This window comes from Cydia pomonella, chromosome 14 (assembly GCF_033807575.1).
Source record: "Cydia pomonella isolate Wapato2018A chromosome 14, ilCydPomo1, whole genome shotgun sequence".
In the NCBI taxonomy this organism is placed as follows: Eukaryota; Metazoa; Arthropoda; class Insecta; order Lepidoptera; family Tortricidae; genus Cydia; species Cydia pomonella.
In genome coordinates, this window is record NC_084716.1 from 9268237 (window position 1) to 9340069 (window position 71833).

Sequence of the window (71833 nt, forward strand, 5' to 3'; positions counted from 1 at the left end):
TTTTTTTAATATGTTGGTAGTGATGAAATGGTAATAATAAATCCAAGTTTTCGACCTCGAAAGCCCTTGGGATTTGTAAAGTATATGAAAATCCATTCAATTTTAGGACTTTTTCAGTTTTTGTAAAAAAAAAACCACCGAGAACCGGAGTTACGACAAAACTCACTATGCATACTTTCTAGAAGATGAAATTTGTAATTAATTGACAATATAATCTTAATAGTCTTAGTGAGCCAAATAGTTTCTACGGCTTCTCAAAGGTTTGCAAAATTTTGAACTAACTGTAACTGCAAAAAAGGTTGTACTAGCAGTTGTGGTTGCAGGGAAGCAGGACTCAAATGCTCAGCTGTTTGCAACTACAGCCATGGTCAATCTTGCGAGAATATACCAGACCGGAGATGTGTGCCGACGTTGAAAAACCATTAATTGATGATCCACCATCAGATGACAATTTCGACCTGCCTGATCAGGTTGACGAAGAAATGCTATCACATACGCTGGGTGCAAAAGAAGTGCTGTGGATTCAGAGGACAAGCGTCGTCCATCAAAGATATACAACAGATGCGAGTTATAACTAGTTCCCTCACTGTCCTGTATATTATACACACTGTAAGAGAGAATTTATAAGTTGATCATGGCAACACAATATATATGTCAAGATGGTTTCATGTATAGACAGTGTTTTAGAAAATAAAGAATACTTTCTAATATAAGCATCTTATTTACATGTCGCAGTCTGACAACTTAATATTAATAATAAGTGATCAAACGTGAACGATATACAGGGCGTCCCACGGCGATGCCACATGGAGGGAAAGTACCTTAAATATCATAGATAGCATATTTTGCTGAAAGAAGACTTCATTTTATTTTTAAAACTTAGTTAAATTGCATTCATACTTTTTTAATTTTTTTTGAAAAAAAAAATGTATGGAAAAAAAATATCGCGTCATTGGAGGAAAAGTACCTTAATTTTTGTAAATGAACATCTTACTGAAAGAAGACATTATTTCGATTTAAAAAAACAAGTTGAATTGCATTTTAAATAATTTCATGGTTAAACCGGGAATCGAACCCGCTACACGAGAAAAAAAAAATACCTTGTAGCTTTGTCATACCGATCGAAAGGCTTCAATGTGAGAATTATTTTTTTGCCAATTAACATAGTGTTGGAAACAAAAGGAAGACCATTATTTTTTTCATTTGATGTGAAATTTTGATTAGAATAATGACATTCCCGTATGGGCATACAACTAATCTTTCATTTTAAAGTACCTATTACTAATGAATCAGGACCCACTTGAGAAGTACGCATCATTTCCTTATTATAATTGTAGTGCATGATAAAATGATAAAGAGATAAGTAATAAGTAGGAACGTACCTGTTTGTATGCAATCAATTGAGTTTGTGTGCATAATGTTCTGCCGTATGCGTAAACGACAACGAGCGTATTTTAATTCTTGCTATAATGTGTTTAAATTCCGTGTTTCGTGTCATTAAATTAAATAAATCTGTTAAAATAAGTGTCAATTATTGTTTAAACATGTTTTAAAATTACTGACTAGGCAGAAAAACAAGTATCTTAAACTATGATCAGGTGTTGAAAGTAAAAAAAAAAAGTTTAAAAAGTTTGTTGGCGGGAATTGACTATTTTATTTAGTTATTTCGCTTTACGAGGATTTTGTTACGACGGTATTGTATTAAATAACCATGGCGTATCAAAATAATGTTGATTTAATGGAAGCATACTTTTTGAACCACAAAAACATAACATTAGCCTTAAATTGGCACCGTGAAAGATATCCTGATAGAAATACACCATCTCGATTTATTATGAAACGGTTGGTGGATAATCTGACAAATTTGGGACGTTTCGATCATCTATTACCACAACCACGGCACCAAATGTTAAACACTGACGATGAGCTCGACATTTTGATATACTTTGAGGCAAATCCTAAATGTTCAGTGAGGGAAGGTGAAGCAGAAACCGGATTTTCGAAAAGCAAAATACACCGTGTACTGAAAAAATACAAATTTAAAAGTTACGTTGAAGGGCGATTAGTACAAAAATTGCAACCGGGTGATCCTGGTAGACGATTGATTTTCTGCCGAGAAATCGAGAGGCTCATTCTAGAGAATCAAGATTTTCTTAATAATATTATCTGGTCTGACGAAACAAACTTCAGCAATAATGGTATGTACAACAGACATAATAACCGCATCTGGTGCAGGGAGAATCCCTTACGTATCCGCGAGACTAACAATCAAGTGCGTTTTTCCTTCAACTGTTGGTGTGGTATTGTAAACAACCGGGTCCTCTTAGTACATTTTTACGAAGGGCATCTAAATACGGATAGGTATTTAGAAATACTTGAGATTTTAAGAATTGTGATAAATAATCTTCCGTTGGCAGAACGACAAAACATTATTTTTCAGCAAGATGGGGCTCCGGCTCATAACAGTCACAGAACAAGGGATTATCTCAATGAACACTTTACTTCCTGGATCGGAACAAATGGAGAAACTAGATGGCCGCCGAGATCCCCAGATCTAACCCCGTTAGATTTTTTTTTATGGGGTTATGTAAAAAATGTAGTTTACAAGAACCAGTATGAAAATGTCCACGAGCTACAAGCAGAACTTAGACGTATTATTTTAAATATCCACCACACCATAATTAAAAAATCGACAGGGAGTGAAATAATGAAAAGAGTGAGACTTTGTATTGAACAGGATGGAAAACATTTTGAGCATTTGATAAATTGATTTAATTTTGTATTAAAAATATTAAAATGCATGGCATTTTTATTTCGTTATTTAGCAAAAAAGTAATTCTCACATTGAAGCCTTTCGATCGATATGACAAAGCTACAGGGTATTTTTTTTTCTCGTGTAGAGGGTTCGATTCCCGGTTTAACCATGAAATTATTTAAAATGCAATTCAACTTGTTTTTTTAAATCGAAATAATGTCTTCTTTCAGTAAGATGTTCATTTACAAAAATTAAGGTACTTTTCCTCCAATGACGCGATATTTTTTTTCCATACATTTTTTTTTCAAAAAAAATTAAAAAAGTATGAATGCAATTTAACTAAGTTTTAAAAATAAAATGAAGTCTTCTTTCAGCAAAATATGCTATCTATGATATTTAAGGTACTTTCCCTCCATGTGGCATCGCCGTGGGACGCCCTGTATATTAGGAGAAGTAAATGGGCGCAGTGTGTGAGAAGCAAAATGGGAACTCTAAAGCAACCGCCGCCATTATCCCTACAAGGAGATGCGTCGGAAAATTATAAAAAATGGCTGCAAAGATTTAAATATATTTTACTGCCACTGGGGCAAAACAACGACTAGAAGATGAAGAAAGCAAGATTGCATTATTTCTGCACTGCATTGGCGAAGAATCAATAGAAATTTACAACAATTTTGACAATGAAAAAATTAAGACGATGAGCTCGTGGAGCAGTTCTCGAAATATTTCTTACCAATATGCAATGAAAGTATCAACAGAAATGTCTTCTTTAGACGTAAGATACAAGAAGGGGAGACTTTGGACGAGTACGTCAATACATTGAAGTACGTCAATACACGAGTACGTCAATACAATACATTTTAATAATAAGTCGTCATCTGTAGGGTCAAAAGGGTTGCAGGTGCCTGACAATGAGGTAGGGAGTGAATTGCAAAAGACATAACTAAAACATTGCGGGATATGAAAAGGGGAAGGTCTCCCGATCACGACTGCCTAAGCGTCGAGCACTTGCAATTTGCTGGCCATCACTTGCCTAGAATCCAAGTAATTGGCCATCACTTGCCTAGAATCCTAGTAATGTTTTTTAACTTATGTTGTGATGGGCTCACGTTCGCCGGGGCGGGCGTGGCCTCATACAACTCCCTTGTTCCAGACAGGAGCAAGGGTTTCCTAGTTAGCTCAGAGGAGAGAGAGGGTGCAGGGTGAGACAAAGAAACCAAAGTTAATGCTGTAACACAAATCGGCGGGCTTTTATGCCGGTTTATTCTAAGCAAACGTTCCTTAAATCTAGATGTCCTAGGCTAGGTACGACGCGGGGGATGCTTCTAATTTATAGCAACGGGATTACGGGACGGCGCGGACCCTAAGCTACTCGCGAGTTTTGGGATCGGTATCCCCTAAGAGCGAAGGGGCGGTTTTGACGGGAGCGAGATAGTATAGGGGTGGATACCCCGGGTGCCTTCACGCGTCTGTAAACACGCCGGCACAACCGGGATAAGGAATCGGGAAGGGGTACGTACTCCAGGTGCCTTCACGCGTCTGAAAACGCGCCGGCTCGACTGGGCTACGGGGTCAGGAAGGGTACGTACTCCAGGTGCCTTAACGCGTCTGTAAACACGCCGGCTCAACTGGCCTACGGGAATCAGGAAGGGTAGGGTGGCTAGGGACCGGGAGCCTTAACGCGTCTGAAAACACGCCGGCTCGTACCGGGAGAGCAGCAGTCCTCACAGCAGAAGGCGGTGAGAGCGACTGCCTGCTATCTAGGCGACCGCGCTGGCTTTTATAGTGCGCGGCTCGCGGGGCGCGGGCGGGGGCAGCGACTCTCAGTCGCTCGGCGGCCGGCATGCGGCGCGATGGGTAGCTCGGGACAGATCACGCGGCGGTGGCGTGGTATTGTGATGCGTGGCTGCGCGCGCCATCACAGTCCCGTCACCCGTCTGGATATTTTTACTTATTGGGAAAAATTACCGAATTAGAACATGATGGTTGAAAGATGTTACTTCTCGTTTATTGTTGTTTTGTCTTTTTATTGATATTTACTGGATGCTATTCTATTTATCTATTATTTTTGTATTTATCCAAAGTATTTATTTGTATACCTATTTGCTGTACTTTTATTTAATTTGAGGCTTTTTTTTTACAGTTGTTTAATGTAACTATATTGTTTTTACACTATAATCCTATTCCCACTATATTGTCGTTCACTTGTCCTATTACTACTAATTCGCGTCACTGTTATGTACTTACCCGGTACGTAATATACTATTTCTATGTGCTTATATTGTTTTTATCTACTCACTATGTTACTTGTTTATTCATGTTTAAATGAAGTATTCTACTTCGTTCATTAGTGCCACTGCCACTCCTATCTTTCCTATTGAAAACGATTTACTGTCTATTTATCTTTTTTTTTTTGTTTATCACATCACTGATGTCACTATTGGCTACTTCATGATTTTTTTCTTCGCGGTGACGTCGGTTGGGTGGGTGTGCCTGGCGTGTGCGTGGCATACGCATGAGGCCGTGGCGTTGGCCTCCGTTGCGCTTTTTGCCTGCCCTCCGTATCCTTTTCTTCCTCTTTCCGCCCTCCGTTTCCTGTCTCGAGGGTGGTGCTGGTGCCAGGGGGGTTGGCGATATTGGCAGTGTGCTGTTATTTGTAATGAACGCTACATATTCGTCGGTGTCGGCCAATATCGCCAACACGTCTCCTGTGGTGCTGTTTGTTCCCGCGGCCTTCTCTTGGTTTGGTTGTACGATCGGTGCAGAGGCCGTGCCCTGTGGCGGGTTGGGGGACACGTGCTCTGCTCGTGTCAGTGTCGGTGGGTGCGCTGGAAACATTGTTACGCTATTTATTTTCATTTGAGCGCGTGGGTTGACTGTTTTGGGCCTTCCTATGGCCCAATTTCCTCTCGTGGTCCCTGGCCCTAGGAACATTGACCCCGCGTTTACTGTGGCCTTGGGGTTGGGTGGTATTGGATGGTCTCCGCTCCGCTTCCTTCCGTTTGGGATCTGTTTTGGGTGCGTGGGGCGTCTTACACACGGGTCCATGTTTACTGATGTAACTGTTGTGACGTAGGTCGCCCGGTTTTTATAGGTTTTTTTTTTTGTGTTTATGTGCGGGTATCCCTGTTTCTGTAACTTACTTGATTTGGCTGGCATCACTTCCGCCTCATGATTTGCACCTTATGTTGTAGCGCGTAAGGTCCATTATTATACGCACTCGCCTTGTTGTTTACCTGTAGTTCTGGTGGTGTGCGTAATATTTATTTATTTCTGTTTTTTTTTTCTCTTTAACCTATATCTATTTTTCTTTTTCTAATTTGACGTTTAAGGGTCCCATGTTCCATTCCCGAATTTGGTTTTTGTCCGCGCTGCGTGGTTAGATTTTTTTTTTTGTTGAAATTTCTTTTTCCGGCTGCATTTTGTCGCTGGACTCTGTGTGGGTTGCGTAAGGTATGTTTTCGCTTGATACGCGCTCCTTGGTTCGCGCGGTGTATTTAATTGTTATTATTTCTCCCGTGGATTTTTTTTTGGTTTAGTTCAGTAATGGTACGGTCTGATATCTTTTATGTGGGCTGTTACGACCTTTCTTCTTCTCGTGTTGTCTTGCAATAGATATATCACTGGGGATTTTTTTTCTAATACTATGTACGGTCCGACGTATTTTGGTGCTAACTTCGCGGTGTAGCCGTGTTCTGCTTTAGATAAAGTGTAATTTCTTTTTAGGACGAGGTCGTTAATTTGTGGGGCCCACTGCCGTTTATTTCTGTCACAATACCCCTTTTGTATTGTTGACGCTCGTTCCTGATTTTTCCTTACTATGTTGTATATTTTCTGTAACTTCGCGAATCCTGTTACTTGCGGTGTCGGGAACACGTTTTGGTCGTTAGGGTTCCGTAGGTCCCTCCCGTACATTAAAAATGCTGGGGTATATTTTGTTGATTGTTGTGTGGACGTATTTAAGGCGAAGTTGAACTCTGCTATGTACTTGTCCCATGTTCTGTGATTGTTGTCGACAAAAGTTGCTATCATAGTTCCGAGCGTTTTATTTACTCTCTCTGTCGGATTACAGTGCGGCGCGAACGGTGGGGTCAGTTGGTGCTGTGTTCCATATTTTTGGAGCGTCTGTCTGAAAATTGTTGATATGTACTGTCTACCGTTGTCTGTTACTAATCGTCGTGGCGCTCCGTGCCGCAGTGCTACTAATTGTTCAAATGCTTGTGATATGCTCGGGGCTGTGGCGTTCCGTAGCGGTGCTATTTCTGACCATTTTGTGAATTTGTCGTGGAACACTATTATCCATTGGTACCCTTTCGTTGATCTCGGTAATGGCCCAATTAGGTCGGACGTGACTGTTTCCCATGGGGCCTCGGCATTATTTATGTACATTCGCCCTGGCTGCCTCTGTTGCGACGGCTTGTGTTTTTGGCACGCGTCGCATTTCTTTATGTGTTCCTTTACATCCTGTTGCATTTGCGGCCAATAGTACCTTTGTGCAATTCGTTTTACTGTTTTCTCGATTCCTAGGTGGCCGGCGCTCGGTATGTCGTGGTTTTGTTGTATTATGTGTTGCCGGTCCTGCTCCGGCACACATAATTTCCACTCTGTTTCGGTGTCTGTTCCTCTCTCGACCTGCGAGCTCTTTATTTTTGTGTACATTCTCCCCTCTTGCATCCGATAGTGCTGTGCTGCGTCCGGGTCCCTGGTGAGACTATCCCATTTTTCTTGGTACCATTCGTTTTCTTTTGCCGCGTTTACTGGGTTTCTGGATAGGCCGTCCGCTATCTGGTTTTGCGTTCCGCTTCGATACACGATGTCAAAGTCGTATTGCTGTAATTCTAATGCCCACCTGACCAGCCGGCCTGTGGGGTCCTTTACGGGACGGCGCGGACCCTAAGCTACTCGCGAGTTTTGGGATCGGTATCCCCTAAGAGTGAAGGGGCGGTTTTGACGGGAGCGAGATAGTATAGGGGTGGATACCCCGGGTGCCTTCACGCGTCTGTAAACACGCCGGCACAACCGGGATAAGGAATCGGGAAGGGGTACGTACCTACTCCAGGTGCCTTCACGCGTCTGAAAACGCGCCGGCTCGACTGGGCTACGGGGTCAGGAAGGGTACGTACTCCAGGTGCCTTAACGCGTCTGTAAACACGCCGGCTCAACTGGCCTACGGGAATCAGGAAGGGTAGGGTGGCTAGGGACCGGGAGCCTTAACGCGTCTGAAAACACGCCGGCTCGTACCGGGAGAGCAGCGGTCCTCACAGCAGAAGGCGGTGGGGCGCGGGCGGGGGCAGCGACTCTCAGTCGCTCGGCGGCCGGCATGCGGCGCGATGGGTAGCTCGGGACAGATCACGCGGCGGTGGCGTGGTATTGTGATGCGTGGCTGCGCGCGCCATCACAATGTATTGCCCAAGTAACATACTAGGTGGGAAATAGCTCGTATATCATATCTATTTAGATACTTAAGTGAAATACATACATAGCCATGACTAAGTTCTATATAGGTGGAAAGTACCCTTAGGCAACCAATATAGACCCACGGGGAGAAAAATTGCAGCCTATTTTTGGTTCTAGATTTGGTTTGAAATTTAGGCGTAGTGAACGATTTTAATATTGAACGAATGAAATTATAATTTCAGTTCGGTCAATAAGTAATTAACACGCTTTTATTAGGTCGACCTGTATGTAACTATGTAATGGAATCTAAGGTAACTAATTTAACCATCTTCCAAGGATCGTAGCGTCATGAAAATTGGCAGCTGTATGTAGTTCTGACGACAATACAATAATATGGTATTGTCGAACTGATCTGATGATGGAGCCGAAAGACATACATTTGTTAGAAAAGTCTTGTAATGAACTTTGACCACGATTAGGTTTCAAGGTCTGATGATAAAGCTGGAAGATAGGCACTGGCATTCCATGATAGAATATCGTATCATAAGCGTGTTTTTAAACTATTAATTTATTAACACTCTTTTATTAGGTCGACCTGTATGTAGGGGTGTGAGGAGATTTAGAGCTAGGCAGAACCACAGGGGACACAGACTATCACCCTGGAATATTCCTCGCTCAATCCTTATAAAATCCTGCGGACCAGGGCGGTTATCCCCGCCTCCTGGTTGATGAATTACTGTGGTCCACTGCCTCATACACGCGCTTAGAAAGGCTCTTAAAGCTGTATCAACTTTATACAGCTCTAACACCCTCCCCAGCCATGAGTGAGGCACCGAATCATAGGCCTTCTTGTAGTCAATCCAAGCGGCTGAGAAGGCCCCCTTGTTCCGTATTACAATACTCTCATAATCAACTACTGCCACTTCTTCAGTTTGTAAAGTTGTCTTCGGGACTATTAGGAACCACGAGGAAATTTTCTATTGAGTCTACATTTGTTATTTCATGTGATTCAGGCGTTGAATGCTCAGCTGCAGGTGATGTGTTCATAGACCGGAAGGACGACTGCAAAAGAGAGTATAATATGAACCTGTTGTTGTTACACTCTAAATAGGCATGGGAACTGTACTTAGATTAAGATCTACGTTGGAAGATGTCTCCTTTGCTCATTTCATGTTGCATAGTTCACAACATTCTTGTTTTGAAATTGCCAATACCAGACGAAAGGTGCGTGCGGCCATTGGAACAGAGGCTCTGTTTTTTAATCGCTCGTCTCGAGTCGAGTGATCTTTTATAACGATTTTTGTTCGACGTAGGACTATTTTCGAATTTTTTAGTCACTAGATTCAAAGAAATCTTCTTCAAATTGAAGTCGAACGATTAAATAAATTAAAAGTTTAAAAACACTAGAAAATACGCTTTTATAAATGTTAACCTGATCTTGTTCAAAGTCCATTATGTGACTTTTCTCACAAGTGCAAACACGACTATGATACGATAATGCCAGTGCCTATTTTCCGGCTTCATCAGCAGACCTTGAAACCCAATCGTGGTCAAAGTTCATTACAAGACTTTTCTGACAAATCCAAACACAGCTATGATACGATGTTCCATCATGAAGTTCCAGTTCATATCTTCCGGCTCCATCATCAGATCAGTTCGACAGTACTATATTATTGTATTATCATCAGAACTACATACAGCTGCCAATTTTCATGACGTTACGATCCTTGGAAGATGGTTAAATTAGTTACCTTAGATTCCATTTCATAGTTACATACAGGTCGACCTAATAAAAGGGTGTTAATAAATTATTAATAGTTTAAAAACACTAGGAAAACACGCTTATGATACGATATTCCATCATGGAATGCTAGTGCCTATCTTTCAGCTTCATCATCAGACCTTGAAATCTAATCGTGGTCAAAGTTCATTACAAGACTTTTCTAACAAATCCAAACACAGCTATGATACGATGTTCCATCATGAAGTTCCAGTTTATGTCTTCTGACTCCATCATCAGATCAGTTCGACAGTACCATATTATTGTATTGTCGTCAGAACTACATACAGCTGCCAATTTTCATGACGCTACGATCCTTGGAAGATGGTTAAATTAGTTACCTTAGATTCCATTACATAGTTACATACAGGTCGACCTAATAAAAGCGTGTTAACACGTTCGCAATGGCAAATAATTTTTAAGACTTTTCCTGGGCACGGCACAGGGTCTGTTAGATCCGATGCATGACTTTATTCTATGGCGTTAAGGGGTCGATAATAACCGTTGGGTATTCTCTTAATTAATGGTTATTATCTACGTTTTTACGATGAATTATTTAATTTTAATTTTAATTTATTTCTTTATTTCAGGCTAATTTGCCCATAGATTGTTAGTTATATACAGACTTACAATACTAGTGTTAGTACATCTTAACCTAGGTCTCACGGCTTCATTTGGGGTCTTGGTACACAGGGCGATGAGCTGACGCCCAGTGACAAAAAAATGGACAGTCCCATCTCTCCGCTATATCTACCAGCAAGCTGTTGGTGCTACCCCGCAAGCGATGCATTTGAGAGGCGATTCTTTTTCTCATAATTGCATGAAAATCGTCCATTCGTGCTTGCGCAAACATGCCTGAGGCACTGCAAAAGCGTGGTAGCCCCAACAGCATCCTGAAGCCGTTATTGAACTGGACACGCAGAGCACTGTAAGCGCGCTTCGTATAATTGATCCACAGGCTGCACGTGTAGAATGATTGGCAATACGACATAAATAATGTTTTCTTGACCTCCACTGTACAACGCGCAAACCTGCGAATCAACATATTAGCTCTTACTGCCAGTGCCCTGCGTTCCCTTTCAATATCCGCATCGTCCTTTAGGGTCTCTGTAATGACATGTCCCAGGTATTTAAAACTGGACACTCTGTTTAAGGTAACACCTCCGAGTGTCACCGGCTCAACTATTGGTAGGGTCTTATTACCAGCTGGAAAGATGAGTATCTCACTTTTTTTAATATTATAGATGAGCCCGTGAGACTCCGCATACGTGTCACACACCTTTAACAATTTATTCATAGCGCTGATCGACGGGCTCAACAGCACCATGTCGTCGGCGTAACTTATGTTGTTTACCATTTTGCCACCGATCGAACAGCCAACCATGGTGCTGCTGAGCTCGACGATCAGTTGATTAACATAAATGTTGAACAGCAGTGGAGATGTAAGTCCCCCTTGCCTTACTCCGCACTGAGCTCTATAACCGTCCGAGACCGACATTCCCCACCTCACAACATTATACTGATTGTTGTACCAATATTTTAACAGCCTTATCAGTTCTTGAGGAAGACCCGCCTTCCGCAACTTCTCCCATAGTTTTTCATACGACACTAGGTCGAAAGCTTTTGAAAGATCGAGAAAAGCCGCGCACACGGGGGTCTTCCTGTCAGTGTAGTACCTGACGGTGTGCTTCAGAACCAAAATAGCACTCTCAGTAGATAGACCAGCACGAAAACCAAATTGTCTATCATCTAACACTGCGTATCTACTGAGGTAACGCTCAAGCACACCGTCAAGAACCTTCGCTACAATTGTGGCCAAAGAGATTGGCCTATAATTATTGACGTCAGATACATCGCCGGTTCTATTTTTTACTATTGGCACAACAACCGTTTTCAAAAACTCGTCTGGTAAGTAGGAGTGTCTCAAACCAAGGGTAAAGAGCATAGCCAACAGCCTATGGATGTGATGGCCAGCGTGTTGCAGGTGCTCGATGCTTAGCCCATCATGCCCTGGAGATTTTCCACGAGTCATTTTATTAATTACAGAGGCAACATCTTTAGCTGTAATAAGAACAGGGTGACTCGCAACGTCAGCAGCAGCATCAAGACCCTGCACATCGCCGGCCAGTCTCGGCTTTATCCTAAAATGATTTTGAAACATGTTGGCTATGTCTTTATGGTCATCACAGCCGCCCACGCACACCGGGAGACTCGCCTTAGGTTTCAAATTGTTTGTTTCTTTCCAAAAACTTTTGAAATTCTTTTCTTTATGAGAATTAACGAGTTTATCCATTCTTGTTTGTTCCTCGTTATTCTGATGGAATTTCAATTTACTCTTGAAACATTTTTTAGTTTCAACCATTTCATCGTATAGCGGACCAGAGCTAGGCCTACCATGACTTACCCAATTGAGAAAGCTTCGACGAGCCTCCGAGTGCGCGCCCCCGATGTGTTCATTCCAGCCAGCTTTATTCCTACCGCGAACATGTCTCACAGCGTTACGGCCATCACTAGCAGCCTCGGACAAGGACATAATTATTCTTCTATACAGGGAATCTATTACTTGCCTATGGTCAGAATTATCACACATTTTATCACAACAGCTACTAAGCTCCTGAGGAAAATCTATTTGTCTGAGTGACTTTTGACATAATTCCCTATATTTATCTATCTCAATAGCATTTCTATTTCCCCATATAACATTGTTTTGCACAAGATATGACATTAATTTCCTAGGTCTAATTATATCTAGGTTACATTGTAGCTCCATTGGAAAATGATCTGACCAAAAGATGTCGTGGTGAATTTTTATATTTTCTACCAATTTACTAGCGGATTCAGTAACTAGGCAATGGTCGAGCCACCGACTACAACCATGGGCCTCACTTATAAAAGTATAAGTATCAGAGGTTTCCCCAAAGAACTGCATATCAATACACGACCACTTTTGATCAGTACAAAAGCTCAACATATCGTTACCAAATAACTCGCCAGGATGAGCGTTTAGATCCCCTAGGATAAACACTGGACCCACATCACTCTGCTCAGCAATAGCCGCAATTTCGCTCAAACAGTCACTAAACTCTAAACGATTGTCCATAGAATCTGTAGGCATATACACGCAAAATATCAAAATAGGACTATCATGCACAACTACTTTTATAGCAGAAATTCGATCACTGTTACAGGGTATCACAGATACTTGACGAAACACACTTTTACGCCACAATATGGCCACACCCCCGAAGGGCCTACCTCGAAAAATGCCGGCCGCAGAGTCCACCGCTGACTTCCCCGTAAACCCAAAGTCGGAGTCCATATTTCCTAGCATTTCTAAGTCGTGCGGCATAAGCCATGTCTCTTGCAGAGCCACTATATCACTTTGTTTACATAGCGATCTAACACAATCCCACGAACGTTTAATACTCTTGCAATTAAAAGTAATAAATTTTGCCCGAGAAATCTGAGCCATACTATTAAACTAACTAACTTATAAATTAATATATCTATTTAAAAACTTCAAACTTTGACTTGAGCGGGGGAATTTACCGAATTCGATCTCTTGTTAAAATTCACATATTGCCTAAACGCTATCCCGTCAGGCCAAAGGTTTTCATCCATAAACAATGCAAGTTTATTGTTAGGTACATAAAACTTGTATGCAACATAATCTTTCTGTTGTTTCATTTGAATTTTCTCGGGAACAATGCTCACAGATGTCATTTTATATACATAACTCTCAATATCAGCAACATGTGTATCCTTATCCACGTTATAGATGTAGAATGGAATTTTTGTCACAGCGGCCTTGAAAGTTCCACTAGTTTCCGTATTAGCCTTTCCTTTACTTGCCATAAAGCGATTTCTCAACCTATGTCTCTGAACTGTGATCCAGCCTTCATCTTTTTTATTATGAAAAGTACCACCTTCACGTACTATATCCGCCATTGTTTTCTGAGCGACATCCATAACTTCATTGCTTTGTTTATTTAAGTTGCAATTACGCGCGGCAATTACATTCGCAACGGCGGCTACCGGTTTCTCGCTAGTCGTTACGTCACCACCTGCCACACAGCTTATCTGCTCTGTCACATGTACGCGGGCCTCAATTACCTGCTCCTGCGACGGTTTCGACTCGTTCGAAACCGCAGTGCGCGCCTCCACGCGCTCTGACTCCGACCCGAGCTCACCCAATGCTTCGCTCGGCGATTGAGGTGCGACAACCGCATCAGTTGAACCCACAGGCGCAAGCGAGAGCGAGCCTTGAACTTGATCTATGTCCTTGTCGTTAGTGATGTCGACCGTTGACCTTTTTAATCGCGGTGTTAAGTGCGGTAGGCCCATCGGTCCGCTGTCTAGATTGTAGGTATTAAAATTAAAACTGTCTTGCAATCTGTATGCTCCTCGCCGCCTGTTTACATTACAGCTTTCACTGCATTCACTGCCTTGTGTACAATTTTTGAATACCTCCAAGTCGTTTTTTAGTTGTTCCACTTGTGTTTGAGTCGCATAATTATCTTTAACGGTTTTTATTTCGGCCTTGAGTTGGTTTAAATCCCTAAGTAGTTGGGTTACGTCAACATGGTCAAAGTTAACCGGGGGTAGCTTTTTTAAATCACGAGCAACAAACAATGGCAAGTTCTGAGAGTTTGTATTTCTAAACAAACTCGATAATATCTTCAACAATTCTAATCTCTTTGCCCGTATTTTTTCTCACTGTCTGCTTCTTGCTTTCTGGTACAACTTGAAACAGAAGACTTTTCGCATTTTCCAGCTCCTTCGCCGAGAACGCCGAGGTACAAATTTGAACGATGTTTATATCATTCATGATTTCCAATCTATTTTGAACAAAACACAACACTTCACTAATTACAATATTACATTTAGCACATTTAACAAGAGTCTTTTTGGGTGACATTATTCACGTACGCAGGGGTCAATGACCCCGCTCAGTGCACTGCACGCACGGACACTTTATCGCAATGAACACACTCGAGCGTTGTCGGGCCGAGACTGATGATTGACTGATTATGCATATATTTTTTAAATAACATATTCTTTGATAGTCAACCTAGTCACTATTCAATTCGTAGGTAGATTCATTTTAAAATGAAATTGCTGGACAAAAAACAATTTGTCGGATCTCTTACACCCGATATCCGAGACTGACTGATTATGCATATATTTTTTAAATAACATATTCTTTGATAGTCAACCTAGTCACTATTCAATTCGTAGGTAGATTCATTTTAAAATGAAATTGCTGGACAAAAAACAATTTGTCGGATCTCTTACACCCGATATCCGCACTGGGTGTTCAGATTGTCGATATTTTTGCAGTTGGAGGTAGAAATAAAACATCGATATCGAAAAATATTAATTTTAATATGGTGATAGACTTACGTGATACCTACTAAAGACAATATTGCAACTAGTGAACAAGTAGTAATACTACTTAAAATATGTTATAAATTTTAATTTTTTTTTAACTAATTTTAGTTTTACACAATATTCATATTATTTTTTTATAATGTCCGTTTTTTTAGAATAAGAAACAAACGTAATCGACCATCATTTGTCTAATCTTAAAAAAACGGATTTCAAATTGAATGTATTTTTTTATTATAATAAGTATAATAACTATTATGCAGTTATACCTTAGACTTATGTGATTTATTATAACATTCACGACAATATGTTTTTCTACACGCTTCGCACATAGTTTTAACCTTCTTTACTTTATTCCCGGCTTCTTTGCTATTCAATGTTAGTCGTAGTTTGTCATAGCATCCTGAGCAATTTCGTTTTCAAAACTATGCTTTGCATTGCCTGTCGGCGTTGCCATTTGATCAGTTTCTGGCATTATTCTTTGTTTTTTCAGAGAAGTGTTAGACAAGTTTTCCATAATTTATTCAATGAACTCCTTTTTTGTCAATTTATTTTCGTTCTTCATATTATAAACAATCAAAGCGTTTATGACAGACGTTCCAAACAATAGCTCCATCACCACCTTTCTGTACCATTTGAGGCCACGCTTTAAAGTTGAGTAGTAAGACGACATTTGGTCGCTGAGATCAATTCCTTTTTTGAATTTATTATAAGTTAGTACACATGCAGGCTTTAACACTTCTTCATCTGTCCCTCTTCGTTTCTTTCCAGTACTTTTTAGTGTTGTATCATGATCTGTGCATGTACTCATCATCAGTACAGGTCGTTTGTCAACCCACTTAAGTACACGTATGCCTTTCTTGTTCATCTTGCCAGTAATGTTGCCCTTCTTTAGCTTTGTACTGATAACAGTTTTTGGTAAACCTTTTCTATTGGATGTCAAAGTCCCGCAATAGAACGTTTTAAGATCGAGCAATGCTTCTGCTAATTCGATTGACGAATAAAAGTCAGCAATGACAATCCGTCCCTCATTTTCATAATCTTTCAAGAGTTTCATTACGACGTTCTGACCATGATTCATTTCCCGTTGATTCTCTCCCACATTTTTGCCGGTGTAGACGATCACGTTTAATGTATATCCCTCTGGCGTGCACACTTTATATAATTTTACACCGTATCTGTGGGATTTATTTTTTATGTATTGCCGAAAATGTAGTCTGCCTCGCCAAGGCACCATACTTTCATCCACTACCAATACTTTACCCGGCTTTAATACATCTTTAAATTGAGTCATAAGCATGGTATAAACTTCTCGAAATTTATGTATTTTGTCACTTACTGAATTGCTGACGTCACTAAAATGCCAGTACTTCAGCAAAGCTAGAAATCGATCTCTAGGCATTAATAAACTTATGTATTCATTTCTGTACAATTTATTTTTTGACCGATAGTCACCGATATGTGGCACTTTGACAAGACCCATTGCAAGCAAAATCGCGAAAAATGTGTGCATTTCTTCTTTATCAGTTGGCTTCCATAAATTTGTACCCACAGATTTGTTAGCGAAGTTATTTGTTTCATGCACAATTTTATCAATAATCTCGTCAGTAACAAACAACTTAAAATAATCATATGGATTCTCGGTATTTGGCGGTATATAAATTTTCACTGCTCCCTGAAATTCTTCGAAACTCATCGGGCTGTCTGTAATATCTTCCCATTCGTCATCTTCATTATTGGTAGCCAATAAGGGACGCGAAATAGGATGCGACATTTCGGGATTCACTTCAGTATCTTCAGATGAAGAGTCAGAGGAGTCACTAGAAGAAGAATCGCTGCTTTCATTAGAGTCAGAGTCGGGAGGTAGGGTTTGGGGTATTTTGTTTTGTTTTTGTGATGTTTTTGTAGACAGGTTTATTCCATGCAATTTTAGTTTTAGTCGCAGGTATTTGTATCAGGCAGCATAATTCAGTAGCAACGCATTTGTCAATAAAATCGAATTGATTAACAATGACACGATGACATCGGGCCTGAGTTATAAATAATCGTTATCGCAAATGATCTATTCATAATACAAATAAAATGCATCCGTATTTTAACTAATATTTCTCAAACCGACGGCTGCAATCCACATTTTAAGAACCTTCACATTTTACATATTAGAAATAACTACTTTCGTCAAAAACAACATCTGTTTGAATTTAACACGAATGCGCGTCGTAGAGACCAACTTATCCTCCCAGAACCAATTTTAAACACATAAAAGGGGCCCTTTCTATAGAGCAATACAAATAAACAACAAGCTACCTAACCAGATAAAAAGTATTGAAAAAACTTCTCTATTTATAAAGTAAAAACGTTTCTATTAGAAAAAGCATATTTAATTATTCAAGAGTATATTCAAGATGGTATTACATAAATGTTTAAGTCCCTCTTAATGAAACGTAGGATAGATATATTTATAGTAGTAAAGTAATTAATTCTAAGCTCTAAGTTAGTTTAAAACTTACGTGTAAGTTGTAATAGTATTAAGAAAAATTGCCATACCCTAATAGGGTACCATGTGATCCTATTAAAGAATTAACTATTCGTACCGTGGTTTGCAATAAAAGTTATAATATTATTACTATATTAAATGCACATATGTTACTCAGTTCTTGGATTTCATGTGGGATTATGTTAAATATTTTTATTGCCATGGCAAAAGGACCAGAGCTAACCATCTTCAATTTAGTCTCAGGTAGCGCTAGTTTTTTCGTTTCGTACGCATAAATCTGAGCTCGCGCGGAGAGTTCCATTCTCGGCTATGTTTTGTTGCGGTGAAGGTGGTGACGTCTGCCTCGAGCTGGACGACGAGGTGACCACAGTCTTTGGGTTCTCCGGGGTGGTTGTCCGACTGCTGCTGCTGCTGCTGTTGTCCGGTAATAATTATGACGTACAGTTTTCTAACAGGGGAATTTTCCCCCGAATTTATTTTTGCCTTCTTTATCCAATCCTTTCTGTATGATACTTTGCCAGAGTTCCGATAATTTTAGGTCTATGGAAATTACATTCTTTTTCATATCTAACCCTCCAATTAACTGCAAGATGTTCTCTTTATCTTCATCTGCTTGTTCACCATCAGATTCTTCAATTGGCAAAATACGCCTCCGTTATAGGTGCCTCATCATTCGAACTTATTATTCGATTTTTTCGATCTTTTCGGAGGGCTGTGGACACAATTTTGTGTACAAGAATATTTATTAAGTATCACGGAACTATGACCGGGAAAGATTTCTTAAATATCATATCTCGTGTACTCGCTCGGTAGTACCGCGAGAATACGCCTTTGTTGTAATAATTTATGCCATCAAAAACATAACTCCTCTACCGTAAAAATCACAAGTCGGTTAATTTATCCAATCTCTACTTAAGGGACCTTCTGGCTTTTAAGTAATAAACTAACCTAACAACATCTTATAGTGACCATATATTGTATGTTTAAACTTGTAAATCTATATCTATGCAAATCCCAAGAGTAGCTAGGGAAAATTGGTCCATTCCAGCAGAGCCCCGATTGCCGGAATAAGGCATAATACACCTCGAGGTTGCCCGGTTAGCGGCTGAACTTGGTGCGGAATAGGAGTAATGGTCCAAAGGGAGATCTATGGTTTGCATTCTGGATCCCAAATGTACGAAAGATAGTTTCGCACATTTCGGATCCAGACTGGAAACCCCAGGAGAAAGGAAGGTGGGACGGGAATAAAAGATGGGAAATGACGTTTTGGATCATGGGATTAGAATAAAGGAATTCGAGGGTAAGGAAAGGTGTTAATATACTTAACTAAACGTGGAGCATTCTCTTCTAAACATTTATTTAGGTAAAAACATAATAATAAACGGAAACATATTTTGCATGACAAAAAGCAAGAACGAACATAGAATAGTAAAACTGTTACAGTCTTATTAATAAACATGGAGTAAAGTAGGCGTAACAATAATTCGAGGTGTATAATTCAAGATTAGTGAAATTCAGTATTAATAAATACAGAGTAAGCAGAGAGTATACTAATCAGACTTTACTCTCGGAGTAAAAGTTAAACCTAGCTACCACATAGTTTAACGACTTAGTAAGCATAGAGTAGCTGTCTATTTTGACGTTTTGTTTGTAATCTATGGCTTATTTCGCATCGCGTGTGATTTATTTGTTGTGCAAAGAAAATGGAAAGAGATTATTTTATTGACTATTTAAGGAATTTAGATGAATTAAATAAATGAGGTGGGGAACTTGATGCCATTATTAAGGCATGTAAAATATTATAAAATACGTAAGAATCCACTGGAAGAACTTCAAGAAAAAGATTTTAAATCGAAATACAGATTTTCTCGATCTACTACATCTTTTATCATCGACATGGTGAAAAATGACCTAGCTGGTGATTCAAGAGGTGGCTTTATACCACCCCATTTGAAAGTTTTGGCAGCAATTAGAACATGGGCCCGTGAAGAGGTAAATAAACAATTAAATTTTCAAATTTAAATCAATTTCATTTTAGGTATATCCAGGGGCGTGTTTTAATTAAACCTACATATTTTTAATTAAGTATCTTCATAAATCTTATTTTTAATTTGTAATCCAGTGTATTTATGTCAACAGTTTCAAGATGATGCAGGAGATATTAGTGGAATAAGTCAGCCAACAATATCACTTATATGCAAACAAGTTGCCTTGGCTATAGTTGCTCAAAGAGCTCAGTGGATTAAAATGCCACAAACAGATGCAGAGCAGAATAATGTGATTGCTGGTTTTTATTCATTGTGTGGGTTTCGACAAGTGATTGGAGCTATTGACTGCACACATATTCGAATTCCAAAAGTCGGTGGAGATGTTGGACAGTACTATATATATAGGAAAGGATATAGTTCAATAAATGTGCAAGTGAGTTTTTACTATCTAACCTAGTCACCAATATTTCCTAAATAAAATAAATTAATAGATTTAATAATCACCAATCTGTTACTGCTATTACTATGATGTGATGTAAGTATGTATATTGTTTCAGGTTGTGGCAAATGCTAATTTGGAAATTATGGATATATATAGTTGCTCATTGGCGAGGCAGTACACATGACTCTAAAATATTTAATGAAAGTAGCTTGAAACAAAGATTTGAGAGATCGGAATTTAAGGGCAGACTTTTAGGAGATTCTGGATATGCTTGTACACCTTATTTATTTACTCCTGTCCTTCGCCCTACTACAGAAAAGGAAGAAATGTATAACAAGGCACACATAAGGACCCGTAATGTAGTGGAAAGATGCTTTGGAGTATGGAAGCAAAGGTTTCAGTGTTTGCTGAGAGGATTTTCCACAAAATTGGAAAACACAATATTATATATTGTTACATTGGCTGTACTGCACAATATTGCAATGCACAGGCAAGATCTAGAAGAAGGTGAAGCAAGTGATGACACTGTCCCAGTGACTCCAGCAATCAACACCTCTCTTAGAGGAAATTCTGTACGAGCAGCCTTTATTAATGAGAATTAAAAAAAAAATATTAAAATTATTATATGCATATTAATATTAGCCCTTTGGCGCAAATAAAAGTTTTAAATTTACAATATTTTTTATTTTAAACTTATCTTACAAAAATCATAAAAGAGTACTTGCTAACTCTAACATTTACTTGATAGATATCTTGATAGTAATGTGAAACACGATAGACGAATTCTTGAGATAAACTTGCTTTATTATAATTTGATAGGTGTGCACACTTATTTAGTAGCGAACGTGATTATTTAATGAATGAAAAGGGGTACTTATTGACTAATTATAACACTTTTATATAAACTAAATGCTGCTGGGGCAAATGATGAATATGATGCATGTGCAATTTACTTGTACATATTCCGGGGGGCGGTTGAGATGAGAGAAAGATGCTGCGTAAAACTTGATATACATTATTTAAATTTAATTAAAAGTAACTACTTTAAATGAAGGGGATGTCGGTTTATCTACTCGCGAAACATTTGTCGTCTCGCTGTGATCTTCGGTGCTGTGTTGACGAGTCTCGCTGACTACGGCGAAGCGCGGAGACGCCCGGGGCTGGAGCGGCGTGGCGGCTGGTGGCTCCTCGACGATTGCTCGGGACGATGGTGACGGCACTCTCCATTGAACTCTTCTTATTATGATAATCAATGCCGTAGTTCCGATTACTCCTAAGATCACGTATATCATGGCGTAGTGATGAATATCGTGATATGATACGCTCTCGGAGTTAACCTCGGTGTTCTTCAACTGCTTGATTTTTTCTCCGAGGTAGTCAGCTTCTCTTTGTAAATCTTCAGTTTCGTTCTTGCGCTGGAGGTGAGGTATGGTGATGTTGATGACGTGATTTATCGGTGCCTTAACTGGGTTGTATAAATCTGGTTTCATTTTAATTTCGGACCAGTGAGGTTTATGCGGGAACACAGAGAAATTATCGGTCTTAATAATGCAGCCGTGACCTACATTTACAATATAAGCCCGGCATTCGTCAGCTGGTATGCAGTTACTTGATCCGCACACAATGTTCGAACTTGACACTGTTCACAACAAAAGTAGATATAGGTATTTAGTGCATTGCTCTCTATCCAATCATTTATGCATGTTTTTGTGTCAATCTTACATCCTGATTTGTCTGACTCACAAAAACTGTTGTCGCCTTTCAGTTGATAGACTGGTTTCTTGATGTAGCAAAAATAAGAGTCTGATGAGATTATACATGCTCTAAGGTCATTTTCCGAGATAGGAATATACATATCTTTTTTCATGTTTATCGTAACATAATCCGATACAGGAATTACAGCAGTTATCCTGTTACCAGCTTTTTTGGGTATCGGAATGACCTTTAGCAGTTCATAAACATCTCTGCTAACGAGAGGCAGCCTTATCGCGAAAATAAGGACGTCTTCCATCATCCTTGTCTTTACTTGTACCAGGTTGTATATCTTGCGGAGATCTGTATGTAAGTTGTCGATTGGCAGGGAAACATCTCTGGGTAGGGTGCTTGCTATGGTGCTTAACTCATTAATAAGTTGTTCCGGAGTTAACATGTGTAAGTTAAAACGTCCTTGATGTATATCGGTGATGGTGTCTAATAACATGTCTTGCATTCCTTTTAGGTTGTGGAGCATATTATTGCTATAGTGGCTCCTAAGTTGAAGTCGTTGATAATGTTGTTAGTTTCTGCCTTTTGTTGCAAATTCTTGAAAGCTTCGTCCATATGGTTTATATGTTGATATAACATTTTATGTTGTTGATTCATAGTGTCTTCGGTACGTTTTAATAAATTGTATTCCGCTTCAACAATGGATGTTTGATTTTTCCAAAGGGAAGCCATATGTTTAGCGTTGTCTCGTAAAAGTGTTATATCTTTTTTGTATTGTTCGGCGAACCTTTCATCCAATACGCCGAATAGGCTGTTAGCGACGTAACCGACACCGTCGACAAGGCCGCGTCGGGTTCGTAGTCGTTTGTTTAAACGCGTTGAGGTAGCTGGTATAAACATTAGAACTACAGGTCGATTGCGAACAGTTCCACGTCGCATGGCACTTGCAGCAAAGAACCCGCGTGTCATCGGTCCGACTTATTATGTTATGAGCGATTACCAGCAGAAATAAGGACGGAAACATCCGATACAACATTCAAGCGTCTATTGAGAAACTTTTTACTGGACAACCCATTATATTCAGTAAGTGAATTTTTTGACATAACTGTATAATTTATAATTGCATAATGATTTGACATTGTCTTTGCTTATTCTTGATATTATTTGACGATCCTTTTCAGGTGAAATTTTTTATATATATATATTAGTATTGAAATTAATTTATTTGGATTATCTTGTTATTATTTAAGTTTATTTCTGATGATCACAATATAGATTCTTATAAATTTACATTGATGTAATTTTTACTGTAATCATATGTTGTGAAATAAATAAATCTAAATCTTTATTCTAAGCAATACTAGCTTTGTCGAATAACTATATTATTCATTATTGCCATCTAATTGTTGCTGCTAAGTGTGAAAAGTCCAATAGAGTCCAACTGAAGAGTCGATGGTGTATCAGGCTGAGACTCTGGTAACATCAAAGATAGTATCAGAAAATCCCAAAAATTCAAAATATGAGAAAATCTCAGTGCTGCGGAGCTCAAGAGTTTTTCAATATTAAGACAGAATACTTCGAGCGGCACACATAAGTAGATTTGACCGATTTAGGTGGCCATAAGTCAAAATATTGTAAATCACCACACAAATAAACAATAGACATCCTAACCTAAAATTCCAGGGCACCTACATCCGCCACTTTCGACTCAAAAGACGACGAAAAAATATACTCTTTAATTGGCAAATTTCTAGGCATATGACCTAATTGTAATGTTGATCGGTATTTTAATAACCTCTGACGTGTGAGTAATTGAAACGGCGGCATGTTTTTGAATGTTTATCCTCATTGAACTTAACCACAACAGTAAAACATGCGTACTTATTAATAGGATGTGGTTATAACATGAAAACCACATTTTCCTCTGAAAATACCCATACGGATTAGAAATAGTTGTAGGTATGACTCAATGGGGTTTTTAGTCAAACGATAAGTCAAACTATGTTTCATAGGGGCTAAAAGTTTAAGCATTATCGTGTACTTTTTAATCTTATCATTTGCACAAATGCTATTACATTTTAGTACAGATTTGGAATTTTCTTATCACTAAGTAGTAAAAAAACAATGCGCATTTTTATGTAAAGAAAAGTATTATTTATTTCACAGCTCAAAAGTTCACTTAAAACATAATCTAATAGCTAACAATATCTCTTCTACGACCTAGAAGGATTTTCACTGTCTTTTGACATGGACCAGTCACTGGTACTTCTTCTTAGCACAGTCACTTTACATAACGAATCCACGGGTCCAAAAGTATCCCTAAGATAATGAAAGAAAGTAGCTTAGAGCAAAATGTGATTCTAGTACTGTAGACCAACTAGTCCATGTTACTTTGTTATTTATGAACTTTGAAAACCTCAAACGGAAGACGATAAGTAACGAAACGACGAAGAGATCCAGATAGCCAAACAGGCTATGAAAATAAGAAGTATGAATTGGTCATCATGTGTTCACGGGAGCGGTTTATTGCATTTACATCTCTTATTGTTATTAATCACATTAATTTTAGATTTAATAGTTATTCATTCAAGAGAAGATTTATAACTCGTAGTACGCTTTACATTTGGGTACTGATATGACAAGGAAACATTTCAATGTAGAAACTCAGAATCTGATTGAGATAAAATATAATTTTTTTTAAAGCCATTTTTTATTGCCGCTACCGTTCAAAAACAGGAAGGAAACAAGATCCGAATTTTGCACTCACATCATGCTTCCGATTTAGAATGTAAAACATTACATGTTCATCTCCGTATGCAAAACATCGACTGCTAAAGTTTTTTTAGCGTATATGCATACAATAAATCGAAGTCACTAAAGTACAACGACCTGAATAGTGATGGCGCAGTGCAATGCTATAGTTGTAATAGCTCTACAGTGCAATAGCTGTTTGTTTTGATGCGTCTACGTCATGTGCAGCACTCGTAGCAAAACGTGAACGGATTCCCTCAACTCTTCCGCTGATTATTTATAGATGTCCTATTCGTTATTCATACGACATGACCGATAAGACCTTGCACTTATCTCATTAGTCAGATTTCAAATATAAATTCTTCGTAAAAACGCATTTAATGCTGCATCTCACTTTCTCGCTAATTTCGTATTAGACTGCATGCCGCCAAAATCTACGGACGTGGCTGCAAGATACGCATCGATCGTTCTATTTCCGATCGGTTCATACAAATTTGTTTTTCTCTGAAAAACCCAAGTGACGCCTGACTCGAAGCTTTATGTTGTGTTACTTTTAACAGTAAAGTACTTGGAACCCTTTGCGCTCTAGTATGTCGTCCTTCCAAAAACAATCTCTCGAAGTGATTTTGCCGCGGGAACGGCAGGTTTTGACGGAGGCAACTTTGACCACCGAGTTTCTCTGGTTCGTCACAAATCAGAAAGCTCGTCAAACAAGTATCCGTCCTTTTTACAATAGCGTTGCTTCAGAGTCCTCGGAGTTCGATAGACTTTTATGGTTTTTTTACTTTTAAATTGCAATAATTATCCTAGTGCGACCATTAATAATAATCCAACTGGTGTTTGTTTACAAAATGATAAATACTTACTGTTAAGTAGCACGATTGTCCGACCATATAAATATTCTCTATATTTATATGGTAATATAATTACCATATAAATTATTATATAATTACACTCCGTTCCACGGCACTCTGCTTTGCTGTGACACAAGGCGAGCGACTGGAAAGGAGAGCCCAACCCAAGGTTATCCCGCTCCGGCCGGCTAGCGGACGCGGTACAAACCATTAACCAGTCTTCAGGCCCCACTACACATCTGCGGATGCGTCGGCAGACGTCGTCTCCAGATGCGTCGGCCGACGTGTAGAGGGGGTAATCCGGGCATCTGTCGTAAGCCGGGTTCCTACGGCCCGTTGTTTCACAGATCTGACCGCGCCTTTACAGGCCGACAGATAGTGGGAATGGTCGCATCCGATGTGGCCTGTGGTCGCCTGTCGTCACCCGTTCGATCCGCCGGGAGTCGGTAAGTTCAAAGGCGCGGCGCGGCGCGGCGCGACGGTGCCTGTCGCGACCTGTAGGGGCGCGTCTGCGTCGGTTCATTTCACCTGGGACAGCGAGTGCGCGTACACGCACACATGATGGAGTGGACGAACGAACTAATATTCGAATTTTTAACTCTCTACGAAAATGAACCAGCGCTTTGGAATAGCTCGTCACCACAGCATAAAAACAAGAACGATGTCCATGATGCGTGGTCACGGATAAAAACTAATTTAAAAAGTGGAACTATCCCTATCAAGGAGTTAAAAAAGAAAATTTGATGTCTACCTACAGAAAGCTGAAAGCTAAAATCAAGGAGTCTACGAAAACGGGTAGTGGCATGATATTTATAAACCGGAATGGCCATTCTACGACATAATGGCAAAATTTTTGGATGACGTATATAAACCAAAAATGACTAAAACTACAATAATGGTGAGTAACTTTTATTTGTGTCTAATCTTCCCATTACACTTATATAATTATGAATTTATTACTTATTACGTATTTATTCTTTATATTTTATAAGAATAAAAAAGGGTCACCTAGTTAACTACAAATACCTTGGAGAGTATGTACTCAGCTTATGTAAGCTAGCTCTTTTAATTAAAGAGTATGTGAAAGAAAATTAAACTACTTGAGATAGTTCTCAGATACTTTTTAATTCAAAGAGCTAGCTTACATAAGCTGAGTACATACTCTCCAAGGTATTTGTAATTAACTAGGTGACCCTTTTTTACATGACAGGACGACCGGAAATGGGTAGGTTGACCTGTGGCTGACTGTACAAAGGCCGATTCCCGTATGCCTTGGTTAACCTATGAATAGTTATTCTGCCACGAAACTGCGCCATTAGTTACAAAGTATTCAGCAAATTTATCTCTTACGCTCTTGGCAGTAACAGCAGCTCTTCTTGGTAAAGATCTCAGTGGTAGTAGGGAACTCATTCCTTCTTGGTCATTTCGCCAAGAGCCGGGTTGAATAACCCCTTCATGATCAGTGTCAAAGATGCCCACTGGTGTGTATATTTGCCTTGATTTTTTAGATCTCCTTAGAAAGTTGTGTAATAAGACACAAGTCATAACTATGTCCGTTACCTTGTCGGGTTGTAAGAGAATAGGTTTACTTAGTACTCTGAAAACAGAAGACATGATTCCGAAAGCGTTTTCGACTATTCGTCGAGCTCTTGACAAGCGATAGTTGAAGACTCTTTCTTTTGTTCCTTTGTTATGATTCCCAGCATATGGCTTCATCATGTTAACAGTTAGGGCAAATGCACTATCAGCTACGAAAACGTAGGGCATCTTTTCTTCTTTTGATGGTAAAAAATCCGGCTGTGGTATATCCAGTTCAGAACGACATAGTTTTTTGTAGAACTCCGTGTTTCTGTACACACCACCGTCGCTTATTCTTCCCTGGCAACCACAATCCACAAAAATAAAGTTGTAGTCAGCGTCAACCAAAGCTAAAAGTACAATGCTGAATGTTCCTTTATAGTTGATATATTCTGATCCACTGTGAATAGGACTTTGCATCACGCAATGCTTTCCATCTAGTGCCCCTATACAATGAGGGAAGTTCCACTTGCCATTAAATTCTTCTGCAATCTCCAACCATTCGTGTGATGACCGTGGCAGCTGTAACAAAATAATATGTTTATTGTAAATAAGGCCATATACGTCTAATATATCTCTAATTTTTTATCTTCCGGATTCGCTTTCAGACAGTTTATATTTCAAGTGACTAATTAGAAAGCTATAGCAAAAGGTAAAAAGTTAGACAACAAGTACCACAAAAAAAGTCTCATATTTTGTTCTCGATTACTTTCAGATAACAGATGAGAGTGAAGATGACAGTAAGGATGAACGTGACGAATCAATCCAAAATTTAGAAAGTAGTGAAGAACAGGACATTGCATTCAAAACTCCAAAAATAATCCCAAAGAAAAAAAGGAAACTAGATGAGACTCAAAATCGTATGGATGAAGCATACACTTATCTCAAACAATTAGGCCAAACGTCACGAAAAGATGTATCTTCATTGTATTGTGATTTATTAGCAGAAAAATTGAGGGGTCTACAGGATGACACACGAGAAGTAGCCATGTTAGAAATAGACAATTTGGTGTTTAATCTGAAACGACGAGAAAAAGAACAACAATTTCATCAACCAAGTTATTACTCTGGAGCGACTGCCATCATACCTCTGCGACCCTTGAGCCCCTATCATTCGCCACAGGATTCACCATCGTCTTCATCGTACTCGCCGGCCTACCAGAGCAATCCACATACTCCCTCACAAGCACCATACATTCAAACCATTCCTAATCCACAACAATCGCTAAGTATCCAGTCTCCACAGGGTTCGCCAAGTTTTCCACCTCCATTTCATTCCCAACCATCGTCTGCATCGCAGTCTCCGGTCTACCAGAGCCCCAATCCACATACTCCCTCACAAGCACCATACATTCAAACCATTCCTAATCCACAACAATCGCTAAGTATCCAGTCTCCACAGGGTTCGCCAAGTTTTCCACCTCCATTCCATTCCCAACCATCGTCTGCATCGCAGTCTCCGGTCTACCAGAGCCCCAATCCACATACTCCCTCACAAGCACCATACATTCAAACCATTCCTAATCCACAACAATCGCTAAGTATCCAGTCTCCACAGGGTTCGCCAAGTTTTCCACCTCCATTCCATTCCCAACCATCGTCAGCATCGCAGTCTCCGGCCTACCAGAGTCCCAATCCACATACTCCCTCACAAGCACCATACACTCAAACCATACCTAATCCACAAAAATCGCCAAGTACCAATCAGACTTCAGATAATATATCACTAAAAGATTTTTATGAGTCTCAAAATGTAGATTTTTCTTGAAATAAATATTATTAAGAACGTAACAACTTACTTTTATTTCTTCCCTTAATTCTTGCATTATGGCTTTGCAGACGTCGTCAACGCATCTTGAGACTGTTTGTATTGAAACCTTAAATAAGTATGAGAGGCTTTTGTAACTATCTCCAGTAGCCAGAAATCTGAGTGCAATAGCAAATCGGGCTTGAGTCGGTATACACTGTCTCATGTTCGTATCAATCTTTGAGATATGAGGACCAATCTTATTTAGAAGGAATGTGAAATCATCTTGAGACATTCTGCAGAAATTTTCAAATGTTTTGCTAGGTTCCCGTACAAAATCACTCAGCATATCAGTTGCATTATATCTGTAAGTAATAAAAGAAAATATGATTCTACTGCTATAATATAATAAGGAGGTTATAGAATATACATAATCGGGTTGAGTTAGTTAAAATTCCCAACCTTGATCGGCTCTTGTTGAATGACGACACCCACCAGCGTCGTTTCTTCTGCTTTCTTTTTGCTTGGTTTATCAAAAGTTGACCACTGAATAAAACCACAGCGGCTGCACACGCAGCCATACGCTCCGTATCATCACACATGTTGGACTGGCGTTAACGACAGGCGGGTACAGGCCGACTCGCGCCGTTGGAATGGCTCGGCGCGAGACGCAATCAGCCGCACAGGCATCCACAGACGTGGCGCGATCCGGCCTGGCCTGTAATAACACGGGTCGTGGGAACCCACCTGTAGGTATTTGACGTCTGCAGACGCATCCGCCACCGATCCGTGAGTTGTCGGTTTTTGTGGCCCACATCAAAGGGTTCTAGCGCGGACGTCTGGCTTCGCGCCCACACGTCCGCCGACGCCTCAGTCAGTGAGAAGCTGTTAATGCAAGCGCACGTATTTGTACTGTGGCAATTTGTAGTGTGGCAACATGGCAAATAAAACTAGCAATGAAGAGACGTTTAAATTTATAGAGCTTTATCAAGCGGAGGAGTGTTTGTGGAACCCCAAAAACAAATACCATAAAAATAAAAATATTGTAAGTACCTTTTGCTATTATACCTAATATTTATAAAGTATTTCTTTATAATAAGTAGTTTACTTTAGGTCTTATTAGGAATTAGCTTATAAGTATTTTACTTTATACCTAAATAGTTAGAAATTACTTTAAGTAAAGGTGGCTACCTAAATAGTAGCTAGGTACCTACTACTTTCGCAATCGAAAATATGTTCGTCTCGCTCCCACCACTACTCTGGCGCACTGGTGGGAGCAAGACGAGCATACGTTCGATTGTGAGAGTCGCGATCGAAAACAACTCAGGGTAAGCACACATTTAACATCTAGATCACAAGCGACGCGCTGCTTCAATATACCTACTATTCAGTTTTGTAGTCAACAGCAGAATTAGCTATAACAAAATAAGTATAAACCCTATTAAGGGCATATTTGGTATGGTATTCTCAATAGGAAAACGTGGAATTGGTTTTCAATGGAGAATCGGCAAAGTTGGTCGAGCGGCCGGCCCAGTACCTACAGTAGGTAAATCTTTTATTTAGATATAATCAGAATACGATACCAAATATACAACGTGTTACAAAAAATCGGGTAAAAAATCTTAGTAGGCAAGTAATACAATGTATGTAAAAAGGTAAGTCATACTGTGTTACTAGGGTTTTCAAATATTGTGAATTGACTATTCATAAGGGACTATTTAACACCCTTTCAGCTTTACCCGTTTTTTTGTAACTACCTGTATATTTCTGGCCAAGTGGAGACATAAAATTTGGTTCTCAACACGGGTAGTAAAAAAGAAAGCCCTCGATCGCATTTGTTTTACAACCCTTGTTAAGAAACGTACTAATATATGTAGGTATACACTTATTTGGATCCATTATACAATTCTTTTTTTATTTCAGGTTAATGATTCGTGGAAAAGAATAGCTGATTCTATGGGAGTTCCGATAAGTGAACTGAAAAAGAAAAAAGACAACCTTCTCTCTACGTTTCGGGTGAATTTAAAAAAAAGAAAGCTTCGCTACAATCGGGGGCTGGGGCGGATGAGGTGTACAAGCCCATATGGATTTTTTACGATGTGATGGCGGCGTTCTTAACAAATGTCTATGAATCTACAAGCGTCCTCAATACAGAAGAAAAAGTAAGTATTAGAAAACGTAGGTACTTATATTAATAACTTAGGAAAGAAAGGTAAGGTCAGGTGGGGTAAGTTAGTCTATAGGAAAAGTGGGTCTGATACGTTATAAATCAAAAAACTACTCAGTTGGTAATAGTAAGTACTTATAAGTACTACCCATTCTACGTTTAGTTTTACTAATCCGACGATTAGTTTTTGATTTATAACGAATCATACCCATTTTCCCTATAGACCCACTTATCCCACCTGACCTTATACCCAAAGAAATTCAAAGTATACTCCCAGAAAAAGACCTGCTTTGCATCCGTATCTTAGGTTAACAACAATATACTTTCCATGCGTGAGAAAGGAAAAAGCAATTTTGTTTATAATTGTATTTATTTCAGAATTAAGAAGGTGCATTAATAACTAATTGTTATTCTCCTGAATATATTTCATAAAGTTTAATCTTGTTTCAACTCCACACATAGGAGCTCTTCGGGGGACAGGTTGCAGCGGAACAAATGAACCCGTGTTTTGTCGCCAAGATCCTGGCTGAGTTAATTCTCCATTTACTAATGTACCGACGGAATTTGGGGGAGTGTACAGTTGTCTAGATGTTTTACTAGTTCTTAAGAAATTGTGCAGCAAAACGCATGTCATTGTAATCACTGATGCCTTTTCTGTACTTAGTGGAATAGGTTTCTTAAAAATTCTGAATACGCTAGACATTATTCCAAAAGTATTTTCAACTGCTACACGCGAACTAGAAAGTTTTTGATTGAATAATCTCTCCGGAGTACCAGCGGCATGATGGCCAGGAAATGGTTTCATTATGTTTGTACTCAATGCAAATGCTGCATCAGCTAAAAATACATATGGTAAACAAGTGTCACTATTGGGTAAACGACTTGGAGGTGGCAAGTTGATCGCATTTGTATTAATTTTTTGCTTTAAAATACTTTGATTATAAACTCCACCGTCGCTGATTCGCCCCGAACATCCTATATCCGCAAACATGAAACAGTAGTCACTATCAACTAGTGCCAAGAGGACAATACTGAAATGTCCTTTATAATTAAAGTACTCCGTTCCGGTATGGGGAGGCGGTAGAATCATAATGTGCTTTCCATCCAAAGCGCCGATGCAATGAGGAAAATTGAACCCTTTGTCTTTGAAAGCCATTCATCCGTAGTTTTAGGCATCTGAAAATATAAAAAAAAAATTAGTACCCTTTGTATTTTTTAACTTTATTGCAGTAATAAACCATAGGAAAGAGCGGAGCATATTGCAGAGTTGGTCTAATTTTTAACTGTAAAAACATTATCATGTGTAGATATTATACACTCTAATTTTTTTCTAGACACAGCCTACTGTGAATGAAGAGGAAAACGCTTCCAGCGAACAAGCTGATACTATCCCGCCAGAAGCTAAAAACAATGACGTCGACGTCAGCGATGACCCGCCTACCCCTACTCCTCAAAAACCTATACAAAAACGTCGGGCTATGAATCCGCCTGAATTGCAGGAAGCCAACAAACAAATGACTAGTGCCTTTAGCGCACTTAACAAGGCCCTGACACAAAAAGAAGAAGACGACTGCGACTTGTTCTGCAAAATGTTGGCTAAACAGATTAAAGACTTTCCGAAAATTGAAAGAGAGGAGATAATGTACGAGATACATGGAGTTATTATGAATAAACGTCGTCGGCAGGAAAGAATAATAGAGTCTCAAAGATCGTTTACTGCGTCTTCGCCGTCACAAATAATTTTAAGTCGTCCTGGCACGAGCAATAGTATGTATTTATCTTCAACGCCGTCATCGGGAGATTATTCACTTAACTCACCTCAACAACCTAATGGCATTAACATACTATCTCATGAAATTATTGCGCCTCCAGAAATAAGGTCTAGTAGAGATTATTATGAAAATTTTGGAAATTTTACAGGGGAGTAGTAGCAGGGGAAACAGGGAAAGTAGAAGACAATGAAGGCATTTTGTTATTTTTTTATGAACAATAAATAAATATATACCTACGATTAAAATAATGTGTGTTAATTTACCTTCACTATATTCTTCAACACTTTATTGAGCGCCAAACATACTTCAGGGACAATAATGGATATAACTTGGCTTGAAATTTTAAATAGGTAGTGCAAGCTTCTATAGCTGTCTCCAGTAGCAAGGTATCTTAATGTTACTGCCAGGCGCACTTTTACTGGAATTGCATCCCTCCAATAAGTATCTTGTTTAATAACCATTGGTGTAATCTTTTGTAGAAGGTATTCAAAATCGCTGCAAGACATTCGAACGAAATTGCTAAATTCACCCGATGGCTCAGCGCACAGTTCAGCAAACTGGTTTTCCATGCTAACCCTGTAAAACATATATTAGGTATATAGTAGTTGGATAGTTAAATTAAATAAATATATATTTATTTCGACCAGCTGAGGATCATAATATAGGCACAATTACAATGAGAGGTTAGTTGGTAATTCAAATAAATATTAAAATTCAATGTTAGTAGTTACTTATAATTACTACAAGCTTTCATTTAACTTGCAATGTATGTTATATAGTGTGATATAGAGTTAATTATGGAGCCTTTTTTCAAAAGTGCATTTGAAATTATATCTTTGAAAAATTTGCATGAATAACATAAAGTAAAATAATCGTAAATGAAGGAACACAATTTTATTTTTTACTTACTTCGTTCTCTTTCTATGTATAGCCAATATCCACCATCTTCTCCGTCTCCACTTCTTCTTAATAACGACATTGCGATGCACATTTACGTAGTAGCTGTAACTACTAAATAAATAAATGGCTGCGGCGGCTACGGTCTCTAAGTCCATCTTGCGCTGCGCGTGTACTGTGTAGTCTGCCGAGGCAGAACTCAGACTGAACGATACACAGACGTGTGGACGGTGGGCCAGATTCGTCTCCCGATGCATTCGCGAACGTCGGCGGACCATCGGCGGACGCGTCTGTTGATGTGTAGTGGAGGCTTTCGCGGCGCATCGCAACCTTTGACACATACGTGATTTGCGCGCCAAAAATGTTATTCCCGCGATAATCTAAGTTTCTTTTATGTGATTGTTCCCCTATTTTGTGTTATTAGTGTTTTATGTGTTTTCCCTTTTTTGTGACGAATATAAGTAGTTTTGGAAATTAGCTTTTTCTTCTAAGTCAACCCCGCCCTTCTCTTACACTTACACCAACTGGCCTTTGATTCCTGAGGATCAAATGTCTATATAGGACTCATGGTATTTAAGCAACACAAAGATCAGAAATGAGAGTTAAAGTCTGACGCTCGCACTCGACGATTGAAACGCCTCTAACAAAATGATAAGGTGACGTGACGTCACATCATATAAGTCTGTCCTAAATGTATGGAAGATCAAGGAAATTGCCATTTTGACCCTGAAATATTGCGTTTATGTGTATAGTTGTCATACAATTTATTTTTCAATAAAATGTAAGGAATCGAATGCTACTATTTTCTTTTCTATTTTTGAAAGACAAAAAAAAAATATTTTTGAGATTTTCCGAGGCTTGTATTTTTTTATAATCACAATATAATTTTTTAAATTCCACTTTTTTATAATGGATGGCTCATTTTCTATCCATGTAACTAAATTTTATTATTCAACATGTGTCAAGTACCCAATTATTGCATTTGAAATACAAAAATAAAAGTCAATGCCTACTGTTAAATGTCTCATTAATTATGATAAGAGCATATATAATTCGATATATTTTCATAATTTTGACACTAACGGACTTTAATTCAATCATCAATTTCATATTATAGGATATCAGTGCCAAAACTACCTAGGTATGAAACATACATTTGTTAAACAATGCTTGTTTGTATCCGTCATGGGAAACCCATGACGTACAGGAAATAAGTACACCGAATCGCGCTATTTCGTTAAAAAAGGGCGTTTGGAACTGTGCGCTTTAATTTTTTTTCCTACGAATTCCCATGAAGGTTTTATAATTAGGTTTATGTAAGCTCGTATTATATTTTATACTATACTTCGCAGTACGTAGGTCGTAGTCTAGGGACTGGGGTCACAGCACGTAAGTAGTACCGCTGGCAAATTTAGAGCGAGGTTTAGACTAGCAATAAAAATTGCAGAAGTTGACTTCCCCAAGCGACTTGCATTGTGTAAACAGTACAGACGTTTAGACTAGCAATAAAACTCGCAGAATAATATTTCTGCAAGCGAATGCCAGCGTGTAAACAGTCCTGGCAATCAAACTTTTTGCTTTTTGCAAGCTTGCAACACTTGCTGCAAGTATAACGTGTAAACAGATGTCAAATATTGTAGCGGCAACTTGCGTAATTATTTTTTTATTTATCATGTACACGGAAACCACACAAACCCAGATATCAATCGTAAATTACAGAAAGAAAATAGTTGAATGGCTAACTAGTTCCGGAAGAACAACGACTGATGACCTATACTATAAGAACAGAGACCAAAGAGATTGAAACACGAACTGAAAAAAAAAGCCTGGACCAGTGAAAAACTCTAGATTTTGTGTTCAATGCTACAAAGAAAACGTTAAGATTATGACTAGAAAAATGGCAAAAAACAAAACTAAGAAGACGAGTAGCTATTGTGTTCAGTGTACTGAACACTACTGCCTTCCATGCTTCAATAAGGTTCATCGCCACAAATAATTTAGTCTTGTTTATTACGGTCACATGTGACCCCCACGGTGCTCAACGATGAAAAATTAAAAAACCGTTATCATGACGCCACGCCGGCCACCCTGCCACCGCATTGGTACTAACCAGTAAAATTAAAAAAAAAATCCTATTATGGGAAGATTTGCAATAAATTTAAGATAATGCTGCAATTACTATTTTTGTTCTGTTTGAAAAGCGTTCAAAACTATTATGTATTTTTTTCAATGTTTTTGTTGTTGTTTTTTTCGAATTTTTGTTTTGCATGTGGCTGGTTTGCCCATTATTATGTTGTCCGTTTTTTATTTTTGATTAATTTTTATGAGTTTGCATGTCATTGCGTATTAATTTATGTTGCTAAGAGCATTGTAATAACAATGTAGGTAACTTATCTGTGTCGAAAACACAAATAAAAATATTTAATTGTAATTTTAGCAGTTTTTTTTATTTCCCATGGTAAATTTATTTACTGTCATTGTACTTAAGTCCCATGCCAAAGTTTATCTTAACAGCGCCTTGCCGGTCAAGTCAAAGCATAAAATATCTTATAACTGCTAAGCACGGCGCAGGCGAGCGGCTTAAAAACAGGTTTATCTTGCGGTCACTGGTGACCCCCATGGCGCTATAGAAGATATCACATGAGGTCCCCGATGACCCCCATGGCGTTTAACGTGTTAACCTTCTTATGGGTGTTGTTGATATGCCAGACTACGCCGACTATTGGTAATTTTTTTAAGATTCGACAAAGTAGCGGATGTAATGAGCAGTGATCGGCACGACCCGTGACACACCGCGGGATTCAAAGAGGAAATAATAAAGAGTTATATATTTGTAAATAGAAGTCAGAATATTTAATAAGCTCATAAAATGTATCTCTTTTCATTAAAGAAAATATAAACTTTGGTTTTATTTTATACTGCGTAAATTATACTTCCTATCCAAATCCAAGACAACAAATACTAATCAAAGGTCACTATCGTGTTTTCTATTGTTTGCGTTTATGACCAAACGCATAGTTTAAACTGGTGCGAAAAAGACAGCTAATCGTAATATCAACAGAGTTAATGTCATCCTTCTCTAATTTACTGATAAGAAATGCAACCAATTTCTAACAACAAATATGTTTACTTTTACTTATGTTCTTCAGTTCATTAAGTTCGGACGTGGTGATTTAAAGTTATTTAGTCATTGTTTAATTGCAACGACTTTGGCTTGTTTTACGGACTCTGTGATAATTTCTTATGAATACTGTGGCTTACTCTAACTGGACTTTCTATTTGCTTGTGATTGGATTAAGTGAACTGTTGGAGTCCTGAATATGCCGCGGAGAACTCGGCCCTTGGCTAAAGAAGAAACAATTCAAAGTTGGATTGAACCCTACCCAGAATTAATGTATGTATGACTCGACGCGACGCTTGATTTATTGCACGAAATGTGAAACCAATTTTGGATGTAGAATAAGTACAGTTAAAAGGCACGTTGAAGGGCCTGTGCACAACAGAACATTCGAAAATGAACCCAAGCATTTTTACGATGATTTAGTAGAATTTCTTATTCTCTGCAACATACCATGGCAACAAACTGAAAATCCGGCATTCGTAAGATTTTTTCAAAAGTACAATGCTGCACTTGTCCTAAGATACCTTTTTCAAAATTACCTAGCGAGAGAACGATTAGAAGACATCTGGACACATTTTATCAAGAGAAGATGACTGTTATACATAGTGCGGTGAAAAATGGAAAATTGTGGATATCGCTGGATGAAACCACAGACTTCCTCGGTAGATATATTGTTCACTTTTTATTGAAACCTTTGAACTCAAGTGTTTCAAATAAAACATACTTGGTAGCATGTAAAATGTTGGAAGTGGTAAATGGGGAAAGTATTGCAAATTTTGTAACTGATTGCTTAAAAAACTTATGGGGCGAATCTTATGAAAATAACATTGAAAATGTTCTTTTGATGTGTTCAGACAGCGTTGCGTATATGTTGAAGGCGGGGCGAATATTAAAGACAGTATTTCCAAATATGAAACATGTAACCTGTTTGGCTCATGCTCTTCATCGAGTTGCGGAACAAATTCGATCTCAACATACTGATGTAGATAATTTGATCGCTAACTTAAATAAAATCTTTTTGAAATCCCCTAGTAGTCAAACTATTAAAAGAAATGTACCCAGACCTGCCTCTACCTCCTAAACCTGTCATAATCAGATGGGGCACTTGGCTTTCCGCTGTGTCATACTGTGTGAAATACTATAATAAAATAAATAATGTGTTAAACCGTTAAAGAAATACCGACGCAGTATCAATAAAAACAGCAAAAAATATCTTGAGGAAGCCGAACACAAAAAGAGATTTAATTTACATAGACGAAAATTATAAAATAATCGAAATTGCCTTGACAAGACTACAAGCTCGCGATACTACAATTGTTGATACTTTAGAAATATTTGACGAAGTTCGCACATTAATAAATTGGAGTTCTAATTTAGTTATACAAGCCAAATTAGAAGCGGGCATGGTGCGTAATCCTGATTTAGATGACATCAGAACTTATGCAGATAAAATCTCGAATAAGTCCGCTACCGATGAAGAAAAGATAGTAGAAAGAAGTTTTTCGGCATATAAATGGATTTTAGATGTAAAAAGAAATAGACTGAAAATAGAAAACATCGAAAAAATTATGATCTGCTATTATAATTATATACAGGCAAATGAGAAGTGAAACGTTATGTTTATTAACATAGTTATATTGTATATTTATTGTTTATCTATAAAACACATGTTAATTTATTGTATGAGTTCATAATTGTATTGTATTGTGCCTACTTGTTAACTGTAACATTCTTTGTGATTAATGATTATATACACCTATTTTGAATTTCATGTTGTTTTATTTTATGGTAAAAATCATTAATCTTATCCCCTTATATGTATACTATACTTACTGAAATGAGGATATATTATTTTCCTTCACCGATTCGAATGCTGGAATCCCGGGGAATATCCATATTAACATAATGATTGAGGTCATTGACATCATGCGGCACGGGTCGTGCCGATCACTGGTAATGATCCTAAAACGGTTCCAACAACTCCGAAGATTTCTGCATTTTGCAGATAATTTAAGAAACGACGGTGATCGGTACTATAAGGCTTGAAACAGTGCTCGACCGACGGTCAGCGCTGACTGTCGGTCGGCGTAGCTATATCTATGCAAGTCTTAGAACGCGCACACAGCTACGCTGACGGTACGCGCGTGATTTGGTACGCGCGTACGGTCGGTCGAGCCGTCGGTCCGGCTCGTCGGTTGCGCGTACGTCGGTCGACCGACGAGCTATGGCTTGAAACAGTGCTCGACCGACGGTCAGCGCTGACTGTCGGTCGGCGTAGCTATATCTATGCAAGTCTTAGAACGCGCACACAGCTACGCTGACGGTACGCGCGTGATTTGGTACGCGCGTACGGTCGGTCGAGCCGTCGGTCCGGCTCGTCGGTTGCGCGTACGTCGGTCGACCGACGAGCTATGAGATCCTACGGATGCGTTCAGTGCCTCGCTGACGGAGCGACCGACCGGACGCACGTACGTACATTCAAATGCAAAAATGAATATCGACACAGAGCGCCTTATTTCTGAAGTGCGTCTTCGTCCGGCACTATGGGATTTATCGAATGAATTTTATAAAGACCGCGATGCAAAAAAAAGTGCGTGGCGAGAAATTTGTAAGGAATTAATTCCGGATTTCGACGACAAGTCTGACAATGAGAAAAAGGATGTGGGTAAGTAAATAAAACATCATTACTGTTGAAAAATATAATTTAATTAAAAAATACAAGAATCTTGCCACGGTAAACTACCCTCAGGTGACACGAAATAGTTGGCAAATTTGTCCCTTATTGCGTCACCTGATCTGATATTATTATTAATGTTCCTATGAGTGCGGTCGTGAAAGCCTACAACAGTTAGTGTATCCTGTATTCTGTATCCGTCTCTTTCCCGAATGTAGTTATGTAAAACGCAACAAGCCTTTATGATTGCTATTGTATTCGGTACGGAAGTATTCATTGGTCTGTGAAATATCTTAAATTTATTATTCATTATTCCAAATGTACACTCAATATATCTTCTAGCTCGGCTCAATCGATAATTAAATATTTTTTTCTTATGTGTCAGATTACTTCGCGCGAAAGGTTTTAAAACTTTGTTCGATATACCAAACGCGGCATCGCCGAGAATCATATACGGGAGGGGTTCTGTAGTATGAGGTAGTGCTTTTGGAGGAGGCAATATTATTTCTCCGTTATGTAACTTTGTAAATAATGAACTTCTTCGAAAAATATTTGAATCAGAATCTGTTCCATATGCTCCTACATTTATATAGGTGAAGCGATAGTCAGAATCACACATAGCCAATAGAACTACAGAATAAAACTTTTTATAATTAGCGTAGAGACTCCCACTATGTGCAGGGCAAATTATTCTGACATGCTTTCCGTCTATACAACCGATGCAATTAGGGAAATTTGCTATATTTTCAAAACCGTCAGCAATTTGTAGCCACCCTTCCTGTGAATTAGGTATCGAAAGACACTCTTCATGGAGTAGAATCCAAATGTTCTTACAGACTTCTTTTACAATTTCACCAATAGTTGAAGCCCCCAAACGGTAGCTAAAATGAAGATCTTTAAATGTCTCTCCCGTCACGAAATATCTGAAACAAAAAAATAACATTATTTTTTTTACAGAAAAACAAGTGCAGCAGAGGTGGAAAACTGCACGCGACGCTTATGTAAGGTGTAAGGCTTCATTGAACAATGTACCGTCTGGATCTGGAGGTAGAAAAAGGAAGACCTATGTCTATTTTGATTTTATGAAATTTCTGGATAATAAACGAGAATTGAATGCCGAGGATTCAATTTTATCAAATGAGGAGTTAAACGAAAGTGCTGGAAACGAAGAAGCTATCGTATCTCAACTTACCGGAAATGAAGGAGCTGTCGTATCTCAACCTACCGGAAATGAAGGAGCTGTCGTATCTCAACCCACCGGAAACCAACGAACTGTTGAATCTCAACCTTCAACTACCGATAATTTCAATATTAACCGAAACAACCAGATACCTGCCTCTAACCGTGGACGAAAATTCATACGAACACAACGTCAAAGAAATCGCAATGAAGATGAGTTTGACAAGGAAATGCTAGCTTTTTTTAAAGAGAATGCTAAAGTTATGCAAAATGATGATATGGCGTTTTTCTGTTCACTGTTGCCGATTACTAATACTTTTTCTATCGAACAAAAATTAACATTTCGTCGAGAGGTGCTAGAAAAAGCCTTCGAAATTTCAAGGCTCGGCTTAGACCGCCCAGGAACATCGCATTCTTTTACTTCATCAGATTCGCAACATACTACAAATGCTGTCACGTTGTACCCAGTAGTACAATCTCCTTTTCAAACACAGTCCCGTCAAACAAATGTACAACATTCCTATAGGGCAGACGAACAATCTTATAATAACGAACAGTCGTATATCGTAGAGGAAGCTCCTTCTCAGCAGTTTTATGTACAGGAAAATGATTCATCTAATAATGTAAATGTTTTAAGTAATTTTCTGATGTTCAAAAAATAAAGGTAATTTTTTAATATCTAATAAATGTTGAAAAAAAAGTAAATTTTTAATACAGGATAATTGTTGATAAGACAGAGTAATTGTTTAATAAATGTTAAAAAACGTATTTTTTTCATAAATGTTGATAAAACAGGGTAATTGTTTAATACATGTTGATAAATAATTTTGAGTATTTTATTATTGTAATAAATAAGTAGGTACTTACCTTAAAGTCACAGCCAATCTTTCAATAGGTTGGACAGAAGCTCGAAACATATTCGAATGTTTCAAAGTATCATGTAATCTTGCTTGTAGTTCATCGAAACAGCCCTAAAAGTGACGGATGAAAAGAGATTGCACGTAGCGGAAATGAGAATGTTAAGATGGATGTGTGGTGTGACAAGAATGGATAGGATAAGGAATGAGTATATAAGAGGAAGCCTGAAAGTTGCACCCATAATAGATAAAGTAAGAGCGAATCGCCTAGCGTGGTATGGGCATGTGATGCGGAGGGATGAAAGTCATGTGACGAGAAAGGTATTACGAATGAATGTGGAGGGATGGAACGGGAGAGGAAAACCTAGAAAAAAGGTGGATGGATTGTGTGAGAGATGACATGAAACGAACGCGAGTGAATGATGAGATGACGGGTGACAGAAAGATATGGAAGAAAAAGACATGCTGCGCCGACCCCAAATGAATGGGATAAGGGCAAGCGAATGATGATGAGTTCATCGAAACTTCTGATTGACATCTTGAAATAATCAAAAAACTTTTCCTCGTCTTCTTGCAATTTCGAAAATAGTTTGCAAAATTCACCTTCAAGTAACCGTTCTACAAGTATTGGATGTACATGATATCTTCGCCGCCTTCTATTTCGACGTCGGCGCAAAAAATAGCGTGCACATATTAGAGCATTTACAGCAAAAGGATTCATTTTTCTTTACAACTGTACACGCGCGTCGCAGTTCGCTGTCAGCGTAGCACTGAATGCATTTTCTCCACCGACGGTCAGCGCTGACGGTCAGGACCGAAGGTCAGCGCTGACAGTCGGTCGAGCACTGTTTCAAGCCTAAAATCCGGCCATTCCTTGAAAGAGTTCGTCTTAATTGTTTGAAAGTCGAAGAGGAAAACCATTTCAGCATTGATGAAATAATGGTTCCATACAAAGGGACTAGAGCAGGCTCAAGAAAACAATACATAAAAAGCAAACCTCGGAAATGGGGGTATAAAATATTTGTGCGAGCAGGAATGACCGGATTCGTGTATGATTTTTTGATTTATGGCGGAGAAGATACCTTTCGTCACGTTATATTTACTGATGACGAAGATTGCATGGGTTTAGGAGCAAAAGTTGTTATGTCACAAACGATTCAAGAACCTGCCTGTAAAGTACTTTGACAACTTCTCCACGTCTCTAGAAGGCCGCTGTAAAAAAAGGCATCAAAGGACAAACCAAATTTTTGTGCAGTAAATGCAATGTTAGATTGTGTTTGATTGAGGATCGCAATTGTTTTTATGCATATCATACTATATCTGTATTTTAAACTCTTCAATTTCCAATTCCGTTTTTCCTTCATTTTGGAAAGATGCTGAAGTTATCCCTTACCTAAGAAATCCAATCCTACTGCTTTCTCTGATTATCGTCCTATCTCTATCCTTCCTTTCCTTTCCAAAGTCCTTGAGCGCTTAATTTTCCAACAGCTTCTTTTCTTTCTCAACAATAATGATCTGCTGAATACTTTTCAATCTGTCTTTCGTTCGGGACATAGTACGGCTACTGCTCTCGTAAACATCACGGATGATATACGCTTCGGTATGAATGATCGTAAGTTAACAGTGTTAACGTTGCTGGACTTTAGCAACGCGTTTAACACTGTTGATTTTGACATTGTGCTGGCGATACTACGTTCTCTCAACATATCTCCTGCTACAATTGAGTGGTTTCGTAGCTTTCTAACTGGTCGTCGGCAACGTATAAAGGTAGATTCTTCCCAGTCATCCGGATGCAGCACGCAGGGCGGCGTGTTGTCTCCTTTGTTATTTTCTTTATTTATTAATTCCATTACCCTCAATCTCTCTTCATCTTTCCACCTTTATGCCGACGATCTTCAAATATATTCACAGGGTTCGCTTAACGATCTATCAGCTGTTATCTCGTCGACAAAAAGTGATTTACAACGAATTTCTGAAAGGAGCAGCAGCTATGGATTAAACGTTAACCCAAGTAAAACTCAAGCCATCGTTATTGGGAGCCCCAGACTGATTTCGAGAGTAGACTTTAATAATATCCCACCAATAATGTTTAACGGAGTATTGATTCCCTTCTCTCCCCATGTGGAAAACCTGGGTATTATTATGGATAAGCTGGGGCATCCAAGAAAAAGTGCTTCTTGGATGCCCCAGCTTAGCGAAGTTAGCAGGAAGATGTTTGCGTCAGTGGCTTCCCTGAGGAGACTCCGTAACTTTCTTCCTATCCCCACTAAAATTACGCTTGCCCAGACGTTGCTTAAAATTTTCGTTCCAGGTTACAGCAGTGTAAAAATAATGAAGGATCACATATGGACGATGTGATTTAAAAAAAAAAAATCCTCATTTATGTATTTTCATAAGCAATAAACAGTTTTTACCTAGCACAATTAGTTTATTTTTTATTCCTGTTTAAAATTTAAAAAGACTTTTGGTCCAACCTGTACATTACGAGTATAAGAAAACTGCACAGCGTAGGATTACGCGTAGTAGCAACTGTGTGTGACCAAGGGGCGACCAATATTAGTGCTATAAACACTCTTATTAATGACACTAAAGCAGAATATTTACGAAACAATTCCCAACTTCGTAAGGAGATATTTGTAGTGGACGAAAAGGAGATTATTCCTTTGTTCGACCCACCTCTCCTCATAAACGGTATCCGAAATAAGGCTTCGCGTCTTAATATCCCATGACAACAATATCCTCACAAACATATCCCAATAAATATGGGTTATGACACTATTTCTGTAAAATACACTCATGTACCTACAAAATGTCAATGCCTAATCTATCGGTGCGTCAATGACGTTATAATTAATCATGTTTGAAAACCCTGGAATTGAGGAAAAATTTTATATTGAGTAAAAATGTAAAATTTAATGAAATCATTTGCGTACGTGTAGCAGTTTATCGGAGCGATTTGTCACGTATATAGGCAAATACACAATGACTGCTGTATTAGACATATTACTTATTGTTTTACGTGGTTTTTCCGTTGTGGTTTCTGGATAACGTATATAAAACCATGACCGATGAATTATCCTAATTCATTTTAATACTCACTTTTACGAGTGACTGACCACGACTTACATTTCAAAGTTTTATTATAATAATTACTGATTAATCATGGAGCGAAGTACCGGCTCGCCTATAGAAGACTCTGCTGAGCTAAGGAAATTCGTTCTTATGAGAGAATGTCTTAAAGCAGCACAGAAACGGTTAGAAGAGGGACAAAAGAGAAGAGACGAATTAAGGATTGAAGAAGAGAAAAAACGCGAGCAGCAGCGGAAGGAGTAGGAACAACAGCGAGAACCTCGAAAATAATACCGGTTCTTGAAATATATGTGAATAATAAATGTTTTAAAACCAAGTACGTATTTATTAATTTGTAGATCAAAAAAATATTGTTCATTTTTCCTGTACAATCCTTAAATGATTTGAAATTCAAAAAATAGACTCTTTTAGGACATATGGTCTCCGTAGCACTTGACTAATACTATGTACTGACATTGATCTAACTGTTCCACTTTGGAAGTATATATATATTTTTTTTAGATTTCAAATCATGCCAAGATAATAGAAGAAATGCTAGGTGAGGACTGTTCATTACCAATGCCTTCATACTGTCGCTATAGTCAAGAGCCATAGGATCTGAGTCTGACGAAACATCCCGGTTCGATTTTTGATAAATATTAACTCAAAGTCATCACTCACTCACCTAGGGACAGGAGTGGGAGGTATCTTTGGCTTAAAAGAAGTGGTTCATGGGAATAGTTCAAATGGGCCCTCATACTTCTTGATCCGGCTGTTCCACCTCGTGTTCCAACCTAGTTCCACAGAATGTTCCATGGTAGGTATGGTAAAGTATTTTTTTTTTTCAATAGATAGAACGAAATTTTCTAAATTAAATTCTTAATCTGGTATGCTAATAGACCACGCTACACGTAGGTATTTTTTTTCCAAATTAAAATACCATAAGTGGGTCAAAAATGTCCATGTTCCAATGTTCCAAGGTGTTCCGGGGTTCTGGGACCTCAGAGTCGTCTACTGAGACCTCTACGTGATGTCCAGACTACTACTATCTACTACTCTTATATATATATATATATATATATATATATATATATATATATATAATTATTATTATTATTATTGAGTAAAGAGTAGTAGTATAGTGGCTAGCTGGCTAGAAGTTTGACGTCCGAAAACCCCGGAACACCTTGGAACATGTGGAACATTATGATTATCACCTCCTTAAAGTGGTTCGATTTTAAAACAAAAAATACCTATGGGTAGCCTAGTTCATTGGCTATTCAGATTAGAAAAGAAAAAGGGCTAATTCTAATCCCTTCATGAAAAAAAAAATATTTTCGAAACCTTGACCCTGGCACATTTCGTGGAACAGGCACTAAAGCCCGGAATCCTGCATTAAGCAGGTTCTTTCATATGATTCTATCATTACAAAGGAAAAGAATACTCTTGTATGAGATATTAGTAAAAATATTTTGGTATGGGATATTTTGACGTGGTACGCCGAAATAATTGTATGGAAAAAGACCTTAAATGCACCATTGATGGGGAGAGCAAAATCGCGAAATGGACACATGTTGTCAACTTATTTAAAGAAAACCCGGCATACAAAGGCATACGGCTTGTAAATAAACTGACAGTACCCCACATAAATCCCGGTAACTTTCAAAAGATGAAGGTGAAACTGGCTACACAAGTGATAAGCCAAAAAGTAGCAGTTACTATGTGATATCTAGCAGGTCAATAAAAATTATTTTGTCAAAATTATTTTTAATAACTGTTAACGCGCCATCCATGTGTGCGTGCGCGCACCTCGCACACATACACGCTTCATCTACGCAGTGCCGCGACCGGCGATCCGTTTAGATGCCGACACCACGCATCACTGGGTCGCGCGTCCATTATATTATTCTCATTCGAAATTCTTGTATTTAATCGCTCCGATCATTAAAATATTGTTAAAAATCCAAATCGTATCGCCTACATCATTTCGCAAGAACTTGCGCCAACAATAACAATAGTTTTGGTTCGGAATGCTTAACTTGTTGTTTGTTCTGATTATTTTAATTTCTCATACGTTTTCGAAGAATAAAGAGAGCCTTTTACAAGTTAGTGTATGAAAATAACAATACATATTTATGTTTTTTTTTAGATTATAAGAAGAAAGTGAACCTCGTTACAAACCCTCATTTCCTCTCTGAATATTAACGTTGCAGAAAATACTTGTCAAAAAACTATTTTTTTTTTAATTATAAGCTGACCGGCGGTTGACCCAAGACTTCATTATCCATCAACTGATGGAAAGTAAAGACAGAGCCTAAGATGGAGCTCAATGGTTCAGTAATAGCCTATTCACTCTAGTTTTAAAGAGACCGAGGTCATATTTGTCAGGGAATACAGACGACGAGAGCGAATTCCATTCCTTCGCAGTCCGCACCAAAAAAGACTAGGCAAATAATTTCATGCGCTTACAACTCGTGCATTCGCTTCCTACGCCAGGAAGCCTACCGCGAAAACTGAATTGCTGGATCTTTCTCTTTTACTCTCACCAAGCACTATCACTATAGTCGGGCATAATACACTAGAGGAGTTTATTTATTTATTAAAGGAGTTTAAATAGGAAGTCTTTAAGAATCAATAACAGTTTCTTTATTGTTTTCTTTTTCGGAACACAATACGTTGCCGCAGGAGTGCACCCAAACAGCAGACGTTTTTTTGTTTTGAACCTTGCCATAATCACCAAATGGAAGTTAAGTGCAGCTAACACATGCATTGTTAATGGGATGATAAATATGCAACCTACCTGTTAACAATGATTGCAACCTTGCCATAATTACCAAATGGAAGTTAAGTGCAGCTAACACATGCATTGTTAATGGGATGTTAAACATGCAACCTGTCTGTAAGTAATGATAGCAACCTTGCCATAAACGCCTAATTGAAAGTTAACTGCATTTTACATATGCATTATTAATGGGATGTTAAATATGCAATCTAACTATTAAGTATCATTTGCAACATTGCCATAACCTCCTAAATATAAGTTAGTGCAGCTAACATGTGCATGTTTCTCGGGATATTGCGTTTTTTGGTTGCCAGTGTAGTATTACCTTGGAACAATCCTCTAGAACACTTCTAAAACTCCTCCTTGTTGAACATTTACTGTTATGACTTCGAGTGTTCGAACCTTCTAAATTGCGTTTTCTGGCTCTAATTACTTTACTTTTATCCTTGATCTGCATCTGAAATCCACGGGATAACATTACAGAGATGGTTTAAGCTCTTGTGGGATGCGTAGTAACGCAGTACTTCACCACTTTATTCACTTACTTGAGATAGGTACTAGCTCTGGGTGTAGAAAGCAAACAAGCTAGATGAGTTTTGCAGCTTTAATCTTGAGCACACACATCGTAAGCGATAGATCCGAAGCGTAGTATACAGAAGGAGAAATAGCAAGCGATAGGCACTTAAAAACTATAAAGCGCGAGCTAAATGCGCGGAAACGCGATTGCAGTGCAATTGCGCGGCGCAGCGACATGCACTTCGCGTCAAGGCGGCTGATGGACTGTCGAGCGTGGCTCGCGGGGCACTGCGCGGGCGCAGGGGCGGCCGGCTGAGAACCGGTCGGCCGTGAGCCCAGTTATGCAGTCGTTGCGCGCGCTCGCTGTTAAAATTATCTACTAATAAGAAGGGATTTGTTTGTCCGCTTCAACATACAAAATATGTAACATTAACATTTGATCTTTGATTTAATTGTACATAGTTCATCGTTTATATAAATTAATTAATTGTAATAAGTTAAATCAGTTTATGTAAATAGGTTAAAAGGTAAAATGCGTGATATAATAATTAACAATTAAAATGACTATAGATAGCAATTAAGTATCTGACTTAATTAGGCTAATTAATAAATTCATTGGATACAACATTAGAATGATCTGATATAAATAATTTGGAAAATTAATTTGACTGTAAAATTGTAAAAACATAAAATTGCTAAATGTATATAAAAGAGTTTAAACATAAAATCATTAAGAAATACATAAAACATTCGGCTTAACGCCCACATCACCCCCCTCCAGAGACCGGCTAAGGGCGATAATAGTCAGGAAAATGAACTACACGTCCTGAACGTGTACGTTTGACGACATTTTCCCCATTCAAAGTTGAACCAGTGGTGGTTGTATTGTGGGAATTGTTATGTGTTTGTGTTTTATGTGTTGTATGATTGGTATGTGTGTCGTGAAGTATGTAGGCTGGCTTTATCCGGTCTACAGATACTGTCACAGACTTACCATTAATGAGTAGAGTGAACACTTTTGGACCTCTCTGAAGGACCTTATAGGGACCCGTGTAAGCTGGCTTCAACGACTTGCAAAGAGTATCGTCTCTCAGAAATACATGCGAAGACGTTGCTAGGTCGTTGAAAATGAATGTACGACGCTGACTTACGTGACGGGAAGCTGGTGTCGGGTGCAAGTTCTTCGTAAACGTGCGAAGCCGAGACAAGTAGTCCGTCACATCAGGAAATGGGTCAGCCCCTGGGTTGAAAAATTCACCAGGCATACGTAAGGGCTGTCCGTAGACGAGCTCCGCAGAAGAGGCTTGGAGGTCTTCCTTGAAGGCGTTCCTTACGCCTAATAACACCAGTGGGAGTGATTCAACCCAGGTGGTGCCGGCGTGACACGTAATGGCGATCGGCGAGCTCCGCCAAGTCCTCTAGGGATGATTTTAGTTGCGACGCGACAATATCCTGCGTCCGTTGTGGTAGCCGGTTGACCCAGATGGAACGTAGGAAGTCCTCAGGAAGTCCAGGTCCTGCCAGGTGCTGAAGGTGTCGAAGAAACTGTGAAGGTTTCCTGTCTCCTAGCTCTTCAAGATTCAGGACCTGCTGAACCTTCCTCTCGCGCGACGCAGAAAGCCGCTTAATCAGCTCAGTCTTCAGCTTTCCATATTTGTCCTCGTCCGGCGGTGATGTAATGATATCTTCGACCTCCGCCGCATATTGAGGTTCAAGCTGCGCCATGGCATAATAAAATTTTGTCTCGTCGGTCGTTACTCGAGATAAACGAAATTGCCCTTCCAGCTGCGCAAACCATAGCGCAGGTTTGTCAGGATAAAAGGGTGGCACCTTGACGCCAACCCGAAATGATTCGGCCGTTAACTGCTCGGCGCCATTTTGTAACGGTACCTCTTTGTCCGGTTCAGTGCCACTACCGCTTGCCATTCTGAGGTGTTTAACAGGGTGTCACCAATGTGGGATGCGTAGTAACGCAGTACTTCACCACTTTATTCACTTACTTGAGATAGGTACTAGCTCTGGGTGTAGAAAGCAAACAAGCTAGATGAGTTTTGCAGCTTTAATCTTGAGCACACACATCGTAAGCGATAGATCCGAAGCGTAGTATACAGAAGGAGAAATAGCAAGCGATAGGCACTTAAAAACTATAAAGCGCGAGCTAAATGCACGGAAACGCGATTGCAGTGCAATTGCGCGGCGCAGCGACATGCACTTCGCGTCAAGGCGGCTGATGGACTGTCGAGCGTGGCTCGCGGGGCACTGCGCGGGCGCAGGGGCGGCCGGCTGAGAACCGGTCGGCCGTGAGCCCAGTTATGCAGTCGTTGCGCGCGCTCGCTGTTAAAATTATCTACTAATAAGAAGGGATTTGTTTGTCCGCTTCAACATACAAAATATGTAACATTAACATTTGATCTTTGATTTAATTATACATAGTTCATCGTTTATATAAATTAATTAATTGTAATAAGTTAAATCAGTTTATGTAAATAGGTTAAAAGGTAAAATGCGTGATATAATAATTAACAATTAAAATGACTATAGATAGCAATTAAGTATCTGACTTAATTAGGCTAATTAATAAATTCATTGGATACAACATTAGAATGATCTGATATAAATAATTTGGAAAATTAATTTGACTGTAAAATTGTAAAAACATAAAATTGCTAAATGTATATAAAAGAGTTTAAACATAAAATCATTAAGAAATACATAAAACATTCGGCTTAACGCCCACACTCTCATGAACCTTCCTGTTGCGTGGGAAGACTGGGACCTCTGCATAGCTTAGCTTGTTTCTCAATTTCCCTAACTTTTCCAAGTTATACAACTTGAGCCGCCCTGAGTTATCTAAAAACTTACCTCACCGTTTTTCCTCTTATTTTATATAATTTTAGTTAGTTTTGTAGTTGAATTAATCTTATTTTCTGCATTCCTAATTGTTTGACATATTTATTTACGTGATTGACGTAAACCGTCAAGTCACCTTCGATTTTCTAAAATTTGCTACCAAAGAGATTATTCGGAATATGATGTTTTAAATTTAGCGATATTTAAATAACTGGTCTGTAACTATTTTTAAATTTCAAATTTTGTATTCGTGATTCCTAGGCAATAGTATTTAAGCAGGCCAGCGGCCATCTTACAGTCAGTCTATAGTCAGCTCCCAAAAGAGCAACACTATATTAAGGGTCCGTGCAGGGCCAAGTCAGGCCCCGCACCATCAAGAAACCCTCGCTGATTCTTTACCAACTTGCTCTCCGACTTGAATAAGCCTACTTGCACGCTGCCTACTACTACTCGCACGTCGAGCTGGTGCGCCTTCTTCACAACGTGCGTTCAGCCGGGGCGCCTTCTTCTTAACGTTCGCGCAGCTGGTGCGCCAACGCTGCGCGTGTGTGTAGCCCCGCACCAGCGCCGCCCCCTCGTGCGTACAGCTAGTACGCCTACGTCATCACGTGCGCGCAGCTAGCGCGCCGCTTCTTCGTACGCGCATCTGGGCGCTTACCCCTTCACGCGCACGCAGCTGGTGCGCGGTGGTACCTTCCAACTACACGTGCTGACAGCGGGCGCACCTCTTCATCACACGCGCGCAACCGGAGCACCCGGCAAGGGGCTTTTCTTTACAGGCTTGCACGATAAGGTAAGTACACGTTTATAAATCACTTTTTTTCTTTTTCAGTGTTTGATTCAGTATGACATTCAAAATAGTACAAATAATTGAAAAAGAGCGTGCATTACTTTGGACAGTGCCATCCTCCTGGAAAAATGAAGGCATATTGAAATGGCCTACAGATAAATTTGAAATCAATTAATTGCGTAGTAAAAAGAAGTAACTTCCCAAGTTTTCAATCAGCTGAGTCTGTAAATAAAACATTGAGCGATATGAGTGACACCAAAACAGAGATCGACAACGACAGTACCAAAAACTGGTTACCTTTAACAAACCAAGCACGAGGACCACAACCAACCAGCAAAAAATATCAGGAACTAGACTTCAATGATTTAATAATGTCTTACAACCAAAAAGCAGCACAGGTAAACCATTTTCATAATTCTAAAAAGTTAGTTTAGGACATCGTGCCAAACACGAGCAGCAAATTAATTTTCACCACACCAGCTATTAAAAGCTTACTTTATCCTTTAAGAGCAGTGGGTAAAGATGCATTATATCCTATTGAGTGGCAAACTAATTGGATGCAAGTTTTAACTTGTTCTTCATTCTTTACAGATTAACTTGTAGGATAGACTGAGATAACTCGGTTATTTAGAATGATACATAATTATGGAATCGAATTAAGTTTCATTACATGTGCATTGCATGTGTGGCAGTTTTCTCGCTCGTGTGGTGTTTTTTTTTTCTATTGGGCCTTGAGACCCCGCACGCTCAAGATTCGACTGTTTCTTGGTCTGAATATAAGTATGAGAGATTTAACAACTACATTGCTCCCTTGTATAATAAATTCTATTTTTGTCTTTTTTGAACATAAGATTCAACCAGGCTTTCCTCATGGACCAACTTCGTATGCACAACTAGTTGTGCCATTAAAAATATGTATTCCTAATGGCACAACTACGCACAAGTGGCACAACTAAGGCACAACTAAGGCTTTCCTCATGGACCAACTTCTAAGCACAACCCTCTCTAACCATTCCTTACAACACAACTACAATCAAAAGAGGAAATAGATAGCTTTCACATTAATATCCTCTTTAGATATTGACAGTGATAACGGCCACTTTTCCCACTTATCTTTGTATATAATATGATTAATAATCATAAACGTCACGATCATGAATGACATTTCTTTTGTTCGAAGAAAGTGATTGTACTTACGAGCTTAATATTCTTTTTTGTGCAAAGTAAATCCAGACTACAAGCATGTCTTCATCAGAAGACGATGCAATTCTGTACGTCGATAATAAAGGCGGGAAGGTAGCCTTGTTCCGCGACTATCAGTACCATTTAGTTCGAAAGTACAAAAGTGGTGCATCTATACTGCGATGTTCTAAATATCGTAAGAGTAACTGTCGAGGAAGCATAACTATTAAAGTAAGTATTCCTAGTATAGTGTCATACAAGATTTACTGTACATAAGAATGCATACTCTCTTAAAACACCCCAAAAAAGTGGCTCGTTCTTTTTATTCCAATATTATGTTAGGATAGAAGTACCGTTTATGGCCACTGTACCGTTTACGACCATTTATTGTTTAAATATACGATAAAAATGAATTTGAATTAATAAAGCGTTACGAACTCGATTTGTTTTAGTAGGAATTTAAAAAAATCAATAAAGATATAGTTTTTATAAATTGATTTGAATGTCCACTGGCCAAAAATGGTATGAGATATGGATTTAAACACAAGACTGAAACTCCCGCGTCTCTAGTGCATATAGATTATTAAATGAAATTATAATTTACTAATAAATTTTAATTATTCGTTTTAGGACTCGGAAGTTATAAATTCTAAGGGACATTCGTGTGTTGTTGACAAAACAAAAAATGTGAACTTGAAAAAGAAAGCTGAGATAAAAGAGAGAGTAATAAATTCGGACGAAGCTATCCCTCAAATATATAAAGACAGCGTAGTAGACTGTATAGATATGGGACTAGATTTAATAGATGCCGTTCCTTCTTTTTCGGGTATAAAGACTAGTTTATATAATGCTAGAAATCGATCTGTTGGAGCAAAAAAAACTGTGTTCAAAAATCTGAAGGAAGTAGAAATACCACAAAAATTCAAGGCATTTCTATTAGCGGAATACACAAGCGATGACACTCGTATATTTATTTTTTGCACAAACGATTCGAGACTTCTTATTCCTACAGTAAAGGAAGCGTTTATTGATTCAACGTTTAAAAGCTGTCCTAAACCGTTTAAACAATTGTTAAGCATCCATGGAGATTTTGGGAGTACAACAGAAAAAACGGTTGTTCGTCCATTAATTTTTGCGTTATTGTCTAACAAAAAGCAGAAAACCTACGACGCTTTACTCAGAATTATTAAAATTCATGTCGGCTGGAATATTACGAAAATTCACTGTGATTACGAAATTGCATTTATCAACGCTGTTACAAAATTGTTCCCTGAAACCGTGATTGTGGGTTGCTATTACCACTGGAATAAAAATGTATGGAAAACGGGCACAAAAAGATTCGGGCATCGTACAAAACTAGAAAAGAGAATCATAGGAATGTGTGCAGTTTTGCCTCTACTTCCAGCAAATGCAATTGTTGAAGGCTGGGCTTACATTAAAACAGAATATGAAGATGCCAACTTAAAAATGGACGGATTCATGAAGTATGTGCAAAAGTTTGTGAGAAAGGAAAGCTTCGTTCCCATAATGTGCGTGTTCGCAGAACGTCACCGTACTAATAACGTCGTAGAGTCGTGGCACTCTACTCTAAATAAACGAATAAACAAGAACACGGTGACTGTGTTACGGCTCCTAAATGTTCTCGTAAAGATAGACAAGTACAATTTTGCAAAACATCTGTACTCAGGAGGCCGGAAGCCTAAGTACATTATTAATGACGACTTTGTCCGCAACGTGCAACTTCAGTACATCAATGGAGATATCACAATAGGGTATGCACTAGAGAAACTGCGATAAATGAATCCTAACTAAATACTTAAAAAACATGTCTGCGTGGTGTCATGGCTCCTGGTCCGACCACAACACAATATAATTAAATGATTGCATCATATATTTTTATATGTAATACTTTACCCCTCACGAACAATTATAAGTATTATAACCTCTTTAGTACAGATTGAGACTTTGCTAGTTTTGTTTGTATTTTAGATACTTACGTCAATCAATGTCATTCTTGTTTATCATACTTCGTCGATCTCTGTAAGTGAAAATACTTAATTGCTGTGAAAATGAGTGGTTTATTGGATTTTCATATCGGTGTAAACATGGAGGAAGGTGTGCCAAACGCTGGTTTTAGAACGGGAGACCTGACGCGAGCACTCGATAACCCCAAGGATTGTGTTTTTAACGGATGCGGCAATGAAGATTTACATTCCATACCCGATAAACTTAAAATAGATTTGCTACTAGGGAGAAACTTTTACATCCCGCCGAAATGCAAAATTTGCTCTTTCCACCTCCTGGAGCGAAATTGGAACAATTTGGTCGAAGCTCCTAATAAATCTCTCAGTTTTAACGAGGAGTACACAAATGATATTTTTAAACTTTTTAAAACAGTTTTGCACTCGATTAATCGTGACGTACAATCACTTGTTAACAAATTTAACCAGTTGTAATAAAATAAAGGACTCCTAAAAATTTGTTATTATTCGTTATTATAACAGTATTTTTTCTTTTTTTGCTTGTAAGGTAAAGAAAGCGGGAGCTACAATTTGTTAAAGAAGAGTGAGATATGATCGAGTTCCTATTTTTACAACTCTTCCGCTATCTAGCTCCACTGCTGGGAATATTTATAGAAGTTATATGCGTGATACTATATGCCACGACCACAGAGGAATATTTCCGTTGCAATACATATTCACGAAAAAAATGTCCCCGAATGGTTTTGACTTTGCGACGAGAGGCCGCGTTGTCAAGCCAGGTAGTTGTGTAATTGGGAACTAAATAAAATCCTTGATAAACCAGTTGTGTCTATGGGAAGGATTTCGAAAAAATATTCCTTATGGCACAACCAGTTGTGCATACGAAGTTGGTCTATGAGGAAAGCCTGGATTCAACAGAAGATCGTACCAAATTACCAATATGATTCTTGATAACCCTCATCATAGGTATCACTATCAAGGATGTTATTCTACAACGTGTCCCAAAACTCAACGATAAGCCGGCACCAGAGGATGGAGCTGCTTATGATTAGTCGAGAAAAAATAAGGAAAAAAATATATCTCAATTATTTTAGAAATTACAGAAAAAAAATGAAATTCATTGAAAATCGACATCCCTAATGTTATTTTTAACGACCATGTCTACAAATATTCAAATATTACTGTTTTTTATTTTGTTTTTGGAAACTTCAGTAGCCCTGCTATCTAACACAGTTCTTAAAAATACCAAAATACATGTAGTTTTTACACAAAAAATAATCAAAATTCATTTTGTCCCTACAATTTTGAAAGATTGTTTCTTACAGTCCACTTTCAATCATCATGGTGTAAAAAAATAGTATCGACACCACTATGGCAATTATTTTCAAAAGTTGACGCAACTAACCAAGATTCCAAAATGGTATAATACTTTGGGAAACCTAGTCACAACAAAAAACAACGAATTTTTAAACAAGAACCGACATTTTTAAATGTTGATATTAATCACTTTTGAAAAGGGTTGTTGTTGCAAGTTTTAAAATTTCAATGGAAAATGTGGGTAGTTAATACAATTTTCAAGTCAGTACACTCTGATCCTTTGTTCGCTGTGCACCGTTCCGTATTAATTGATGTGGCTCTCATACTAACAACTCTTGGCTTTGCTTTTTGGACTGGTGATCTGCAAACTGTACTGACCTGGCATTATTTTGGACTGTGATTGTGTTTTGTGTATTGGACTTTTTCCGTATTCTGGATTGTTTAGCGTTTATCATGCCGCTACCGTACACACCGTTGGAATACGCTAATATGCATCTCATTTATGGAGAATGCCGATGCAATGCTAACGCTGCTAGCAGATTGTATCGAGAAAGGTACCCAAATCAAAATCAAAATCAAAAAAATCAAAATAGTTTATTAATACAGTGAAACTTATAATTAAAACAAGGTTAAGTAAACTTATTCCAGTTAAACACTGCTAAATGTTGTATCAAGTTATAGAAATTGCCCGTGACACCTGCACTAGGCTATGCCTGTCTCGCAGGATGGCACTTTTCCTAGTTTGCCAGTTTTTATTGACTATAGGCGCTAAAGAATTCACTATCAGCTAAAAATAACAAATTGCATGCTACATTACAGTTAACTACAAATTATACGACAATTAATGTCTTGTATTTTTAACAATAAAAAATAAAATTAAAAATTAGTGCTAATCAATTACAAAGAAAAAGAACCAAGGCAAGGAATTTGGAGGAATTATGAGTACGTATTTGAGGAAGAGTACGTGTATGTTATGTGTATGTATGTGTGTGTGTGTGTGTGTGTGTGTGTGTGTGTCTATTAGTATGTTAATATTTTTTCTGTTTCAACATAATTTAGAGTGCTTAACCATATTTTGACTTTATATTGAGCCTCTCTTACCGAGCAGGTTTTAATATCGCAATTTTTGTTAACTATCTTGTATACTGCTAAATGATTGTGTATACCAAATCTTTTAGCAAAGTGTGACTTAAGTGCAGGTAAGGGAAAGACAAAGTTGCGTTTTTTCAGTAATTGTTCATAATTAGGCATATTAAGTATATGTTTGTGTGCTATGATAGTACTACGTAATATGAAAAGTTGGCGTACAGTGAGGACCTCACTTTCTGTATACAAGCATTGAGTTGAGAATCTTCTCGATTTTCTAAAAATAACCTTTAGTAACGATCGTTGGGCTCTCTCTAGAAGAATTAGATAAGTGCTTGCTGCACTACCCCACACTGAGATGCAATACGTTATTACGGACTGAGCTAGAACAATATAAGTCGATTTAAGCAGTGGCTTATCCATGACATCTCGAAGATTTTTAAAGGTATATATCAATTTCCTGACACGATTCGCTGTGGTTTGTATGTGCTCTGTAAAGTTGAGTTTCTCGTCTAGGATAATACCTAAATATTTTATAGACGAAGCTCTTTCTATAGATTGACAATTACATGGCGTCTGGTTAACAGTGCACGAGTGAACTTTTAAGACTTTTAGAGATTGCGGAGCGGAAGCAGCTGTTTTGTGGAAACATAAATATTTAGTTTTGTCTGCATTCAGGGTCAGTAAATTGTTTTGAAGCCATTTTGTCACCGAAGCTAGACCGCTTTCTGCAGAGGTGATTACTTCATCCCACGAAGCACCGTGAAATAGGATTGCCGTGTCGTCTGCGTAGCATACAATGTCTGCATTGATCAAGTCCAAGAAAGTCAGATCGTTAATGTAGATCAGGAACAAAGTTGGGCCAAGTATACTGCCTTGTGGCACACCAAAAGTTATTTGTCTAAGATTACTGACTTGTTCATTAACCCTGACACATTGTGTGCGACCCGACAAGTAGCTATGCATCCATTTTAATGGGGTTCCTCGTATCCCGGACATCTCCAATTTCCTAATCAAGATAGGGATCGACACAGTGTCGAAGGCTTTGGCTAGGTCAAGGAACACTCCGACACAGGTCTTTCCTTGATCTAAATGCTCAGCGACCTTGTCTGTCAATTGAGATATAGCACCTTCGGTAGATTTCCCGTTTCTGAATCCAAATTGCTTTTGCGACAATATATTATTTTTTTCTAGGAAATTAATTACGCGCTTGTTAACCACCTTCTCCAAGATTTTTGAAAGAGATCCTAAAAGCGAAATAGGTCTGTAGTTGCCAAAATTGTTTTTATCCCCGCTTTTGTACACCGGAGTCACGGCTGCGGCTTTCCATGCGTCGGGAAAAATGCCCTCTGCAAGACTCATGTTGCATATGAATGTGAGGGGCAAAACAATATGGTTTTTAATTTTTTTCAAGAGTACGTTGGTTAATCCATCGAGACCCGGTGCACTATCTGATTTAAGTTCGGCAATCATTTTTTCAATTTCTGTTTCATCAGTTGGATTCATAAAAAGAGAAGCAGATGGACAGTTTTTTAATCTTATACTATTAGCAAGATCAGTTTGTCTCGTGTCAGTTTCAGAGAGAATTTTGTTAGCTAAGGTTGGGCCTACATTAGTAAAATACTCGTTGCAACTGTCTATCGATTCGCGTTCACTATTCTTCGTTTTAAGAAGGTCAACGCATTTTATTTTAGGTTTGTTATTGTAAGTGATTTTTCTTATAGTGTTCCACAGCTTTTTAGTATCATTTTTATGCTGTCTTACAATGTCGGAATCGTATGAGGTTTTGACTTTTCGCAGTAAATCAACGTAAAAGTTTCTGTAGCGAGTATAAATGGTTCTTGCAGTGAGATCATTAGGATTGCACCTTGATTTGGCATGAAGAAGGTCTCGGTGTCTTGAGCAACGTAAAAGGCCTGGAGTCATCCACGGCTGGATTGCGAATTTAGACCGACTAACAGTGATAGTCTGCGAGTGAGCTTCTATAATTTTAGTTAATATTGCATTAAATTCATCGACGGCTTCATTTACCAGCTTTTTGGAAGTAACAATTGACCAATTGATCTTCTTCAGATCACTTTCGATTGCTTGGTAGTTTAGTTTTTTTTTAATACGTGATTTTTTGGTATGTTTCGGCTGATTTAAATTAACACCGGCAAGAACAAGATCATGGTCTGTAATATCTGATTTACATATTAGGGATTCAGAATAATATTTAGAGGTGATATTAATGTGATCAAGACACGTATCTTTTCTCGTTGGCTTCGTTACTGTGGGGGACAAGTTAAGTTCTGCCAGTAAGCAAAGGTAACGAGCACTGCTATCCTGTTTACTATCAGGGCAAATATTAATATTAATATCTCCCACAACTATCTTACAATGACTATTACTGGTACTTTTGAGGTTATTTTCGAGAGAATCGATGAATGGGTCAATGTTAGTGAAAGAGGGAGAGCGGTATATAGCGTACAAAATAATCTGTTTATTCAAGTTTACGCACAGACAGTTGGCATCAGTGAAGTCAGGCTCACTTACCTCGCACTCCCATCGATCGCTGACATACACCACGACGCCACCAGCTTGGTTAATAAACTTAGTTGTTCTATAAGAAGTGTAGCTTACTATTTGTGGGATTATAGAATCATCGTGTATCCAGCACTCAGTAAGGACGATTGCGTCAAAATCAATATTTAACCTAGCTAACATTACAAGGAAAGCGTTGAAATTTTTGTTTAAACTTCGTATATTTAATGTAAGCACTTTGAAGGAAAATCTGTCAATTATATTCAGACAGTGTTCAGGTAAGTCAGTTGTGTGGCACGGAATTTCAGCCTGATCAATTTCATACAGAATACTAGGGTTTACTGCAGTGCCTTTTATAATATGTGAAAAAAACAAGTATGAGTATGATTATTGAAAATCCTGCCACGCAACATGTAAGCTTGTAAATAGACTTAGTGTATAATAGTGTATTAGTGTGAGAGTTTGTATAAATGAGTAGAGAATGTACCTCATCATACCAGAGCATACCACATAATATAGATATGAAACAAAGAATACTAAGCGTCAGGTGCAGGAGCTTCTCCGGGTGTAAGTGTCGATTCTGGCTGCTCCGAATCTCTGACAACGTCCACTCCCGATATCCGATCAAGGTCGTCTGAAGTTTTAATGGGGATTGCTTGGGATCCTGGGCCTCTGCCTTCGCGCTTTCGAATGTATATTGTCCCACCGTGGGTCCAGCAGTGTTTATAGTTTGCCTCGGACGCTCGGGCTCTGCTTTCGCGAAACAAGGATCTATTCTCTCGGGTGAGACGTTCGTTGAAATATATTTTGGCAGCGGGGCCGTTAATATCGATGTCATTAGTGTTGAGGCGTCTTGATCTTGCAGCTTTATAAAACTTGTCTCTCGTCCGCCTTGTGGTGAAACGAACGACGACGGGTCTTGAACTGGTGCCCTCTCTACGCCGGCCAGCTCGGGAGGCAAATTCAACGTCCGTTTCAGTAATGCTAAGGCCGATTTTTGCAGCTGTGACCATAACAATGTGCTGCGGGTTCTCATTCTGGTTTTCCGGAATGCCAACAATTTCGACCTCGTTCCTTAGAAATTGTTGAGCCTGGTGGTTGAGCTGGTGCTCCAGTTCGAATACCTTGTTTTTAAGAATCAAAACTTCAGCAGCTTTTTCTTCGGCCGCCTCTAACCGCCCTTCGAAATCGGTAAGTTTGGACGTTACCTGCTGTAATTGATTTTCGCACCGACTTATCGCCAGGATCGCGTTATCTAGCTTCGATTTCATACAGGTAACGTCTTGCCTCAGCAACTGGATTTCGGTGGTAAGTGCGGTGAGCGGGTCACTCTCGGCCGCAGGCTCCTCCACTGCCGCTGGAACGCTAGTGTCTTTCTTTCTTCGAGTCACGTTATCCACCGTCAGGTTACTTCGTACGGGCGTAGCGGTGTTGTCCCCTCCCTTCTTCTCATTGCTGCGGCACTCGGGGCAACTCCATTTGTCTCTAGCTTCTTTGGTTAAGAAAGCAATATTAATACACTGGTTACAATAAAGTTTTTTACAAGTAACTGAGTTACAGATGATGGAAAGTTTATCAGTAATTTTGTCTTTACACCCGGCACAAGTTTTTCCGCTTCTTCCGGTCATTTCAATGTCCTCTGTACTATGAAATCGCACTTAAAGTTGAAGCTGTCGTTAGTGTATCGCTCGTATCGTGGTACGGGGGAGCGCGGCAACTGAGTCGGGCGAGCGGCGGGTATGACTCACCGCACGACAACTTGCGCGCACAGCAATACGGCACGGTAACGATTAGATTTTTAAAAATAATATCGGATAGTCGTATAAATCCAAATTAAAGACGCACTGTATACAACACTTTGTTCGTTGGTTGTTTAATTATCACAATGACTGATTTTTATGTCGATAATATCACTATTACTAGATCTTTAGATTTAAATAAGGGGAGCGACAGTAAACGATGTTGTTTCTTTAGCGCGCGCCGCCTACCCTACGCCAAATGTTCAAAGACATCCGGATTATCGAGTGTTTATTAATGTACACCGTGTCCAATAAGTTCGAATACAAACTTTTAGCACTTGCTGTATAGACATACGGATCGCTGGCTATAAAATTCTTATTTTAATTTAAAAAGTATATTGACATAAACATAGTACTATAATTTCATAAGTCACGTATTTTTAGTTTGGCTTCAATACACGATGAAGTACGTTCGTGAAGAAATTATTAGAAAATTCCTTAAAGGCGACAGGCCATGTGCTATATTCAAGGCGTTACAACCCCATGGAATTAAACGGAATCTGGTTTATACTACTATAAAAAGGTATAAAGAGATCTCTTCTACAGAGGACAGGAAAAGATCCGGTCGGCCCCGCTCAGCTAGAACTGAAAAAGTGGTAAAGGCTATAAGAGAGCGAATTCGGCGGAAAAAACACCGTTCTATTAGAAAATTAGCTGCTGATCTGAAAATTTCCAGGGGATCTGTACATAATATATTGAAAAAAGATCTTGGATGTCATGCTTATAAAAAACGAAAAGTACATGGCATTTCAGATGCAACCAAGAAAAAGAGAGTAGAAAGATGTAGCACCATACTTTCTTGGCACGCAGGTGACGAATTTGTTTTCTCGGACGAGAAACTCTTTGTGTTAGAGCAGCCTCATAACGCCCAGAACGACCGGTTGTGGGCAGCACGGATAGAAGACATTCCAGAGTATGAAAAGAATGTGCCTAGGTTCCAGAGCTCACCATCAGTGATGGTTTGGGGTGCTCTTTGTAAGAGGGGCAAACTGCCTCTAGTTTTTATTGATAAAGGCGTTAAAATCAATGCGGCATACTATAAATCGGAGGTTTTGGAGAAAAATGTTGCCCCAAATTTAAAAAATATGTTTGGAGACGATTATTATGTTTTCCAACAAGACGGAGCTCCGTCGCATACGGCAAACGCTGTTCAAGCTTGGTGCAAGGCTAATTTGACCGATTTTTTGCCGAAAAATGAATGGCCACCAAGTTCTCCAGATTTAAACGTACTAGATTATTTCGTATGGTCATACATGCTCTCGAAGCTAAATAATTATAAAGTCGCAAACCTGAGCCATTTTAAAAAGGTTATCGTGCAAATTTGGGACGATATGCCGATGGATGCGGTGCGTGCCGCTTGTGACTCTTTTGAGAAACGTTTGAAACTTGTAAAAAAAGTTAAAGGTGGAGTAATTCCAAAACATTTGTTGTAAATATTGTATATAAATGTGGCTTTTATTTAATATAATTTTCATAACATAAACTACGCGTACATTTATTTCATTAAGGATCATAACTGTATTCGAACTTATTGGACACGGTGTACATCAAGCCTTTGCGGAAGGTCGTTTACCATTTGACAGGAGACACACTGGAAGACCTAGATTGGAACGCGATGAAGAAGTTCTCAATGAAATAGAAAACGATTCAACTACCTCGGTACGTGCCATAGAACTAGCTACGGGAATACCAAAAAGTTCTGCACATCGAATTCTAAAACGTCACAGACTTCACCCATATCACTACAGGCGTGTGCAGACGTTACTACCGCGGGACTATCCACATCGGGTCGCATTTTGCCGTGCGATGCTGCAAAAGCACAGGGAAGATCCCCAATTCTTAGACAAAGTTCTATGGTCGGATGAATCAACCTGCAAGAAAGATGGCTATTCAAATCTACACAACTTACATAGTTGGAGCAATGAAAATCCGCACTTGATGAGAGAAGACAAATCTCAGTATCAATTCAAGGTTAACTTATGGACGGGCATCTTAAATGGAAATGTAATTGGACCCTTTGAGTTACAAGGAAACCTTAATGGTGATGGCTATTTGACCTTTTTACAAAACGACTTGCCTGAATTATTAGAAGACGTGCCTTTACGTGATTTACAAAACATGTGGTTTCAAAATGATGGTTGCCCAGCTCACTATGCCCGTGCAGTGCGAGAATACTTAAACCAAGAGTATCCAGGGCGTTGGATCGGGCGACTTGGTCCTATCTTGTGGCCACCCCGTTCGCCCGACCTGAGCCCCCTGGACTTCTTCTACTGGGGCTGTCTTAAAGACAAAATCTACTCAAAACCCATAGCAACATTGGACGAGCTTCGCCAAAAAATCACACAAGCTGCGGATCATATCAATGGTAGAAGATATGCACGACGGATAAAACGATCATTTCTAAGGCGATGTCATGTCTGTATTAATGCCGGTGGCAGGCAATTTGAACATTTACTGTAGTATTAATAATGTAGTAAATGAATTAAAAAAAAGGAAAAAAAAATTGTACCATTTCTTTGCATTTATTCAACATTTTTCAACAACAAAAATCCTTTTTTGGGTACAGTAAAAGTGATTACCGCCAACATTAAATAATGTCGATTCTTGTTTAAAAATTCGTTGTTTTTTTTTGTGACTAGGATTCCTAAAGTATTATACCATTTTGGAATCTTGGTTAGTTGCGTCAACTTTTGAAAATAATTGCCATGGTGGTGTCGATACTATTTTTTTACACCATGATGATTGAAAGTGGACTGTAAGAAAAAATCTTTCAAAATTGTAGGGACAAAATGAATATTGCCTTGATCACACGTACCGAGTAAACGGGCGAGACAGTGCTCTCGGCCGAGTACTCGGTGCGTATAAACATAGCGCCGAGTACTCGGCCGAGCACTCGGGCGAACGAAGCGGCGAGTCAGTAGCTCGGTGGACGTTCTATCTGCTAGGCCGAGTGCCCACCCTCCCGCTTCCCCGCACTGTCTCACTCGCTCGCTCGGCAGGTCTGAACGCGCACTGTCTCGCCACTCGGTCGTCACATTGCGACATCGCCGCGCGCGCCATATATTTAGATAATTGTTGTTTAAATCTACTAAAAATCTAATAAAATACAATAACACCATGTCTTCTAATAAAAAATGGGATGTCGAAACAACTATTTATACAATTATATAAACTACATCAGTGCCTGTGGAACTTTCAATCTCCGGAATACAAGATAAAACAAAAACGGGATGCAGCATATAAGTCCATAGTTGAGGAAATGAATATCTCTGGATTTGGTGCGATAGAAGTTAAAAATAAAATAAAAAATTTAAGATCGACCTACCAACAAGAAATTAAAAAATTCAAGACTCGAAGAAATCTGGAGCGGGGCTCAGTAATGTGTACACTTCTAATATTAAGTGGCTGAAAGAGATGGAAGAGGTCTTTTCAAAGGATTTAAAGAAAAAAGTTTATGCAAAACGTAAGTGCTTTTTATTATGTTACTTTTTATGCTAAGTATAATGTAGGTATTTCTGAAATTAAATTGCTTAAAATTATGAAATCATTCTGTTTTGCCACGAAACGGCACCTGCCCCACTGAAGAACTCTGCGTATTTATCTCGAAGCTCCCTTGCTATACGTGCTGCATTGTTGGTGTTATGATTAGTGATACTTGGCAAATTAGCTTGTAGTTCTTGTCTCCAAGTCCCCACAATAACGGATCCCGAATCTATATCTTCTTGATCAACACAACCCTTTGGAAAGTAAATACCGGGACTTGTGAGACGTAACCAATTATGCAGAGCACAAGAGGCGAGAATAATTTTATCGGTGGTTACGTCACTAGTTGGTATGGGCTTTTGAAAAATTCGAAACCTGCTTGCCAGAATGCCAAACGCATTTTCGACAATTCTTCGTGCTCTAGAGAGTCTGTAGTTAAATAGTTTTTGTTTTGTTGAAAGATTTGTGCCACTATATGGTTTTAATAAATATGTTTTTAGTGGAAACGCATCATCTCCAACCAAAAATCCTCCTTTCGGTAGCAAATTATTCTCAAGATCACTACGTAATTGGCTGTTTTTAAAAATCCCCCCATCCGAGTTTCTTCCGTTTGCTCCAATATTTACATAGCGAAAACAATAGTCATGATCAACCACAGCCATCAAAACCACACTGTTGGTACCCTTGTAATTAAAATATTCACTTCCACAATTCGGTGGTGCTAGAATTATCACATGCTTCCCGTCTATAGCGCCATGGCAACCAGGGAAATTCCACCTAGTTCTGAAACCTGTTTCTATTTCTTTCCATTCTTCATTGGTCTGCGGTACCTGAAACAATAATTTATATTCATTTTATTTTACAGATTAGTCATTCCGCTAATGAAGACACTGGTCCTCAGGACAATAGCCCTGCTACCTCCTCACACTCAAACAACAACCAGGAAGTACCAGCTATTACATCTGATCACCAGCAAGTACCAGTTACTGTAACTACGACTACTACCTCGGCGACTATTACCAATACCATAAATACTGCGAGAGGTAAAAAGAGGGCTAGAGATATTTTTCAAGCCGTTTCTGATTTTAAAAAGTTAAATGAAGATGTAAATTCTGAGAAAGAAACTGTATTTGATGTTTTTGGAAGGAGTGTTGCATTGCAACTTAAGAATTTATCGACAGAGAATGCTTTACTAGCACAAAACAGAATACAGAATATACTGACCGATTATGGGATTAAACTTAGACAAAGTACTGCATACCATTCTTCTTCGTCTAATCGCAGCGACCAAAGGCCGTCTTCTGTACATTCAGACACCACTTATGCTAGTTCTCAAAATACATATCATCATCAATTTCCTGAAAATTATGATGAGGATTATGCATCGCAAATATCGCAATCAATCTTAGCTGCATCTTCTCCAGTACATAATGTCAACAGTCCGCCAAATTCTGTGAGTACCAATGACATTTTAGCTAATGCGATGTATGCAGCTTTTCAGACAGACGGAAGACAACAAATGTAATTTTCAAATAAATAAATAAATAAATATTGTTATGTTTTATTTATAGCATGTAAGAAAAAAATACGTACCTTTAAATAATTCTCCAAATAAGTAAATATTGCATCCATGACTTCCGGTATGAACGATGATATTGCAGCCCGAGACACTCTGTAAAAAGCCTGCAAATAACGGTAGCTCATCCCAGTCACCAAATAGCATAACGCTACTTGTAGTTTCGTCTTTGCATGTATAGCTTCTCTCATCTTGCTTTTGTATCAATGGAGTAATATTTTCTAACAATGTGTCAAAATGTTCTACATCCAGGGATTTAGAACATTTTATACGATTTCTTTAAAAACAGTGTTCGTAGCGCCAAAATCAGATCTTCTCAACATCCATGGTCTAGTCCAAATCCGGCGCTGCTCGTTTTCCAACAATTCCTTTAATTCTTCCATTAATAGTGGAATGAGTAACTTTGTATATTTTCTAATTAACTTTTTACGGTCCATCGTGCCCGAATCTCTCAATAGAACTGAACTGACTGTCCTAATTTGAAAACATGTCTGAACAGTTACTCGCTTACATCACTGTCTCGGCCGAGGAACATTTTACTGTCTCGCCCGTTTACTCGGTACGTGTGATCAAGGCATTTGAGTTACAAGGAAACCTTAATGGTGATGGCTATTTGACCTTTTTACAAAACGACTTGCCTGAATTATTAGAAGACGTGCCTTTACGTGATTTACAAAACATGTGGTTTCAAAATGATGGTTGCCCAGCTCACTATGCCCGTGCAGTGCGAGAATACTTAAACCAAGAGTATCCAGGGCGTTGGATCGGGCGACTTGGTCCTATCTTGTGGCCACCCCGTTCGCCCGACCTGAACCCCCTGGACTTCTTCTACTGGGGCTGTCTTAAAGACAAAATCTACTCAAAACCCATAGCAACATTGGACGAGCTTCGCCAAAAAATCACACAAGCTGCGGATCATATCAATGGTAGAAGATATGCACGACGGATAAAACGATCATTTCTAAGGCGATGTCATGTCTGTATTAATGCCGGTGGCAGGCAATTTGAACATTTACTGTAGTATTAATAATGTAGTAAATGAATTTAAAAAAAAGGAAAAAAAATTGTACCATTTCTTTGCATTTATTCAACATTTTTCAACAACAAAAATCCTTTTTTGGGTACAGTAAAAGTGATTACCGCCAACATTAAATAATGTCGATTCTTGTTAAAAAATTCGTTGTTTTTTTTTGTGACTAGGTTTCCTAAAGTATTATACCATTTTGGAATCTTGGTTAGTTGCGTCAACCTTTGAAAATAATTGCCATAGTGGTGTCGATACTATTTTTTTACACCATGATGATTGAAAGTGGACTGTAAGAAAAAATCTTTCAAAATTGTAGGGACAAAATGAATTTTGATTATTTTTTGTGTAAAAACTACATGTATTATGGTATTTTTAAGAACTGTGTTAGATAGCAGGGCTACTTAAGTTTCCAAAAACAAAAAAAAAACAGTAATATTTGAATATTTGTGACATGGTCGTTAAAAATACCATTAGGGATGTCGATTTTCGATGAATTTCATTTTTTTTCTGTAATTTCTAAAATAATTGAGATATATTCATATTCATATTCCTTTATTGATAAAATTGCAAATTTTACAAGTCAAAAGGTAATACAATATATAATTAGGTCTATGTCAATTAAGAGTACAATTAAGATAATAAATAATAATAATCAAATTCAATTACAGTAAAATAAAAACAGTATAAAAATAATCAAAACAATTCAAATATCCAATAAATTAAATTAAATTATTATTATAATATTCTGACATGTCAAAATTATCAAATTAAATAATATAAAATATAACAATATAAAATATTAATAATCAACACAATTCATACATCCAATAAATTAAATTAAATTAAAATTCAAATCATTATATTCTGACATGTCATAAAAGGCATTTGTAGTCAGCCATTTTTTTAATCGATTGTAAAATATCAGGTCATTTTCAATATTCTTTATGTTGCCGGGTAGTTTATTATAGATACCTGGCCCCGCAACATATACCGTTTTGTTGGATTTCGCAAGTCGACAACATGTCGAGTCCAACATATTTTTGTGTTTTTGTGTAATACGTGAACTTTTAAATGTCTTTATTGGAAATAGGTGTATGTTACTTCTAATATATTTAATTATGTAAAATAGGTATTGTGATGTGAGTGTCATTATGTTACTATTTACGAAGAGTTGCCTAGCGGGTGTTCCGTGTGGGGCATATGATATAATCCGTACTGCACGTTTCTGCAAAATGAATACACGCTGCCATTCCGCAGCCGTGCCCCAGAACTCTAGACCATAGCACATCACCGAATGGAACAGCGAGAAGTAGCTAGCCCTTAGTTGCTGGTGCGGCAATATACGCGCCAGCCTGCTCAGTGCGAAACAGGCACCAGATAATTTGCCACACACGACATCAATATGGGCATTCCATTTCAAGGCCGTGTCTAACGTCACGCCAAGAAACTTAGCGCTATGTACCTGAGGAAGGACGTGGCCATCCACGTTAACACTTAGTGGGCGCGGGGGCCTACCCCCTAGGCTTATGTGCATCACTTGGGTTTTGTGTAGATTTAAAACTAAACCATTTGCAGAAAACCACCTCTGTAGCCTAAATATCTCTGAGGCTATAATGTTCTCTAGAGACGGAATTGCACTGGCGGTTATAATGTCACAGGCATCGTCCGCAAAGATATACATGTCCCCATTTACGATTTTAGGTAAATCGTTTACCTGGATCAGAAAACACAAATTTGCTAAAGACGAGCCTTGGGGCACGCCGATATCAATATTCCCGTTATCAGATTTAGTGCGGCCATTATTTATAGCAACGCATTGATGCCGCTGGCGCAGGAAGTCCAGCATTAACTTAAGACCAGGGCCGCGGATACCAATGTGCTCGAATTTTTTTTCAAGTACATTATGATTACAGAGGTCGAATGCCCGTGTCATATCACATAATATAATTGCGACATGACATTGGTTTTCCTTAGCTGTCAATATATTTTTTAGGGCTTGACGAATAACGTCTAAACATGATTTATTTTTCCTATAAGCATATTGTCTGTCACTTAATAAACTGAAATTTTCTAGGAACAATCTTAATCGGTTTGCTAAGCCGTATTCAAAAAGTTTAGCAATTGCTGGGATAATACTGTAACGGTTTACCGTTATCTTTAATTAAAATCCTATGAAATAAAAAAATACAACTAAAACCTAAATATAATTATAAATTACTATAATACTAACTAATACTCACTATATATATATTGACACTATTAAGAAATCATACAAAAACTCTAAAAAGTAATAAACTACACATAATAAATCTACGAACAAACGGAATTGACGACTTCATTTGCTATTAGATAAAACTAGATGCGAATACAAAGGACTACGTCACCCGCTCGCGATAAGCGATGTGCACTGGCCGGTTAATGAGACACATACGCGTCCGCGACATTTCTACCACGGCTTTGACAGCGAAAGGTCAAATAAACTAAATCTAAAACGTCATGAAGTGACAAATTTTTAATATGGTGAAATAAAATCTAAAACTAAATGTGTTAAGTTTAAGTTCCAGTATTTCCCCAAATAGGGTGAGTGTTTTGAATATTTTGTAGTTTTTAGAATAAGGTAACTTCCGTAGTTAATAGCATAGTAAGGAAACATATTCTTCATGCAATCATTTTACATTTTGTTCTTAATGGGTACATATTTCACTAACTTTTTATTAACTGTAATTTCCTATAGAAGTAACGTTGGAAATAATAAGTTTCTCAATCCTTCTAGAAATATAAGTCTACCCACTTTGTAAAAATCTTGTAAATCATAGTTAAAGTTATGCTTAAATCTAATTTAATAGTACAAAATTACATTCCGAATTGTAGTTTTCATGCATTGGTAATGCCATTAGTTGTTTTTATGTTAGTAGAAGTAGATTTAATAGCTTTCGATTCACTTTCTTCCTTGTTTAAAAAAATAATGATGTTTCTACTTGTGACTGCCACATCATTGATCACCATTTAAATGCTTTGGGGTTCACTAAACCAGCCTACTATTCAATTAGCACATTAATTTGGCCTAAATCCGGATGTCGCAGTCACTAGTTAAAAATCGGACTTTTCTTGAAATGGCCATTTTACCGGAATTCCAGGGACCAAGTCTGGGGTTTCAATTGGAACACACCGACCCCACTGCGCGTGCTCCCGTTCAGGTTCCGGAAGGTTCCGGCTGAGGATCCGGAACCCTGCTGATGACGGCCTCCTCTAAAAGTGCGAAACCGTAGTGCAGGGAAGTGACCCCTATCAAGGGCTTGTTTCCGACCTAACTGTGTAGTGCCAGCTCAGAAAAGACTCACGACCTTGTCCTTCTTTTAGTTAGTTTTTTTTGTTTTGAATACATCTTGTAAATTTTACTCAGGTTAGTTTTCTTCCGTCTCACTCTGCAGTCTACCCTAATTATTGCGACGCTAAACGTCACAATACTTATAGGCCTGTAACTTTGAAGGTCGTCTTTATTCCCTTTGCCTTTATATATAGGCACTACTTTTACATTTTTCAGAATACTAGGATATGTTCCAGTTTTTATTAAATAATTAAATATATAAACTAGTTGTGATAAAATTGTAGGTAGGCTTATCTTTAGCAATTTTATTGAAATGTCATATATGTCACACGTATTCTTACACGCTACTCCTTTGTTGACTATGTTATACAATTCCGCCTCTGAGAAGAACTTGAACCTCAAAGACACATAGCTTGGGTTGGTTGTCTTACATAAAAGTAGGTATGCAGCATTCGGGTCGGCGGTGGGGGCGCGCACCGTATCGGCTGCACTTAGAAAAAACTTGTTAATATCATTAGCCAGTCGATCGCTCGAGTTATATAATGCACCGGTGTCGTCTCGCAACGTACTTAGATTTTGTTGATATTTCGATGACTTCCTACCAGTGTGTCCATTAACGATTTGCCATAGTGTTTTCTGTGGATTAGAAGAACATTTTAATAGGTTTCCATAATACAACTTTTCTGCACTCGATAAAGATGTTTCGAGTTTCAATGACTGTTGTAAAATTATGGGACAGAGAACTTGTTTGTCAAGTGCAGTATTGCAATTAAGTAGTTGTGTGAGTAACTGTTTATGTAAAAGAATTTCATCCGTGACCCAAGGACAAATCTGCTTAGTGCTTACATTCGTTTGCTTTTTGTATTTTTATATTTTTTTCCTTATTTTTTCTCGACTAATCATAAGCAGCTCCATCCTCTGATGCCGGCTTATCGTTGAGTTTTGGGACACGTTGTATAATAAACTCAAACATAT

General features: G+C 38.5%; 6 protein-coding genes, 2 long non-coding RNA genes and 1 pseudogene across 9 annotated transcripts; 3 read left to right on the plus strand and 6 right to left on the minus strand.

Moving 5' to 3' along the window:
* Window positions 1-15583: 15583 nt before the first annotated feature.
* On the minus strand, window positions 15584-16350 carry LOC133525208 (uncharacterized; annotated as a pseudogene).
* A 3240-nt stretch (window positions 16351-19590) lies between these two features.
* LOC133525209 (putative nuclease HARBI1) lies at window positions 19591-21214 on the plus strand. The gene is given in 4 exon segments (XM_061861497.1): window positions 19591-19809; window positions 19957-20238; window positions 20363-20395; window positions 20397-21214. Coding segments are annotated over 4 exon segments (987 nt in total). The 3' UTR covers window positions 20850-21214.
* Window positions 21215-26310: 5096 nt separating this feature from the next.
* LOC133524892 (uncharacterized) lies at window positions 26311-29022 on the plus strand. The gene is made up of 2 exons (XM_061861050.1): window positions 26311-26454; window positions 27850-29022. Exons 1-2 carry the CDS (start codon window positions 26398-26400, stop codon window positions 28900-28902), a joined length of 1110 nt encoding a protein of 369 aa, XP_061717034.1. The 5' UTR covers window positions 26311-26397; the 3' UTR covers window positions 28903-29022.
* On the minus strand, window positions 26453-30994 carry LOC133524889 (uncharacterized). Of its 2 annotated transcripts, none has more exons than XM_061861046.1 (3): window positions 29629-30994; window positions 28934-29246; window positions 26453-27656 (listed from the first exon to the last, which is right to left on the minus strand). In XM_061861046.1, exons 1-3 carry the CDS (start codon window positions 29655-29657, stop codon window positions 26838-26840), a joined length of 1161 nt encoding a protein of 386 aa, XP_061717030.1. In that variant the 5' UTR covers window positions 29658-30994; the 3' UTR covers window positions 26453-26837. The 2 variants fall into 2 exon arrangements, with proteins under 2 accessions (XP_061717030.1, XP_061717029.1); XM_061861045.1 differs by having other exon boundaries at window positions 29344-30994.
* Window positions 30995-31451: 457 nt separating this feature from the next.
* Window positions 31452-35919, minus strand: LOC133524899 (uncharacterized). The gene is made up of 3 exons (XM_061861059.1): window positions 33730-35919; window positions 33084-33396; window positions 31452-32224 (listed from the first exon to the last, which is right to left on the minus strand). Exons 1-3 carry the CDS (start codon window positions 34056-34058, stop codon window positions 32135-32137), a joined length of 732 nt encoding a protein of 243 aa, XP_061717043.1. The 5' UTR covers window positions 34059-35919; the 3' UTR covers window positions 31452-32134.
* A 3603-nt stretch (window positions 35920-39522) lies between these two features.
* Window positions 39523-44571, minus strand: LOC133524864 (uncharacterized). The gene is made up of 2 exons (XM_061861012.1): window positions 41559-44571; window positions 39523-40435 (listed from the first exon to the last, which is right to left on the minus strand). The coding sequence occupies exons 1-2, from the start codon at window positions 41606-41608 to the stop codon at window positions 39547-39549; spliced, it is 939 nt and encodes a 312-aa protein (XP_061716996.1). The 5' UTR covers window positions 41609-44571; the 3' UTR covers window positions 39523-39546.
* A 4703-nt stretch (window positions 44572-49274) lies between these two features.
* On the minus strand, window positions 49275-50333 carry LOC133525286 (uncharacterized). Its single transcript, XM_061861573.1, has 2 exons — window positions 50053-50333; window positions 49275-49933 (listed from the first exon to the last, which is right to left on the minus strand). Exon 2 carries the CDS (start codon window positions 49839-49841, stop codon window positions 49275-49277), a length of 567 nt encoding a protein of 188 aa, XP_061717557.1. The 5' UTR covers window positions 49842-49933; window positions 50053-50333.
* A 14562-nt stretch (window positions 50334-64895) lies between these two features.
* LOC133524909 (uncharacterized) lies at window positions 64896-66688 on the minus strand. Its single transcript, XR_009800482.1, has 2 exons — window positions 66521-66688; window positions 64896-65757 (listed from the first exon to the last, which is right to left on the minus strand). It is a non-coding gene; the product is annotated as an uncharacterized LOC133524909 (long non-coding RNA).
* Window positions 66689-69797: 3109 nt separating this feature from the next.
* LOC133524906 (uncharacterized) lies at window positions 69798-70928 on the plus strand. The gene is made up of 2 exons (XR_009800479.1): window positions 69798-70110; window positions 70668-70928. It is a non-coding gene; the product is annotated as an uncharacterized LOC133524906 (long non-coding RNA).
* Window positions 70929-71833: the final 905 nt, after the last annotated feature.

Coding starts and splice junctions, on each gene's coding strand:
- LOC133524892 (XM_061861050.1), top strand. CDS start 26,398: ATGGCAAAATTTTTGGATGACGTATATAAACCAAAAATGACTAAAACT. Junction 26,455..27,849: donor TGACTAAAACTACAATAATG/GTGAGTAACTTT, acceptor GATTACTTTCAG/ATAACAGATGAGAGTGAAGA.
- LOC133524889 (XM_061861045.1), bottom strand. CDS start 29,483: ATGTGTGATGATACGGAGCGTATGGCTGCGTGTGCAGCCGCTGTGGTT. Junction 29,247..29,343: donor TTCAACAAGAGCCGATCAAG/GTTGGGAATTTT, acceptor TATTACTTACAG/ATATAATGCAACTGATATGC. Junction 27,657..28,933: donor AATTAAGGGAAGAAATAAAA/GTAAGTTGTTAC, acceptor ATTTTGTTACAG/CTGCCACGGTCATCACACGA.
- LOC133524899 (XM_061861059.1), bottom strand. CDS start 34,058: ATGTGTCAAAGGTTGCGATGCGCCGCGAAAGCCTCCACTACACATCAA. Junction 33,397..33,729: donor ATACATAGAAAGAGAACGAA/GTAAGTAAAAAA, acceptor TATGTTTTACAG/GGTTAGCATGGAAAACCAGT. Junction 32,225..33,083: donor TGTTGAAGAATATAGTGAAG/GTAAATTAACAC, acceptor TTATATTTTCAG/ATGCCTAAAACTACGGATGA.
- LOC133524864 (XM_061861012.1), bottom strand. CDS start 41,608: ATGTTTCGAGCTTCTGTCCAACCTATTGAAAGATTGGCTGTGACTTTA. Junction 40,436..41,558: donor AGATTGGCTGTGACTTTAAG/GTAAGTACCTAC, acceptor TTTTTGTTTCAG/ATATTTCGTGACGGGAGAGA.
- LOC133525286 (XM_061861573.1), bottom strand. CDS start 49,841: ATGGCAAGCGGTAGTGGCACTGAACCGGACAAAGAGGTACCGTTACAA.